We start from the raw sequence: 72,089 nt of genomic DNA, 5'->3' as shown, positions 1-72,089 counted from the left end.
GATGCATGGTAGATGTTTTAGACAAGCGACAGCAGTGGGTGTGGATGTTGTAAAAAGACAGTGGCTCTGAGAGGAGCGGAGGAGACAGCAAGGAACATACAGCAAGACAAGTGAAGGGAGGGAGGCTGGTTAGTAGGAGATTGCAGAAGCCTAAACAGGATAGGATATGGGGGCATTTACTTTTTACATAAAAAAGCAGGAGAGTTTTGCAGTGGCAATTATATGGTTAGAGAAGGAAAGAGACAGGTCTAATATAACGCCCAGGTAGTACATAAGTCACATCTCATTTCCTGCTAATCACTCAGAGAAGCAAGTAAAAGCCATAGGGAAGGTGGTGGATACAGAACAGATGTTCGTTGTTCAGATAGGGTTTACCCTAATTTTAAAAAACCTAAAAAACCAAAATGACAAAAAAACTGTGGCAGGAGAAAAAAAGTAAAATCATTTTTAAAACTGAACAATGGAAACTACTTGACAATTATTTTAGCATATAAGGCTAAAGGTTACTCCATTTAATTGCCTGGTGTAATTATTATTCTTTAGCAGGATTTCCACTGCAGTGTTGTTTTCTGTACTAAGTATTTGCTTCTTGCAATCCATTATGATTTTAAATAAGGCTAGCGAAGGCTAAGCCTCCCCAAACCTGTTTGCCTAAATAATTCAAAGAAAATTTCAAAGAAAAAAGAATAAAGATCCTCTGACTGACCAATGTGTCTATTTGAGCTTGGCTAGTGGGAGGGGCAAGGGGTGCTACTGACTAGTGTCTTTAGAAAAAAAATCCCACCCTACCTGGTAACTCCAATCATCATAAGCTTTTGCACTGAAAATCTCAGAAGATTTCAGATGGGAACGTTTAAGATCTGATCTGTGTGCCAAGTGCAGTTAAGGTCCTCGGGACTCTGACTACTTAGTCAGACACCAGCCGGTGGTCCCGATTTTCCACCACCTCCCGTAAATTCACAAATCCTGTACCTCCCCTGAAGGTAGGCCTATAGTTGCGAGTATAGGGTCCATCAATGAGGGCCTCTCTGATTGGGTTGACACATGCCTTAAACCCCTTGTCCCCCGACTGGATTCCTATATCCGGGACTCGGGGCACTTACTGGACAGACTGTCTGGTTTGACATGGCTTGACACTTATAGATGGATATCTATGGATGTCAAATCATTGTACACAACCATATCACATGATTTGGGCACGCACGCGATTTCGGAGATTTTAGAGGACACACAACTTTTCACAAGGGACTTAACTTACTACATCCTCTTGGTGTTGGAATTTCTTCTTACGCACAACTTTTTCTTTTTTGATGGGGATTTTTACCTCCAGAGACGGGGGACCGCGATGGGGGCTTCCTTTGCCCCCACCTATGCCAACCTCTACATGGGTTGGTGGGAGCGGTCCAACATCTATGGATGTAAAAATCCTTACCGTGAGCACATTATCTGGTATGGTCGCTATATAGACGACCTTCTGTTCATTTGGAATGGACCAGAGGAACGGATAAATTACTTTCACGAATACTTAAACACGAATCGTTGTAACCTTCAATTTTCACTCGACCACAATAAATCGGTAATCAATTTTTTAGATCTCACTTTGGAAGGGGATTTACTCACAGGCAAAATTGAATCGAATATTTTTAGAAAACCCACTGCGGGGAACACTATTTTAAGGGCTAACAGTTGTCACCCAAAGCATACTATACGAGGTATACCTTACAGCCAATTTGTCAGGTATAGGAGAAACTGTAGTAGGGATAACACTTTTAAGGAACAATCAGGGCTCCTGGGACAAAGACTACTGAAGCGCGGATATACTAAGGAGATGATAGAAATGTCATGTGAGAAAGCGAGTAGAATCCGCACTAATGGGCGATCCAATACTTTTGAAGGTTCAAGTAGAGATGTAAGTACCAATAAGAATAATGATATATTTTTCATCACAGAGTACAGCGAGGAGTATGGAAAAATATGCAACGTCATTAGAAGATATCTCCCAGTACTGTACAATGATGAAAAACTGTCAGGAGTTCTATCAGCTACAAATGTTAAATGTGTTTCGAGGAAAGCACCCACTTTGGGGAAAATGCTGGCGCCAAGTCTAGTGGGTACAATTAGTGAGAGACACAGGGACAACTGGCTGTCCACTAAGGGGAGCTATAGATGTGGGGCCAACATTTGCAAAACTTGCAAGGTCATCTCTACAGGGGCAACCTTCAGATCTAGTGCTACGGGCAGGGTGTTCCAAAATAGTGGTTTTTACAATTGCAACACCAGGAATATGGTGTATCTGTTGGAATGCTCAGTTTGTAATAAGCAATATGTGGGCCGAACCACTCGTTGTCTAAAAGAAAGAATACGGGAACATCTAAGATCGATTGAGAATAAAGATGAGGGGACTCCTATGGGTAAACATTTTACTTTATGCTCTAAAAGAGGAGTCCGAGACTTGTTAGTGAAAGTTATCGAACAAGTGAAGCTACCCCTTAGGGGTGGGGATGCAGAACGTTTGTTAAATTTGAGAGAGGCGTTCTGGATCCTAAACTGAGTTATGTTCAACAGGAGCCCGGCTTTCTCTTCCATCTTCCCCCAATTTCTACCTCATTGTCCCTCATTTTACCTTATCTGATTCATATAGAATTTTTGAGGATTCTCAATTTACACTTTTTTCTACAATTTTCTATATTTTTCTACTTCTTCAAACATATATATTTATATTTATATTTGTATGTTTAAACAATTGAAGACCTATATATTTATTTATTTATTTATATTTGAACTAAGGTTTATCCCAGGTTGCCAGTTACTAACTATTAATGAATTAATTACCAGCTACTTATTCTCCAGCATTTTAAGTAAGATTCACACATCTATGCAAGGATTTTTGTTTTGTTTGTTCTGATTACAGAAAGGTTTTATATGAAAACGAGGTTTTTACCTTTGGTTGATTGGTTTTACTATATTAATAAAATATGATTGTTTTAATTGAATTACTATATTGCGCCCAATAGGGGTTGCTATTCACATTTTGTATATAACCTGTCTGTTTGGATCAGGATGTATGCCTATGATTAAGGGAGTGATTCCCGAAACGCGTAGGGCGTTGGATCCTTGTTTCAAACTGGAATAAAAGTATATTCCATGCATCGGAGTGCCGTCCTTTTCTTTTCGAGGTCTATGTGAGTTTTAGCAGCGGGGACGCTGCGGACAGAGCACCCGATTGGAGCAGCAAATGGGAGTGTAAACTGGAGCGGCCCCCTTTGATCAAGTCAGTTAAGGTAATAGGTGTGATTTATCTTTACCCAGGACTGTTGTTTGTGCTGGGGATCAGGGCCAAGAGACAAAGTACATAAATAATTTGTATAGTGCTTCAAGCTCCAAATTGTAAATTTTTTGAGGGTTTAACTTACCCAATGCATTGGGGGATCCAGGTGCTCACACCTTAAGCCTTCAGCTCAGGAAGGCACTGTGACAGAATATCAAATGAAAAAGGTTGGCACAAACTGGATCACTCTCCACGATGTAATTAAAAAATGTATTTATTTAGAACAACAACATCCCAAATGCCTTACGCGTTTCGTGCCTTTTGGGCACTTAATCATGGCTATCATTTGATATTCAAGAGACAAAGTAGCTGCTAATCCTCCACGTGTTTGACTGGTATGTGGGGATTGTTTCATATTTACATTGCACAAAAATTAAATACCATCAATAGTTAATGGTAGTCCCATTGATCTATTCAGGTAGGTGTTATCTGAAACAGAAAAAAAGTGTGCAGTTGTTATGGTACCATTGTGACCAGATCTCACTTTCACACCTGTGTGAGTTTCAGCCAACACCTACCTGAATAGTTCAATGGAACCATTGTGTTTGGATATTGGTGACTGGGGTTGTTCACCTTCCAAACATCAGTTGAGTTATTTTCAGATTGTTCACCATAAACAAATACTTTGTACAACTGCTTTCCATCTTATATTTTTGACCGTTTTCCAAAAAAATGAAGTTTAAAGTTTAATGTTCGTATCATCTCTGGTGTGTCAGTCTGGCAGCTCAGTGATCCAGGAGCATCGGAACTATTACAATTTGCTACATTTAGTTGATACAATTAGTTAAAACATTTCTTTGCAGTATATGGGGAATATTAGCAACTATTGTATCAATTCAATTCACCTTCCTCTGGATCAGCTAATAGATCAGTTTGGCTACTTTCACTTATACACAAATTTTGTGTTGATGGATGAATGCAAGTTTTTTTTCTTAACCTCATCTACTGTAATATCGTGTTACTTTGAAACAACAGTAAAAAGGCAGCTACTGTTTTTTGCAAGGGGGCCAAAATATATCTGCATTATAGTTTCTATGTACAAGATCTCCCATAAATGACAGTTAACATATTCCTTGTGTTTTCAGTAGGGTTGCACCGAATCCAGGATTTGGCTCGGGATTCGGTCAGCCCGGCCGAACCGAATCCTAATTGCATATGCCAATTAGGGGCAGGTAGGGAAATCACGTGACTTTTTGCCACAAAACATTTAAGTAACATTTTTCCCCTTCCCACCCCTAATTTGCATATGCAAATCAAGATTTGGGGTTTCGGTATTCCGCCAAATCTTACACGGGGGTTTTGGCGAATCCAAAATAGTGGATTCGGTGCATCCATAGTTTTATGTGAAAGTATACCAATAGCCATGCTTTAATGTTAAATAACCCAATCATTAGCCCAGATTTCCAGTAATGTGGATTAACTGAACTTTTTCTATAATTTTGATAATAAGAGAGTGCTATGCATATTCAGTGTCGGACTGGGCCGGCGGGAAACCAGGAAAAAACCCAGGCCCAGGCCCGGTCCTAGATTGGCCCCCCAATGGAAAAAAAAGTTGTGCAGCGCTGTATGCTCCCCATTTGTGCATGCGTAAGGTGGGCCTGACATTCGCACATGCGCAAGGTGGGCCTGACGTTCACTCACGCGCACAAGCTTTTGCGCATGCGCATGGGGCCCCCGAGGTTCAGAACCCGGTGGGCCCCGACTGCTCCAGTCCGACCCTGTGCATATTATTTTCATAATAGCCTGGGCTTTGTCCATGTCAAGTGAAAAATGACTTTGTACTTAACCAAGCTGGTTAACTGTGGTAGCAACAGTTAGTAGCTCTTAAGTCAACCCATGTGTGGGACAGATTTCAGATTGTAGTGAATTTTTAGACAAAAATCCACCCTGTGTGCTCAGACAGGTGAATAACAACTTTTGCCAATGCTTATAATATTGGGCTGAATCAGCAGTTTCCCTGCCAGTGGAAAATCACAGATGAAGAGACTGCTGATGTAACATTAGACTTAGCCTACCCAAACAAAAAAATCACCCTATACATACATACAAAGTCTGTATATTAGAGACAAATAATACTGCAGAAACTAGGTACTTCTCATGTTTTAAGACACATACATATATACATAATATAATGTATATTTATAATATATGTATAATAACAATAATAGGGACATTTAGCTTGTTATAATGTATAAGATACAATCAGATAAAGGGCCCTACGAGGCCCGAAACGTTGCCCTTTGTCTACTTGAATTGGAGCCAATAAATACCACGAATACCCTATCTGCAGACATCTTTTTCAAAACAATGTAAACTTCTCTCTGCTTTCAGGCCCGGATTTGCGGCAAGGCCGCATAGGCCCGGGCCTAGGGCGGCAAAAAAATAGGGGCGGCATGCCGCCCAGCCGCATTATGGGGACGCGTGCGTCCCCATTCATTTACAGCAGCTGCGCCGGCGTTTTTTCGCCGGCGCGCTGGGAAAGTGAGGTGAGGTGGGCGCTAGGACCGCGCGGCCGCCTGGTCGGACCGCGCGGCCTAGGGGCGCGCCTCAGTGAAATCCGGCGCTGTCTGCTTTATCCAGCTAAACTACGAGTTGTCTTGAATGGTCAACCCCAGATCTTCCTCACTCCACAGGCAGCTAGGGAACAGCTAGGAATACCTCAGGAGAATGGGCAGGCTGATAATAGAGTACCCTGAAAGTGATCTAAGTGATATTGAATCACTTCCTTCTCACTTGCCCACAACGTGGGAGTGAGTATTGTTTTCTGAGAACTATATAAGTTGAGTTAGAAAATGAGCAAGTTTAATAATTGTTTGATTGTTTATTTACTGAATGTGCTTGTCGTGTTGTCAATTACTAACCCAACTATTTTCTGGTCTATGTCTCGAATGCTGCTGCTGCATAAGTGCCGGAGGCAAACTAAAATGGGGATGCCCGCTCGCTGGGACGGGAAGACCCGCTACTACGACGATTACCTGCTATCACGGCCTCTGACAGACAGATCATGACGGACACAGGTACAGTGTATACGAATACGCTACACACGCAGACACAACAACAAATAAAAATAGTCTCTTGGAATGTGGGTGGGCTGAACACCCCGATCAAAAGGAAAACGGTCCTGTCACATCTCAAGAGACTAAAACCAGACATAATACTACTGCAGGAGACTCACTGGAAACTAGGGGATACGTGCATGCTTAGGCACCATGGATTCGAGAATGCATTTCGGCATCATACACTTCAAAACAGGGGTGTAGCTACTTTGATATGCACTTCCTTACCATACCAGGTTCAGGACTCCATTATGGACCCCGAAGGCCGCTATTTAATTACCCATGTAGACATTTTAGGCACGGAATTTACCCTGACTAACGTTTATGCCCCGAATGGCCCAAACAACTCCTTTTTCGCACAACTTACACAAAAACTGTTAGAAACCCGGACTCCAAACCTGTTGGTAGGGGGGGACTATAATACTTTACGGGACTTTAATATTGATAGAACGGGACCACCGACCAAACACAATAGCAAGACTGGGGGAAGTATACCCCTATTAGAAGACCAATTACATCTAATAGACCCTTGGAGAACATTACATTCTGGGGAACGGCAATACAGTCATTACTCTTTTCAATACAGTCATCAACCCTTTTCTTCCGCATTCTGGAAGCAGAGATAGAAGAAATCGTACTATCGGACCATGCCCCAATAAATATTACAATACAATTAGAGAGGGCGCATACACAACATAGACGGTGGACCTTCCCCACATACCTAGCCCAAACGGATTCTTTTCGCACATTTATCACAAACCACTGGCATAACACGATTGATGATAATATAGAGCATTGGGAGGAACCATTGCTGTTGTGGAATACTATGAAAGCGGTTATGAGGGGACATATTATAGCCCACATGGCCAAAATAAATAGGGAGGAACGTACTAAATTTCAACAAATGCTGAACACGGTTCGGCAAATGCACAGGGACTTCATCATTGCACCGAATGAAACATCTAAAGATAAATACTTGGAGGCTAAACAATTGTTGGAAATATATGCGACAACCAGGGCCAAAAAAAAACTAGAATACACCAAATACAAATTTTACAGGTGGGGCAACAAAACGGGGAAACTCTTGGCGGCTCTTGTTAAACCGCGCTCCAAAGCTAGACGTATCCTCAAACTACAACCCCCGGGAAACGGTCCACCAATTTGTACTCCTCAAGCTATTAAACTGGCACTAGAGAGGTATTTTGAGACGGTATATGCAGCGGAGGACCCACCAACCGAACTAATAACCCATATCATACAAAAGGCTTCTTTGTCTAAGATTACTCAAACCCAAAAAGATATGCTTAATGCCCCCATAACAACTGCGGAAATAGTGAATACAATAAGAACCCTTGCCAACAACAAATCACCAGGCCCGGACGGGTATGCGGCAGAGTACTACAAGATTCTCAATCCGCACGCTATTCAATTATTGTCAAATGTCTACAGTACCATGTATCAGAAAGGGGATATTACCAGGGAGCAAACAGAGGCATATACGACACTACTCCCTAAGCCACACAAGGATCCAACACATTTACACTCCTATCGCCCGATCTCCTTGCTGAATGTCGACCTTAAAATTCTATCCAAAATTGTAGCCCAAAGACTACAATTACTGCTACCAGATCTCTTAACACAACATCAGTTAGGCTTTGTGAAACATCGGCATTCGACAAGGGGAATTCGAGCAGCTATAGCTGCGACACTAATTTCTACACAACAACGACATAGCAGAAACGTCCTTTTAAGCCTTGATGCAGAAAAGGCGTTTGATAAAATACTCTGGCCTTTCTTATTTCGGATATTACACCATAGGAACTTAGGTGACATTTTTGGAACCTATATACGTAATCTATATACGAATGCACAAACTAGACTATTGATAAACGGGACCATATCAGATCCCATTACCATACATAGAGGCACTAGACAAGGATGCCCATTGACGCCCCTACTATTCAACTTAACGTTGGACCCCCTCCTATGAATTCTCCAAGACATGGCAACCTTTAAGGGTATTAAGGTAGGGGAACACGAAATGAAAATCACGGCCTTTGCAGATGATCTTCTTCTTTATATTGCCAATCCAAAACAAGCACTACCACATATCCTCTCTACTATTCAGCAATTTGGACTAGCTGCTGGATACTGTATCAATGTTGCCAAATCAGTGATAATGCCACTAGGAATTAAAGGGAAACCCAGATGGGGGGCCACATACCATCTCACGTGGGCCAGAGATGAGATCACTTATTTAGGCATCAAGATACCGAAAAGACCACATGAGCTCTATACGCGCAACATCACGCGCAGCATAGAGGAAATACAACAAGATCTGAAACACTGGCAATCTTATCACCTTTCCTCCATGGGTAGAGCTAATCTGCTAAAAATGGTGGCATTCCGTAAACTGTTATACCGGTTACAAAGCCTTCCCCTCTTAGTCAAGGATAGGGACATTCAAGCACTCTACAAACTATTTAGGAACTTCATTTGGAATGGGAAAAAAGCACGAATTAGCCTCAAAAAACTCCAGCAATCCACTCTGCATGGAGGCCTAAATTTTCCTAACATTAAACAATATAATCTGGCAGCTACCTTACGACACTTAAAAGACTGGATTCACGACTCCGACATCTACACTAACACGTTTCAAGAACAACAGTTATTCCCTCATACTAATCTATTGTACATTTTACATATGCATAAAGCAGAACTTTCAAACGAAATTACAGACAACCCCTTATTATACTCTACATGGCAGACATGGAAGGAATTGAGAAAACAAAATAATCTAAACAGCGTTCACTCTCTGCACTTACCCTTTTTGTTGAATCCTGACTTCTTGAGCGGGCGGACGCTTGCAACATATCAAAACTGGAGATGTGAGGGGGTGGTGACCACACGCCAACTGACTGACGGTAGCAGTCATAAACCTTTAACTTTTACACAATTTCAAACCAAATTTCCGTTCCTACAACACAATATATTTGCCTTCCTCCAAGCTCAGATGTACACTATCAGAACCATACGACTTTTGTCGGACACAGACTGGAATAATTCTTTAGATTAATTCCTCTTACGAACTAATTCCACTAGAGGAGCTATTTCTCAGAATTATAAATTTCTGCAGAATGACATTGACTATACTGGCTTACGCACTGGACCTAAACTGTGGACGATTGATATACCGGAAATAACAATGGAGGTCTTATTCAGGATGTATAAGCAACTATGGTATACTCTGCCTTCCAGTATCTGTAGAGAAATGTTTCTCAATCTACTGCACAGAATGTATCTGACTCCAGAAATACTTTTTAAAATGAATAGGAGGGATAGTAGCGATTGCCCGAAATGTGGTCAAACCGCAGCTAATCTTATGCACTGTCTATGGGCCTGCCCGTTCATCAGGGGATTCTGGAGTCAGATACGGGATTATGCAACAAAACACTTGGTTAACTATATTCCACTCTCAGCATCGTGGGCGCTCTGGGGCGTAACCCCACACGTTCATACCAAAATTTCGAGGGGGGCTAGAAGGCTCCTACTGATTATATCAGCAGTGGCAAAAAAAACTATATTACAAGTCTGGATATCCACCACCCCTCCAACTATCAAACTCTTCCTGGAGAAACTGGTTAGAGTCTTTTACATGGACTGGATAGAAACATCTTTAAATAAAAACTCAATAATTCAAAGGTTTTTTGATACTTGGGAGACATTTATTGAGATTATACCACACACGATGAAGGTGAAATTGCATGAATGTTTTCGACATAATGAGTGGTATGTTACGAGACTTGTAAGTGGGGATCCCCCTATTAACTTATGACTGAACGTATGCACGATGTAGCTGTAACCTCCGGCACGGCAGCGGCAGAGACAAAATGTAACCAGCGAACAAACAAAGAGAAAATAGACGGGTTATCACTGTGATATGGGTTAAAAGATGACAAACACGACAGTTAACATGTTACATATGTTGTTAAGTTTACACCGCAACATATTGACCATTCTTGCTACTTGACAATTTATTTTGAACCTCCATCTCACTCCGTGCAAGACTAACTGGTGACTCGATTTATGCATCCACTTAAATTAACGGTACTCTGTATATACCTTATAGGACCTATGTATGATTGTTTTACCTTATATTATTGTTGCCATGTACTCCTGACTGCTACAGTGTACCGAATTGTACTGGAACTATGTGTCACTACTTTGAGATGGATGTAATTGTATCTGGATGTTGCTCGAATAAAAAAATGTTTTAAAAAAAAAAAAAAATACCAAAAACAGAATTATTTTTTCGGTGTGCTGCAGTGCTTTGGACTTTGCATAAGATACATTCAGTGGCATAACTACTGGGGGAGCAGGGGGTGCGATTGGGCCAGGGCCTGCACCCCCTCAGGGCCCCCCGGCAGCTCGAGCGCCACTGCACACACGCAAAAAACAGTGTACGGAGGGGGGCCCGGCAGCACGTCCCGCGCCAGGGCCCGCCCCCCTCTAGTTACTGGATACAATGTCAAAGGCAAAATACTTAAGCTCTAAATCAGCTGCTTGCTTTAAGTTATTGCTTTCTAGATCTTGCCAAGTATTCTTCTGTTTTCCTCATAATTTTATCACTGTGAAAACCGTTCTGCTACAGATCTCTGGCAATTTAAAGGGCAACTGTTTCCAAAATATATTATTATTAAGAAACGACTGTTACCCGCAGGCTGTTTCCAAAAAATATTATTATTAAGAAACGACTGTTACCCGCAGGCTCTATTAGCCCACACCTTTATTTGGGAATAATATATTTTGGCAACAGGTGCCCTTTAAGGGTTAGGTTAGTATCACATGTTGTGAACTGCCAGCTTCCACCCCACCTTAGGTAAGCAGGCAAAGCAATCATCTATGCATGCACACAGGACAGATTTTAGTGCATTTAGACCTGCACTAGCCCAAATCTTTAGTAAGCCCTTAAATCAGGAGTGCCCATACTTTTCTAATAGGTCTACTTTTAGTTATGTTGGCCCATTAGGATCTACATCCGTAATAGCATTGTTAGCATTATGTTCCCTGGAAAATATTACTTAAATATTGATAGATGGGAAATTGTATATTGCTATAATTAACAAACAACTATTTCTTATGTAACTTTAACATAATAAATATCTGAATGAAAAGCATGAAATAGAACAGTGATTTAGACAAGCTGTTTGTTGACAGTGTCTTGAATTGCCTAATGATGTGATCGGTCACATTGGATGTGGAGAGCCTCTACACCTCCATCCCACATGATGGGGGTGTGGAGGCAGTCTGTATGTATTTGGAACAAGAGGAAACCCTTGATGGGGCACAAAAAAATGTTGTACTTAATTGTCTCGAGGTCATCCTATGATGGAATTACTTCATGTTTATGGATGAATTTTTTCTGCAGATTAGGGGTACAGCCATGGGGTCGAACGTGGCGCCCTCCTATGCAAATAACTATATGGGAAAATATGAAGAAAAATGTATCTTTACAAACTGGTGGTTTAAAAAATATTGGCTAAAGTGGCTACGCTACATTGATGATGTCTTTATGCTATGGAGGGGGCCACGTTCATCTCTTGATCAATTCTTTTGGGAGATTAATTCAGTATGTACACATATCAAGTTCACAATCCATGATGATCCAAAGGAGATAGCTTTCCTGGATACAAGAGTATATGTGGCTGACAATAAGCTGCAAACTGATCTATTTACGAAGGAGACTGATAGAAATACTCTTCTCCACTTTTCCTCCTTTCATCCCCTCCAGACAAAAAACTCATTACCCAAATCTCAATTGGCTCGGGTAAAAAGGATAGTGTCAGATGAGGGACTTGCACAAGTGAGAATGGAGGAAATGACACACAAATTTATTAGTAGAAAATATCCTAGGAAGGTGATAGAAAGTCAGAGAGGAAAGATGGAACAAGTGGATAGAAAGAGCTTATAAACTAAATCACTAAAACAAGAGACTTCCAGGATTCCTTTTGTGTCAACCTATAATACATCAAGTGACCAGATTGGGAAAATACTTAAAAAACATTGGAGTATTTTACAAACAAATCTAGGAGAAATACCCAGTTTCCAAAATCCACCAGTCATGTCCTTTAAAAAAGCACGGACCATTGGGTTTATGCTGGTAAAAGCGAATGTTGGTTCAGAAATAAAATGTATATGATCAGTGTTATGCCCAGGGAAAAAGGGAACCTTCCCGTGTTGCATGTGCAACTGTTGCAATAATGTCCAAAAAGGTGAAGTGATTTACCATCCAAGAAATGGGGTCCCTATTCCTATCTCTGGCCAATTTATGTGTACGACTTCGTTTGTAGTATATGTTATTAAATGCCCATGTGGCCTGGTATATGTTGGACAGACATCACTTATGGCCAGAGATAGGATTAGGGAACATAAATCAGCCATTAAGAATAAAAGAATGGAACAACCAGTGGCACAGCATTTTGCAGAAATGGGACATGCTGTACACCAGCTAAAATTTCAGATAGTAGAGGCAGTTCAAAGGATGAGAAGGGGTGGTGACCGTTCAGAAAAATTGCTTTATAGAGAAGCCTGGTGGATTCGGAAACTGGATAGCCTGTCACCAAATGGATTGAACATGGAATATGACTTGGTTCCTGTTTTTAGGTAACTTATTGATTTTAACATGGTTTTATTGTTCTCTTTTTTTCACAGTATTTGTGTCGATACAATTGGCAACAGAAAATGGAACATTGTAACAAGATAAGTGGAGCTTTGTATCGTTTATGTGACACATTGTTTCTTTATCTCTTTTATGTACCAATGTTAAAGCAACACTAGATGGTGCTATGCTGCAGTAAGATAAAAGGAGGAAATGTACATATGTTAATTAGCTTGATAAAGAGCCAGGTGGGCTCGAAACATTGCTCTGCTGTTGCCCTGCATGTGAAAAATTAAGGCTTTCTTTTAATCGGAGTGCTGCCCATTTGAATTCCTAACAAGTGTCTTGAGATCAACTGACCGCCAACTAAAGGTCTACTGGTAGATTCCGATCTACCTTTTGGGCACCCCTGCCTTAAATGATTATCCCTATCAACTCAGTCAGAAAATGATTTATGTAAGGATAAACCTCTCCTTAGGGGAACAAACCAGCAGCCAGACAAATGCAGTGAACCCTAAAAACAATTGCTGATGGGTTAAAGGTAGGTTAAAGGTAAAGGGCATCTGAGGTTTCTGATCTTTTTCAGAACGTCTCTGTTTTCCTACTGAAGGACTAACCCAATACTTTGCATGAATTAGTATGATCTGGAGCATAACTGGGTGTAGCTGCCTATGGTAGATCATGGGTATGGCCTACAGCAAACTGATTTATCAATATGGGGTCTTGGAATGTATGCACAATGTGTATTGAAGAATAATTTGTGGTTTATAAGCTGAACACAACAGACCAGACGGGGCTTTATTTAGACAACAAATTACAGCAGAGAGCAAACAGGCTGCAATAAAACACAGGACATCTGCTTTAGAAACTATATTCACAAGTACACAATAGAAATACCTAGGTAATATATGTCAATGAATAATTACCATACTGTCTTTGATATTACTGTAACTTTAACTACTAATTCTCTATATAATGTACACACACAGTGTGACTGATAATGCAGCTGGACAAGCAATAGCAAAAAAAACAATGTGTGGCTATTTATTTTCCTCCCCACTTGCAAGATGGTTCCCACACTCTAGTCCTCATTAGCAACACACTGACAGGAGGAAATATAAAAATGTGAACTAGGTAACCAGTGTGCAACATGCACAACTAAATTGGCAAGGGTTACAGGCAAGGTGTTGCCTAGTAGCAGTTTTACCAAGGCTCCAGCAGAGAGCAGCACATTTCACTGATTAACCTACAGCATTCCATGTATAGACACATAAGGACAAACTGCACTATTAAAAAGAATAAAACCCTATAGATATTGATGACTTTGGTGGGAATGGGCTGTGTTTAGACCAAGAGAAAAGAAGTAAAACCCCCCTTCCTTCAACTCCCCAAGCCAATTAGGAATTAGACAAGTGCTTTGTTTTGATAAAGCCAAAGGCGAAGAGCGCGCATTGGCAAACTTCTAGCATTTTAGCATCAGGATTGGATTCCTAACATTGCTTTTATAACCTACTTAACTTTAAGAGATTTTAACCTGATTTTACAACATTTGTACCTCTTTTATCTCTTTTATTACACGGCTCTGGTGGATTTGTGGTTTTATAGGGAAGTTCAGCTCTCCTGGTAAGATAGCAAGGTAAACCTGAGACCACAGTCCCCAGTGACCTACTTTCTCCCCGTGTGGGGTCCCAGGGCCTAGAAAAACAACCAGGCAGCAGTTTCTTGGGACTTCTCCACCTCTTCTCTATTTTCAATTTCCTACTTTTTTTCTCAAATGCCGGTTTGGGTTTAATTCACTTCCTATATGAGACAGCTTTGACTGTCTTTTACAAACTAATTGTCTCTGCACATGGACAATCTGTGATTGCATCTAATTTGTGGTACTAGCACTTTATAAGTATTTACTCTATGGTGGTTGAATTGTGTTTTATATAGTTGAATTGAATTTAAAAATTGTCTTATAGAATGAATTAGCAAATAGCACTTTTAATGCTTTACAAGCAATTATTTAATGATTAAGCACATGGATCTCACCTTTTAACCCAGTAATTACTGGTACTACGTTAAATATTTAACCCATGGAATTATTGTCTTAAGCACTTGTCTAATTCCTAATTGGTTTGGGGTGTAGATGGAAGGGGTTTTACTTCTTTTCTCTTGGTCTAAGCTTAAATTGAACAAGTAATACACAACTACCTCCCTTTGGGAAGTGATTTATTTTAATTTGTAAGGTTCCTACAAACCAACCTTTGTCAAAGTGGGAATGGGCTGTGTGTTACTAGCTGTTATTTAAGGCTTCTAAGCGGCAAATAATGAACACGGGGTGTAGAGATCCTAGTGGGGAGTCTGGGATTAGAGGCCCATATATCGGGGAAACTAATAGAAGGATTAGGACTGATTATTATTTGAGATGCTTTCAAGAGAGTGGTATAAAAAGCCATGGAAATTCTGATATGATACACAAGGCAGGTAGAGCCAAAATCAGCTGCCCAGATAGGCCCCAATTACAGCACATTCACATGATCCAAAACAGAACTCTGTCACTGGGGCATCACGTGTCTGTATTAGGGACGTAACTATAGAGTAGCAGACCCTGCGACTGCAGGGGGGACCAAGGAAGTATAGGGGCCACATGAGGCCCTATTCATATACTATTTCAATAAATATTGGTCAACCTGTAGACATTTTGGGGGCCTGAAAAATAATGTGCTGTGGGGCCCAGTAATATCTAGTTACGCTACTGGCCGGCATACTGGGCCTTAATAATGTTTGGGACTCATTTCATTCAAAATAAGGAAATTAAAATTGATTTTACCGTGATTAAATGTCTGCATTGGGTTGCACTGAATGCCTCCACTGTCTTTTCCCTCCTGTTCCTGGTGATGCTGGGCCAAGGTAAAATGTCAAAGCAGCTTTATTAGCGTCTAAAAAAACTTTGGAGCAGGCACTCAAATGATGTCAGTCTTCCACCAGGTTGTTGAAGCAAAGTTTATTGTGTCCACAGCCTTATGCATTTCGTGTTACAAACACTTAGGGGCAGATTTATTAAGGTTCGACATTCGAAGTACAAAAAACTTCGAAATTCGACCATCAAATTAAAAAACTTTGAATTCGTATGTGGAATTCAAAGTTTTTTCAACAAATTTGGCAATCCTGCGGTCGTATAAAAATCGTTCGATCGAACAATTAAATCGTTCGAATCAAACGTTACAACGATTTTAGCGATGGATCGAAGGATTTTCTTTCGACCTCTAAAGACTTAGAAAATGGTTGTAGAAGGTCCCCACAGGCTAACATAACACTTCGGCAGGTTTAATTTGGCAAAGTATTGAAGTCGAAGTTATTTTAAAGAGACAGTACTTCGATTATCGAATGGTCGAATATTCAAACAATTTTTACTTCGAATCGAAGTCGAAGTAAATTCTAAGTCGTAGTATCCTATTCGATGGTCGAAGTATCCAAAAAATTACTTTGAATTTCGAATTTTTTTACTTCGAAAATTCCCTCAAATTCACTTCGACCCTTAGTAAATCTGCCCCCTTAGTCACAGGTTGTTACAAAGACTTAGTCATAGGCTGTGTTTGTAACACGAAATGCGTAAAGGCTGTGGACACAATAAACTTTCTTACTTTGCTTCAACAACCTGGTGGAAGACTGCCTTCATTTGAGAGACTGCTCCAAAGTTTTTCCGGTTTATCCGCTCACCCATGCTGAGGGTTCAGGGTGGTGCACCTGGACCTCTGCCCTTTTTGTGATGAGTAACAACCTTACTATTTGGAGACCCCCGTTCAAGTTCTATTTTATCAGAGTCTAAGACAAAAAATCTTGGTGAATGTACCCCATTGTATAGGTAGCTGTGACAATGGCACTACCAATAACAGATACATTTATGTATTATTTCTATTATACAAAGTATTCAAATTTCACTTTTAATCTGATTGCTACAGTCAAACCAGCATAGTAACCAGAAATCAGTTTAAACTCCAGACTGGAGAGAGGCAGAATATATACAATAACAAAATAAAGGAAAATAAATCCATGAAACCAATGTACATATTTGTGAAAAAATAAGAATTGAAAGGGCTGTCACCCTAAACAGATCATTTTACATGAAAAAAAACATTAATTCAAAAGCAACTTGTCAGTATACGTGAATGACCCGTTTAAAGTTATTGTACGGTTACTGTATGTAATTACTATTTCTTTGTTAGCTTTTCTCTGTACTGCTGGTTCTGACTACATGCATGATTGAAACAATTTAGCAGAAGTCAGCTTTACTGCAGCCAAGACACCAGTTTCCACATGTATTTGTTCTGTGATTATTGGACCTATAAAGGAGAATCAAAGAAGTGGTGCAAAGCATTGTGGCACTGACTGTTGGCTACTGCAACATGAAGTCAAAACCACTTATGAAGAGAATAGCAGAGGACAATTCAAATAATTTGCTTTCATTCTGTAAAATGTTATAATTACATTTAAATCCCTCAATAAATACAAATATTGATGGAGAAAAACCAGGGTTTCATCATCCACTTCAGTGGAATTAAAAGGAAAAACCGAAAGCAGGCTTTTTGGAACAAAAGGAAGCTGGGTTGGACGTTGTGCCCTAAGGGTTTGTATGAGAAACTATTCAACTCTAACCTTATTGTCTCTTTCTGTTGCACCTGTATGCACTCAAGACATTGTGTACTACTCAATCCCCAACCTTTAAAGGAGAAGAAAAAAAATGCATAAATGTAGTAACAGTGTCAGACTGGGACACCAGGGGCCCACCAAAAAACCTTCGACCTGGGGCCCACCAAAAGTTTTTAGACCAGGGGCCCACCCTCAGTACTATTTTCTTCCTCTACTTACTCAACCTCTATTCTCCTGGTCTATTTTCTTTACATACTTTACATACTATAATCTATTATTCCACCTATTTAGCCACTTTGTTCTCATAGAAATAGGGAATTGCAATGAAATAGGCCAAATGTTTAGCAGCGTGAGGGCCCACTGATACCTGGGCGGGCCAGTCCGACACCGTGTAATACCTAGCACATATTTCCTTGTGTCATGCTCATTTTTACTCCCAAACCATGTATTTCACTTTTTTTTTAATGAATTCTGCGCCTGTGCAGAGACCTGTATTTCTATTCCTGCAAAAATCAGTGTTCCTCTATCTAAAAATGTAATCAATTGTTTACACCACAACAATGAGGCTAATGCCAACATTTCTCTGAATTATAAATCAGTAGCATTCACAAAGCTTATTAGAATGTACGAGATAAATCTTTAATAATACATTTATTCCTGTTTACATCAGGATTTACATTAGGAGTCTAAAGTTTACCTTTGAATACACCAACACAATCTTCTGGCAGTGGGACAGATGTAGAAATTCATGGCCCATTGCCTAAACAGATACCAGGCCAACCTGATCATACAGATTTTCCAACGTGTCTGTACCCAATGAGCTGCAACAAACCCAAACCATTGAACTTAAATGGAACACAACTTGCTTCGACAGTTTCGTGTCACTTACTCGACCATAAGAAATTCATCCCCATGTGCATTCCTGTCTTTGCAAGTACCATTTACTGTATACCTCATTCACGGAACTGTGCTTATCGTGGTCCAAAGAAGGTTAATTAATCTAGGTCTAGTTCAATTCACATCAAAGCTGCCCAAGGGCTCTAAGGGGCAGATTTATCAAAATGTGAGTTCAGATTTTAATAAATAAAAACTCACCCACGTTCTATTCATTCATATGAGATTTTTTGGAAGAATATTAAATTGTGAGTTCTATATTGATAAATATCCTTATAAAAATCCCATAGGAATGAATAGAACATGGGCGAGTTTTTATTTATTAAAATCTGAACTCACATTTTGATAAAGCTGCCCCTATTTGTTGCTTAAACACACACCCACTTTTGCACTTCATTGCGCAAAAGTGAACCCCTGGCCATTCCGTATGTACCTTTTAATTCACACTAAAGGGAAGATTTATTATGCAGTGGAAAAATCAGTGTCATTTCTTTAGAGCAACTTCCGCTGGAACTTAACTACAAAGCAATGTAAAATAAAAGCATAAATCGTGCATTCAAGCAGAGTAAAATAAAACAAACTTTGATAAATTCTCTGTTTATTTTACACTGTTTTTTCCAGAGAATTTTGATTCACATAGCATAATTAATAGGCCCTTCAGTGTATCATGTAGAAAGCACTGTATGATGGCAGCAGGAAAATACATTCTGGAGTGGCATGTGTTATCTACATACACACACACATACATGTACACAGTGCTGTAAAATAACTCCACACTCAGACACTGAATATCCCTCTGCTAAGCAAAGAGTTAATATTGGGATGGTCTCTGTGTGCTTTGCAGACAGGCAGAATCAGAGCTTACACTGTAAACATGGGGAAAGACAGCTGATCGGGTGCAGGTTCCATGAGCTTAGAACCATGACGTATTCCTATTCACCTCTCAATGCCGTTGTCAATTAAAGGCAATCCCATGATCCATCTCTACAACTCACGCCACCTATTAGCACAGAAATGTGATGGGCCAAAAATAAATATATCCTGTTTCCGGAGTCTTTTTTTCTTTTTGATTTTTCAAGCAGAAATCTACCCAAAATATGTATTTGCCTAATGAAAGAAAGTGTATTCAAAGCAACATTCTCATATACAGTGACTATGAACAATAGTGTAACAACGCCACACCCGCCCTCTGGCTTGTATCTCCGCCTGCTTATGCCGGGTAAGGAAAGAAAGCGGTTGGAGAGGTGGGTGTTTCTAAGACTATAGAGGAAGCAGACCCTGCGGTGTGGGCTTCCATATATACCCCTGAGACCGCAGGGTATATAGTTATGCCACTGACTTACGATATCCTACTGTAAACTGACCATGGGCATAGGTTGTTCTGCACAGACAGTTTAATCTTTCTGCCCATTTGTGCTTTATAACACTGAAGAAATGCTATTTCATAAAAATGGAATATATATGAATATACAGGGGGTGCTTTACCAAAGTCCATAAAGGAAATAGTGTATACAGAGAAAAGTCCTTTTAAAAAACCCAGAGTTCAATTCTTAATAAAATATATACCTCCCAACTGTCCCGTTTTTAGAGGGACAGTCCCTCTTTTGACAGCTCAACCTGCAGTCCCTCATTTGTTTTTCTCTGCACTGAACAGCCAGAAAAAGAAACAAAATTTCTAACTTAATTGGCTTTTGGCAGAGAGCCCAGAAAAGCCACAGCAGAAGATAAGATACTTTTGTAACAATTCAAATGTATCTAGATAAGCAAATAAGTAATTGTAACAATATAAGATAGCAATTCACCTTCATTAGCAAAACTGTAATAACTGGGGAAAAAAACACAGAAATATGTTCAAACTTTTATAACCTGCCAAATTCTGTAAAATGAACATGGTAATAAGGGGGTGTGGCTACAAAACTGGGCAGGGTCATAAATTGCTGCGCTTTGCGCAACAACTATTTTGTCCCTCTTTTTGTTTCCAAAATGTTGGGAGGTATGCAAGTAGATCCCGATGGAGATTAATATTGTCAATCAGTCGACTCCTGGGGCGCTGCCACTTTGAAAAACCAGATGGTCAAACCAGGAGTAGTCTAAAAATAAATAACAAGAAGCAAGGCCGCTCCCGCCTTGAGGCAAGGTGAGAATCTCGCCTCAGGCGGCAGTGAGAGGCCAGTTACAAGGGACGGCAAACAGCCGCCTCTTGTAACTTTAAGAGCTGAATTTCCGGTTTTAACCCAGAAATTCGGCTCTGCTTGTGCAGAGAGCGCTATTGCGCTCAATTCACTAGCGATGCTGCCCCCCTTTGACCCGCTTGAACACTGATTTTTAAGCGTGAATCAGGCGACAGGGGGCGGTATCTGGGCTGCTGCCTCAGGCGGCAGCAGCCCCACAATCGTCCCGCGGCACGGAGATTTCAAGATGGAGGACAAAAGTTAAGTTTACTGGGGATTCACGGGTTGGGCCAAGGGGTCTTTTTAAGGGTATTACAAATTTACCAGCAGCTACATTGCCAGTATTACAAATTTGTAATAACCGGCCGGGTGGCAACCCTAAGTGTATAGTTGTACAATAGGAAAATTCAGTTCCCGTCATGTACATTCAAAGGATTCAAATCCCAGTCCCAACGCGTTTTATCACTCACAGTTACTTCTTCAGGGGTTAAAAATCAATATAATGCATCTGAAAGTATACATTTATTATTTATATAAGAGAGAAATTCGCTCCACTATCCAAGCAGTAGTTCCATAACAATGGAATATCTGAATCTTCTCCATAAAGATATAATAAACACATACATTAGGCAGATGGTCATATAAGGGTAAAGCTGCACTCATTAACATTGGGAAGAAGATAGACAGACTAACGGCTGGTAGGAAGGCAAGACCCCAGTGGCTGGCTTAGAGCTGCATGCATAAACAAATTTGCAGCCCAATCAGTATTTTAATGGCTATTAGTATATACCTTACATAAAGGCTTTCCATGCTGCAGTGGTCAAAATGTCCAGTTCACCCTAGCTCTTATATTTAAAAGGGAACAGTTGCATCACAGGGTTGTAAAGCTATAAACAGATTGAGAACTATTCTATTTCTGGGAAGCTGTCCCAAACAAACATCCCTATCCTTATTAAGCAGGATAGAAGTCAATCTTAGTTTATACATGAATAAAAGGCAGGTATTTGGGTGTTTTCCTCTAATGTACTTATCCATTGGTGACACTCCTATAGTGATCCCACCACTCTTCAGCCAAATAGCTGCATTAGTGACATTCAGTGGCGTAACTAGACCCCTAAGGGCCCTGGTACAGAAATTTCCAACTTGCCCCCCCAAAGGGATTGTTCACCTAGGAGTTAACTTTTAGTATGATATAGAGATTGATATTCTGAGACTATTTGCAATTGTTTTTTATTTTATTTTATTTGTGGTTTTTGAGTTATTTAGCTTTTTCTAAGGATATTAGAAGTCACTGAGGGGTTGTTCTGTGACCGTATAAAGACACAAGTCTGCAGGCTAAGTTATACATGGAACTCTGAGTATCACTCATGTATTATAAGGGATAATGTACTTCCTACTGTAAATGATAAGGATATTAGAAGTCACTGAAGTGACCATTGTGCTTAGCACAGGGGAATACCTATGCTGCCATAGTTTTATGGTATATCTCTGTACAGACTATGAGCAAACTTAGGGGGGCTGTTCCTGCTGAATTGTGCTTAGTACAGGGGAATACCTATGCTGCCATAGTTTTATTGTATCTCTCTGTACAGGCTATGAGCAAATGTTGGGGGGGCTGTTCCTGCTGAATTGTGCTTAGTACAAGGGAATACATATGCTGCCATAGTTGTATGGGATCACTATGTACAGGCTATGAGCAAACTTAGGGGCTGTTCCTGCTGAATATAGACCATGCCCACTTTGGTAGAAATATTAAATATATTGATAGCTAAACATTTCTTTTAGCTGCACAAATCTCATAATTCTGAGAAAAAAAGACACTGATGCAATTTAATTAATTATTAAAACATTAAATAAAATAAATACAATTGCAGTCCCATGTATAATACCCCAGAACTAAAAGTAGGATGAACACAGTAAGAATTTCATGTTTAATACCCCCAGAACTCATAGTAGAATGATACAGTGGCAATTCCATGAAAAAATAACCCCAGAAATCACATAAGGATGGCACACTGTCAATTCCATGTACAAATGGTGGTGGGTGGAGAGGAGGAACCTGCAGCAGTAGCACCACTGTCTGCCATCCATCCTACCTGCCTGTTAAGAGTCCTGGACAATATGAATGAATACTGGCGCCCTTTTCCCCTGTTGCAGATGGCTGAAATTTGTCAACCTCCCTGCACACTCTCTCAAACCCCCCCACACTCTCAACCCCCCTGCACACTCTCAAACCCCCGAACACTCTCAACCCCCCTGCACACTCTCTCAAACCCCCCCACACTTTCAACCCCCCCTGAAAACTCTCAACCCCCCTGCACACTCTCTCAAACCCCCCCACACACTCACCCCCTGAACACTCTCAACCCCCCTGCACACTCTCTCAAACCACCCTTGCACACTGTCAAACCCCCCACACTCTCTCAAACCCCCCATACACTCTCTCAACCAATCCTGCACACTCTCAACCCTCCCTGAACACTCTGAACCCCCTGCACACTCTCAACCCCCCATACACTCTCTCAAACCCCCCTGCACACTCTCTCTCAAACCCCCCACTCTTTCAAACCCGCCCTGCACACTCTCTAAACCCCCTCACACTCTTAAACCCCCTCCCCATTCTCTCAAACCTCCCACACCACTCTCTCAAAACACACACTCTCGAACCCCCACCCCCTCAATCTGCCACAATTTTTATCTATAAAGCCAGCCAGGGTCGGACTGGGCCGGCTCCGGTGGGCCCCGCCGGCCCAGATCCGCACCCTGCTTTTCTGCCTTGCGCAAAAGAAGCGGTTTACGCACTAACACGCATGCGCGTCGGGTAGGATACCGGACAGGAGCCGATTAGCGAGCGTTCCCCGGGGTCGGGAGGGGCGCCCTGAGGCAGAAGCCTCGGTGGGTCCGGGCCACCACCCTGAAACCAGCAGAAGTGCGAGCTGCCGGGGGGGCCCTGAGGGGGTGCGGGCCCTGGCCCAATAGCACCCCCTGCTCCCCCGGTAGTTACGCCACTGGTGACATTACTGCAAACATCATGCACAATATTGACTGGCTGGACTTCCAATGACAGGAGCACTCAGCAATACTTTATCCCATTGTAAATAGGGTATTAGTAGCTACTAAGGAGTTCCATGAACATATAAAGGCATATGTCCCAACGGGCTCATTTTTCAAATACACAAAATTCAGTGAGTTGGGACTAGGGGCACATTTACAAAGCTCGAGTGAAGGATTCGAATTAAAAAAACTTCGAATTTCAAAGTGTTTTTTTGGCTACTTCGACCATCGAATGGGCTACTTCGACCTTCGACTACGACTTTGAATCGAACGATTCGAACTAAAAATCATTCGACTATTCGACCATTCGATAATCGAAGTACTGTTTCTTTAAGAAAAACTTCGACCCCCTAGTTCGGCAGCTAAAAGCTACCGAACTCAATGTTAGCCTATGGGGAAGGTCCCCATAGGCTTGCCTGCGTTTTTTTGATCGAAGGATATTCCTTCGATCGTTGGATTAAAATCCTTCGAATCGTTCGATTCGAAGGATTTAATCGTTCGATCGAACGAATAATCCTTCGATCGTTCGATCGCAGGATTTGCGCTAAATCGTTCGACTTCGATATTCAAAGTCGAACGATTTTAGTTCCTGGTCGAATATCGAGGGTTAATTAACCCTCGATATTCGACCCTTAGTAAATCTGCCCCTATAACATCTCTAAGTCCTGATTATAACTGACAATGTCACTAAGCACATTTGTAAGGAATATAGCTTGTATTTTTTCCTGGCTCTTCTGTATTATAAGGATATGGGGTGATGAAACTAAGGTTTCAGCATTTCCTCTAGGTCTAGTTACCCATAGCACCCATGTTTTCACACATGTGACTGATGCCTGTTGCATGCTACGGCTTGTATGAACTGGTGCATATTTTGCAACTTTTTTTAATTACATTACCCCTTAGATATAAACACTGAGTCTCTGTGAACATAATGCTGCAAGTCACATATTTTTGTACAGGTACTCTGAGGTGACTTGTAATATTTAAGTATTTATAGTGGGCCCTGTATTATATCTTATAAAAAACAAATATATAAGTATATATAGTAGGCCCTGTAATATATCTTATAAAAAACAAATATATAAGTATATATAGTAGGCCCTGTATTATATCTTATAAAAACCCAAGTGTTAAAAATGAGAATTATTCAATGAATTATTTATGGGGCAGTTTCGATACTGTCAGCTTATTCTTCTTCTGTTCTCTGAAGCTCTGTGTCTGTGCAGAATAATGGACAATTTCAAAAGCAGAGTACAATAGTCCTGTTTACTGCTGCCTACTTTAATGCTACTATCTCAGCATTCAGCACATATTAGTGACCAAGATTACAAAGAAATATAACTTTATTTCTATTTACGTCAGGCCAAACTGTTCTTGTGCCCAAGATAAATACCTCTTGTCCTTACTGACAGCAGTCGCAGTCAAAATAGTGCACCATCTGCCCACCCCCCCACCTATGGTAGTTCCTGGTGGGCTATTCCTGCTCGCTCTTTCAGAAAGTAAGCAAGGGTGGGAGCTTATAATGCACTCTTTTTTTTAATTGTGCCTCTCCAAAAGTACCATAAGGAAGCTGTCTCTTCTGCTTACCCTTAGTTCTGCCCCTGTCTGTGGATTATAGGTTTGAGATGCTAATATAGAAGGATAATGGTTGGTCTAAAGCCCTTTTCCTTAGGGTATGGGCACACAGGGCAGATGATCTGCTTTTCGCAGCCTCACAGGTTGAGAGAGTGTTCACTTCCATCCGTTCCTCTGTGTAGCGCCACAGACAGGCACAGAATCAGTTTGTGTGCAGCTACAGTGAGCAGAATTAGCCCAGTAAAACGCACAATTATGCATTTTCCAAAATCTGCTCAGTGTAGCTGCACACATCCACTACACAGATCCTTTTTTGTCAGCTTGCATACAAAATGCATGGTGAGAAAAGCAGATCATCAGCCCTGTGTGCCCCTTTTTTAACAGAGCTCTGTTTGAACACAAACAACCAGGGCTGGATATGGGCCCAGACTACCATCAGGGGGGCACAGGGGTGACTATCGTTCAGGGCCCAGCGGATTCGCGTTCTAAAGGGGGCCTGGCGACGCTGTAGAAGAAGCTTCAGAAAAGAACGAAGTCCTCTCAGTAAAAGAATGAAGAATACCGCTATGGAGAAGAACCCACTACGGAGAAGAACGAAGAAGCCACAATGTAAAAGGATTAAGAAGACTGCTTGGCGAGGAGGATGAAGGCCACCTGCCAAAATTTAAAGATCTTAAGTTCCACTGAACACCTTTTTTCACACCAATATTTTGAATGTGTAGGGGTCCTGACCATTATTTTTTTTGAACTTGTAGGGGCCCTGGCCACAAATGATTTTTAACTGGGGGGGGGGATACTTGGCCACCAATGTTTTTTTTGAATGTGTAGGGGTCCTGGCCATCAATTTTTTTTAACTTGTAGGGGCTCTGGCCACCAATATTTTTTTAACTTGGGGGGGGGTCCCTGGCCACAAAAGTTTTTCAACTTCTATTGGGGGAGGGGGGTTGATCATCAGTGTTTTATTTATCTTGTATGGGGGGCCCTGACCATCAGTGGGGTGGACAGGCCCTGGAGAGGTTGTGGCCCAGAAAATGTTGTACAGGACCCTGCAATTTTTGGTGACATTGAGAGACTTTACAGAATGTACAGCCCTGAGCAGGGGCACATTAATGCACATGCTTCTCTAGGCTATAGCCTATGGTCCCAGTGTGACCAGGGGCCCGTCTAGGCACTGGCCCTGCCAACACCACAGAGCCACCTATGTCTGTCAGTCTGATATCAGAAAATGACAAATATAAGGATATATTTCAGTCACTCTAAGGCTATACGTTTTATTACAGATTTAGTTAGTGTGTTTTCAGTCTACTATAAATACATATAGTGAATAAAGTACCCCATATTGTAAAATATAAGGATATTATAAGTCACAGAGGAGTTTCATGACTTATACAGGTCATGGTACTCCAAGGTTGCTTCTAATAGCCTCATATTTTCCAAGTTCCAAGTTTTAGTGAGTCATGTGACAAAAATGACATCACTAGTCACCGTTTATAACTGATGACATCACTAGCCACTGTTTATAACTGATGACATGTAACCGTTGATAAGGATATAATTTACAAGATGTTCATGGCATTTGTGTATTATATGCTTATAATATATAGATCTTATGTAAATAGTAAACTTGGTCCCTTTTTTCGCCTAAAGTAAACAAAACTTTGTGGAGAAAAAAACGTCCTATTTTCCTGCTGATACACTTATGATAGGAGCCCTCCTCCAAGACATAACGAAACGGTATTAAAGGGGTTGTTCACCTTTGAGTTAACTTTTAGTATGTTGTAGAGAGTGATATTCTGAGACAATTTGCAATTGGTTTTCATTTTTTATTATTTGTGGTTTTTCAGTTATTTAGCTTTCTATTCAGCAGCTCTTCAGTTTCCATTATAACCAGTATGGTAGCTAGGGTCCAAATTCCCCTAGCAACCATGCATTCATTTAAATAAGAGACTGGAATATGAATAGGAGAGGACCTTACTAGAAAGATGAGAAATAAAAATTGTCAATAACAATACATTTGTATTCTTAAAGAGCATTTGCTATTTAGATGGGGTACATTGATTTGAATAAGAGACTGGAATATAAATAGGAGAGGGACTGAATAGAAATATGAGTAATAAAAAGTAACAATAATAATAAATGTAATAAATTTGTAGCCTTACAGAACATTTGTCTTTTACATGGAGTCAGCGACACCCATTTGAAAGCTGGAAAGAGTCAGAAGAAAAAGGCAAATAATTATAAAACGATACAAAATAAATAATGAAAACAAATGGAAAGGTTGCTTAGAATTGGTCATTCTATTACATATTAAAAGTTTACTTAAAGGTGAACCACCCCTTTAAGGGTCTGGCCACATGGGCAGATTCGGGGAGATTAGTCGCCAGGTGACATATCTCCTCTTCTTCGCGGCAACTAATCTCCCTGATTTGCCTTCCGCTGGCTACAATTAAATCGCCTGGGGGCCAGGGTTGCCACCGTTTCTGGAAAAAACGACCAGCCTTCCTATATATTTATCTTTTTTCCCTATTAATAACATTGGGATCAACCATAATTTTTACCGGCCAGGTGGCAACCCTGGCACACGGATCGCTTTGTTTTCCGAAATCGCCTAAAGTTTCCTCGTGAGGCAATTACGGGCGACTTCGGAAAACGAATCACTCCGTGTGTAAGCCCCCCAGGGGATTTTCATTTTAGACGGCAGAAGGCAGATCGGGGAGTTTAGTCGCCGCGAAGAAGAGGAAATTTGTCGCCTGGCAACTAATCTCCCCAAATCTGCCCGGCAGAGTTGGCAACCCTGGTACACGGAGCGCTTTGTTTTCCGAAGTTGCCCGAAGTTTCCTCGTGAGGCAATTACGGGCGACTTCAGAAAACCAAGCGCTCCGTGTGCCTGCCCCCAGGCGATTTTCATTTTAGCCGGCGGAAGGCAGATCGGGGAGATAAGTCGCCGCGAAGAAGAGGAGATTTGTTGCCTGGCAACTAATCTCCCTAAATCTGCCCGGCAGAGTTGGCAACCCTGGCACGCGGAGCGCTTTGCTTTCCGAAGTCGCCCGAAGTTTCCTCAAGAGGCAATTACGGGCGACTTCGGTAAACAAAGCGCTCCGTATGCCTGCCCCAGGTGATTTTCATTTTAGCCGGCCGAAGGCAGATTGGGGAGATTAGTCGCCGCGAAAAAGAGATTTGTCGCCTGGTGACTAATCTCCCCGAATCTGCTTGTGTGGCCAGACCCTAAGGGTAAGGCCACACGAGGAGATTCAGGGAGGTTTTGTCGTCTGGCGATTAATCACCTCGTCTTTTGAGCGACTATCTCCCCAAACTGCCTCAGCGTTTTTCCCCATAGGCTAGAATGAAAAGTCGCCTGCACTAATGCACACGCCCAACTTTGGGCGACTATTGAAAACGCATTGCCGCATGTGCATTAGCGCGGGTGACTTTTTATTCTAGCCTATGGGGAAAGACGCTGAGGCAGTTCGGGGAGATAGTCGCTCAAAAGACCTGGCGATTAGTCACCAGGCGACAAAATCTCCCCGAATCTCCTCGTGTGGCCATACCCTAAAGCTCCCCATAGACGCGACGATTCTTCTTGCCGAACGACCGATTTTAGGGAAGCCCGACCAATTATCGTGTGGTTAGTGGTATTCGAACGATCGTACATCTTACGATTTTTCGGCAGACATCTGTCGGGAAGTTGATCGGCCAGGTCAAAAAATCTTTGTCGGTCCCAGTGCAATCTCTCTATGTTTGCAGGGCCAAGCAGGCAGCTCCCCTTTGTTTTCCTGGTAAATTGTTCTTTTTAGTTGATGGTAAATTCTTACGATCGTTCTGATAAGATCGTGGTCTCACGATCAGGATCTGATCTTTTAAAAATCTCAACATCTATGGCCAGCTTAACTGTGTCTGATTCCATCACAGGAGAAGCCCGCCTTATCAGCCACCATAATACAGTGTCACATGCAGGGGGGTAACTACCCCTCAGGGGGCCCCATGAGGCTCTAATCCATATTCCATTTCTATAAATATTGGTAAAACAGGCCAACATCTCTGGATATGTTAGGGGCCCTTGTTGTGGGGCCCAGTATGATCTAGTTAGGTCACTGGTCACACGCACATATTTATATAAAAGTGTATCCAGTTCCTAATGCGTCATGTATGTGCGTGTCATACCTGTTTGTGCCGCTCAAGTGACTCACTGAGAGAAGAAGCCTCTCTAGAAACAAAAAGGGTGTTGTCTCTTTAAGTTACCCAGCGATGACATCAGCACTTGGGTTTGGCAGCGCGACTCAATGAGAGGAGCAGAGAGAGTAGAGACAGCGCACTGACTGAAGGGGGAAGGAGAGAGGCAGCAGTACAGCAGCTACACAGCCACAGCCGGTAAGCACAGCGCCCCACAATCCCCCGTCATCCTCGTCCCTACGGACCATCGTTGGAGTGACAGCCCCAGGAGCAGTTAGGGGGGACACTCGGCTACCCATTCCTGCAATTATTTCTGGGGTTTATTGGATTTATGGGGCTGAAATGAACGGGGAAACAGGGTCCCCCCTACTCCTCCTTTGCAAATGAGAGGGGGGAGGGGAATAGCACTATATGGTTGTATTGGGCGCAGCACCTATAGGCAATGTAGACGTTGCAAGATTTTCATTTCCTATCGCCGTATTTATCTTTTAGTGCAATATTCTGTAGCCTACATTGCTGTGGGGTCGTCTCTTCTCTGTTATTGCTTGTGGGTGCTATTCCCAGTGCTCCTCTCACTTAAATGGAGAAACAAATCAGGGGGGTTGATTGGGGTCATGTCACCCTAAATCTGTTTGTTCCTGCCTAATGTTCTGGCCTGAGACTTTCATGTTCATATTTGATAATTTGCCTAATGTATTGTGACTCAACTGCAGCCATTGACCCTTGTGCCAAGCTGACTTACACTGACACCCCCCACTATGTCCCAGATTTATCATATCCTTTACTAGGAGCTCTTTTCAAAAGGGTGGGGTAAGGGCCTGGGGAAAAGCCCAGAGCCCACCCCTTTGTTCTCTGCTGGACACAATATGGGTTTGATGCTTTGCTGAAACTACAGATCCGCTAGCTGAGTGATAGGTACACACTGGGTGCTCTCCGTGACGTTGGGTGCACATTATACAACCATGTATCATCAGTGGGATACCTTTTCATTCCTTTATTAGTATGTTCAATGTTATTCTAACGCTTTATTACAAATATTTAGCACCAGGTAAGTCGCCCTTTTGGTGCCTTTGTGCTGCTTGGCGCTGTAGTACTAGTGCCGATTGCACAGGTCTCCGATTATATCAACACCTTGCGTAATCTAAAGTGGCTGAAGTTTAACACAATGGTTATGCCCTTCCCTGTTTGCTAAAACTGAGATATAGTCAAGTGTTGATAAGGTATTTGCTGTATATCTCTTGTGGCTCAGATTGGTATGAGCTGCAGTTTCCAGTTTGTTTTTTTTAGGGGTGCTGGGAGCTGTAGTTCACAGATATGTGGAGAGCAGCAAATTTGACACCCCTTTCAGGCGTAGTGTTGTTTTGGTAGGAGGGGTTGTTTGTACAGATGACAAGCTTTGCCGGCTTACATTGCTCTAAGCACAAATATTAACTGGGCCAATCACTGTGCTTGTTTACAACTTTACCTCTTGTGAGATGGGAGGGGGGGGGGGTCCTGCACCCACCCCTTTGCTTGTAGGATATTCTTTATTATGGTGGCACAGAAGCAGTTTGATTATAAATAAATACATCTCATTTTCAGGTCAGACTGGCATATTCTGAATAGGGTATTCGTTCATAGGGTAACCTATGACTGCTAGCTACATGGCGAGACTTTAACCCTGTAAAGCCTGCTGTTCTTGAGGAGTGGGCTCCTTTCTGGTGCAGGCATTGTTTGCTATAAGCTTGTAGTGGAAGATTAAATGGGCTGAAACATTTACATTTGGATGCTCTCAACCAACTAAAATCTGTGCTCCCTGGACAGTTTCCTGAAACAGCGCCATGAAGGTCAATATTTAACCTTCTGTGCCGTGCTGAAAGCCTTTGCTAATTGAATAATTGTTGCTTTCTTACTGTGCAATGGCGCTCTGTAAAATGTTCGGTGCTTTTGCCCTTCCCTCTGTTTCTTAAATATCAAAACTCGTTTTGCCTCCTTGAAAAAAATGTCCAGAAGAGAAGACATGTAATATGTCATTTAGCAGAGTCCAGCCCATTGTCTAATGTGGTGTCCTGCCCCTTATCACTGGAGAGTGGACAGAGTGGCTTTCTGCTGTGTGCACAGTTGGGCTCCTTGATTGTTTGAGAGTAAAGGCTGCTGTGTTAAGAGAGAATATTGCTCCCTGCACGAACACAACCTAGATCACATTTCTGCGCGACTGACCAGTTGTGGGTGCTTATAAATAGTGAAAACAATGGCCTGCTTAATATGATGCATAATTGTAAAAACAGATGCCCTAGACTCGTAGCACATGTAACTTAGACTGGTGCTTTTCAGCTGGCTTAGAAGCTCTAGCACCAAGTGACAGGCAGCCTCCAGTAAAACAAATGACAAGACGCACCGTTTCTCTTAACTGGTTTAAAAAAGCCGCATGTCTAATAAGCTTAAAAATACTTCTGCACCTAAGTTAGGGCAGTGGCACTTGGGGTGATCATCGTTTTTAAGTAGCCCACAGATTTGGAGCCTTAAATGTAAAAAGTCACACATTAACTGTGAGTGCATGTCAGGTGATGGTTGCACTCTAACAGGCCCAGACTGGCTATTTGTAGGTTCTGGCAAATGTCAGAGGGGCTGCTGTAAGATGTCAAAAAGTCACTGTACAGGTGCTAGTCACCCTGTAGAGGGGGCTTTTAATGCCTCTGTGTACTTGAAATGCTAGGCCCTATTTTGAATCCCTGTCTGGACCTGCTCTAGTCCCCATTTGCAGACACTTGCAGCCTATTTACTTTAGGCTAATGGCACACTTGGTAGACTCTTCACCACCTGCCGGATTGATACTGCCTTTGCCTTGTGCCACTTGCATCTGGCTGTCGCTGCTCACATTTGCCCTCCATTACTGCTCCTCTTGTTCCCACGCAAAAATCCCCTCCGTGAAACAAATCAGCCATGTTCCAGACTGAACAGCCTCCGGCATCGAATTTACCCCTAAATCTTTGCAGAACTGGTAAAAGGGGTGTTTAGTGGTGTCTCAGCTGCAGTTTTCTGCAGTACTTTTTAATTTTATTTCAGTTTATTGAAGGACTGAGCCACCTACAGCCCAGCATGATGACAAAAGCAGTGCTCTCTCCAATTCCGCTAACTGCTGGCACCACTGGTCTATTATTGCTGCTACAGTTCTAGTCATATACTGTATGCCTATGATTTCATGGGAACATGTAAGAATCACTTTAAGGTGGTCATATGCAGACAACTTGATGGTTTGCCCACAAGCCTACAGTTACGTCTCAACAATTTGATCTGGGAGGAAGTAAGGAAAGCTGCTTTGCACACTTCCGCATCTGCCAGTACCCCGTCAATGTGCTTAGAAAATATAGGGTCGTGTTTAATATTGTTGGAGATACATATCACTGGTGATATTGCCCATAGCAACCAATCAGGTCTTTGCTTCTGTTTTCAAAACTTTATTGCTGATTGATTGCTATGGGGAACGTGCTTAGTGATATTTTCTGCAGTGTTCGTAAACACACCCTGTAGTTTTTGAACTGTATAGATTTGCTTCAGTTTGATCAGATGATGGAACTGGCTGTTAAAGTTAACGCGTCCAAGGTGCCATACATGTCCAGGCAAGTTCCAATTTGCTCCAATGTCTGAGCAAATCTGAGCAGGTATATCCATTTTCAGTCAATAACTAGAGAGAGACATGCATGGAGGACAAAAATATGACAATTTAGGGCAGTGGCACACTAGGAGATTAGTTGTCAACAATAAATCTTCACTACCACGGGTGACTAATCTGCAAATGCTTTCCCATCAGAAATAATGTAAATTGCCGGTGAGAAAACCAATGAGTTGCTTCGGTTTTTTTTGGGGGTTTTTTTCGAAGTCATCAGAATTTTCCTAGCGAGGTGACTTTGGGAAAAATTAAGTGCTGCATAGATTTTCTCACCGGTGATATACATTGCCAGTTTGCAGGAGGTTAGTCATACACAGTAGTGAAGATTTATTGTGGGTGACTAATCTTCTGGTCCCAGAATCCCACAATTTGTTTCTTGTGTTCTGTGGGTTAATTACCAGCACTTTGCTTTTATCTTAACTATCCTACCTGGCCAGTAGACATGGGCAGGGATTTCTGTTCTGCCCTAGTGATGTTGGTTGTAATTGATGTTTACCAAATTAGTTTAAATACTATTTAGGGCCTCCTGGCAGACTTGCTTTGTTCAAAGTTGCAGTTGTTTCTCATTTATAGAATTAGTAAGCTTTATAGGTAAATTCATATTGTTTTCTAGATCAAACTGCGGGAGTTTGTGCAGCCGCCTTTGTGCTTGGATGGGCTTTGTCTCTGACATTAGGCTGTGGTTTTCATAATGGTCCTTTTGCCAGTGTTTGTGGTGTGTCATAGACCAACAAGATGTGATGTCCAACTTCCTGTGCCATCTGATTGTTTGACCTGCAGCCAAGTGATTGTGCTGGAGCTATTTGGCATCACAATTTCAATTTTTTGTGTGTGGTAATTGGCTGCTGTTGCCAGCCTGGGAATGCTCCATCTTATTAGACTTCTCACAAATACTTATTGGCGAGGTATGTCAAAGCACTTTTCTCAGAACTCAACAGTAACGAATTTCTGATTTATTTTGTGGGAAGTTGATTTACTTCTCTTGTGAGTGAAGGGCTGCTTCCTGCTTCTCTTAAACAATTTCTCTTGTATTTTGTAATCCAACAGGAAGTGTTCTTGCACAGTGTCAAACTGACGTAGCTTTGTACAAAATGGTGCAATGTGTGTGTTTCATGCTTACGTTACACACAGGACCCATAAATACATAGGAAATTTTCAGACAACTCTGGTGTAATAAATGCTTGCTTACTTTATTGTTGCTTTGTGGATTTTTTTTTTTTTTCAAAGAAACTTGCTTAAACCCCACTAAATAATTTTAAATGGCAGAAAGTGGTGGATGGGTTACTGGAACAGATTAATTGACATCATATAGAGGAGAACATTTTTACTGAAAAAAGTTTTTTTTTTTTTTTTTGTAAACACCAATTTATTGTGCGGTACTGCAGAATATATTGGCGCTTTATTTTATAAATGTGTTAAGGATAATGGCCTCCTGAATATCTCATGTGCAAATCCTGTACTGGTGGTCAATACATACGCTCAGGACCATCAATCCTCCACCTGGATTATAGAATGGTAGGACTGCAGTATTTCCAGGTACATAATGTACAACTGGGGAATGATTGAAACCTCATGTTTTGTTTGTTTGTGTCTCTAAATACTGAGACCAAGAAAAACAAATGATGTTCCAGAGGGAGGCACCCCCACTCTTGGGTGTAAAGACACATTATGCAAGTCAGTGGGGAAACCTAAAAGATTTGTAACCTGCATAATTAAATTGTGAAAAATATGAAAATACAGAAATTGCAACATATTACTAGGATCTTGAACTATTAATGGAAGTAGAAATGCAGTTCACTTGTTTTTTTTTTTTGTTTTTTTTTTTGTAACTACTCATTAAATTGTTCAAAAATAAATTTGTGTAACACCATAATAAACGACATGGTTCAATATACGCTCTATGACACATATAAGGTCTATGATACAGTGGGTGGGGATTTGGCCTGCAATGTTTTCTAGGGCAACTCTAAACCCTAAATTTCCACCTACTGTAAAGTTAAATATGAAACATTTGGCAAGCCTTAATCTGCTGTGTAATAGACCTTAAAGCCAAGCTTTCAGGCAGATAAATATGGGAGTTGGTGGGGTGGTTTCAGACATTGTTGAGCTGTTGTCAATTTTAAGAACTCTTGTTTTACTCAGTTCTACATAACTTGAACTTCTGTCAAAAGTAAAAAAAAAATGTCTGAATGTGAGGACTTTAGCATTGGTTAAAGGGGTAACATTGTCTGGACAGTTTGGTATGAAATTATATATTGTGGTAAGCACAAAACATGCCTTCTCTGCATATCTGTGTATTTGTCCAGTGTCCAGAGTTTCAGTTGTCCAGAGTTTCAATTGCCCAGTGTTTTGTGACACAACTTATAAGACTATTAACCAGCAGCAATAAGCCTGCAGGTTGGGGATTGGTATCGCACATGCTCCTATTTATGTGAGGTCACGCATTAGGTTAATGGCTTTGTGGCCAAATGTGGGAAATTTCACAAATTGTGTTGGTAATCAAGCCACAACTGCAGCACTGCACCATGTTTATCTCTGAAATCAGAGTTGTCCATGTTTTTAGCTGATGTTTGTACAGGGGTGATATATGCACAGTGGGGCTTCATTATTTATTTATTTTTTTGTTTAATTATCTCTCCTAAATCTTTCCAGCTTTCAAAACAAAATTTTAAAATTTTCTTAGAATAGCAGTCTATATCAAAAGTTAATTTTAAAGATGAACAGTGTTCATGAATAGTGTTATTTTCCTCTCCAGAGAACCTAAACAATTATTTTGGCCTAAAAGTATGTATGTTATATGTTAGAACTTGTGTATATCAAATGTATATAAAATGACCAACATCTAGTCTGATTTTGTATACATGCTTCATTTTTTTAGCACGTACATTTGAGGTATTACCAAAAACCTCTCCCTTCTGGCAAGGCAGTGAGTTGGACTGGATTAACTTCATTCTGTATGTCTCTTGGATACATTCCTTGCTTTGGTTTCCGAGGCGAGGAGATACTTTTCTCTGTGTGCATGTGCCCCTCTTTGGTGACAATCCACCTTGTTAATTGATTTGAAAAAAAAAAAAGCCTTTTAAAGCTGTTGGACTCCTTGGTTACAGGAGTTCTAAACACTTACACTCTTACATTGAAAACTTCACGCTTTTGTTTTGTTTTTTTCAGGCAATTAGAATGTATCACAGCCTAGCAGAATATTAAAAAAAAAAAAAGCTTGTCCAGAATATTACATATACTGTGGGGACAATATTGGATTGTACATACAATTAACCTATTCTGCTGGGGTGTGATGGTGTCCCATGACATTTGCATGACCAGCAAAAAGATATTGGGCAGGACTGCTAAAGCTGTGCACCCCAGATGGCTTTCTGTTCAGTGCAACAAGATGCTCTGGGTCAATCCGCACCCTGAGATGCAATAATCATTCACAATAATCGGATAAAGATCAGACCCCTGTTCTCCGCACAGTCACGTTGATAAGAAATGTTCTACCTACAAGATGTAATAAAAACATCTTTTCCCTTTTTTGTAATGCGGACTGGCACATTTGAATTTCAGTAGACTGTTGCCATCCTGGCAATACAATTATTGAGCATTGATAGGCACACATACAGTGGAAGTACCACTGTCATGATAGGTAAGTTCAAATAATCAGATCACATTAGTAGAGAACAGTCTGGTTTCTCTGTCTTCAATGATCGTATCAGTAGGCCAGAAGGTAGGTTGATTAGTTATGTAGGTTTATGAAATCAAGATACAAATTGTAAGCCTATGGACAAATGTAACCGTTTTTAACTAAATATTTAAAAAAAAAAAAAGGGAAACTGTAATTTAACCAACAGATACAAGAATCTTTGGCAGATTGTATTACTGCTGTACTGTTTTTTTATTTTTTTCCAATTAGACCAGCTTTCTGTAAATTTATGGACTTGGACGTTCAGGTTAGTTAAGGACCTGTCAGGTGTTACATGTCCATTTTTTAGCTGACTAGAAAAGTCAGTCTGAAAACAATGTGAAAAAATGAAGAGTTGGAAACAGCAGGTCAGTCATGCTTTATGGTCCGCTTCTAGTTCTCTGATAAGGGCAAACGCAAATTAGGCAATTCCAGGTCCTTTGGTGCCAGGGATTATTAGTAGTTTAGGAGTCACAAATTGCCCCTGTTGACCCATTGCAGTTAATTTGGTACTACATCCTTTACTACTAAAAAATATCTGTTGAAAGCGACACTTGGCAAGAAGCAGAAGTTTTCACCTCCCCGTGTTACAACACCATCAGATAGAGGAAGCAATCCTATGCAGATTAAACATACAGTGGTGTGAAAAACTATTTGCCCCCTTCCTGATTTCTTATTCTTTTGCATGTTTGTCACACTTAAATGTTTATGCTCATCAAAAACCGTTAACTATTAGTCAAAGATAACATAATTGAACACAAAATGCAGTTTTTAAATGAAGGTTTACGTTATTAAGGGAGAAAAAAAACTCCAAATCTACATGGGCCTGTGTGAAAAAGTGATTGCCCCCCTTGTTAAAAAATAACTTAACTGTGGTTTATCACACCTGAGTTCAATTTCAAAGGTTATAAAGCCATTTCTAAAGCTTTGGGACTCCAGCAAACCACAGTGAGAGCCATTATTATCCACAAATGGCAAAAACATGGAACAGTGGTGAACCTTCCCAGGAGTGGCTGGCTGACCAAAATTACCCCAAGAGCGCAGAGACAACTCATCCGAGAGGCCACAAAAGACCCCAGGACAACATCTAAAGAACTGCAGGCCTCAATTAAGGTCAGTGTTCACGACTCCACCATAAGAAAGAGACTGGTGCAAAAACGGCCTGCATGGCAGATTTCCAAGGCGGAACCACTTTTAAGCAAAAGAACATTAAGGCTCGTCTCAATTTTGCTAAAAAACATCTCAATGATTGCCAAGACTTTTGGGAAAATACCTTGTGGACCGACGAGACAAAAGTTGAACTTTTTGGAAGGTGCGCGTCCCGTTACATCTGGCGTAAAAGTAACACAGCATTTCAGAAAAAGAACATCATACCAACAGTAAAATATGGTGGTGGTAGTGTGATGGTCTGGGGTTGTTTTGCTGCTTCAGGACCTGGAAGACTTGCTGTGATAGATGGAACCATGAATTCTACTGTCTACCAAAAAATCCTGAAGGAGAATGTCCGGCCATCTGTTCGTCAACTCAAGCTGAAGCGATCTTGGGTGCTGCAGCAGGACAATGACCCAAAACACACCAGCAAATCCACCTCTGAATGGCTGAAGAAAAACAAAATGAAGACTTTGGAGTGGCCTAGTCAAAGTCCTGACCTGAATCCTATTGAGATGTTGTGGCATGACCTTAAAAAGGCGGTTCATGCTAGAAAACCCTCAAATAAAGCTGAATTACAACAATTCTGCAAAGATGAGTGGGCCAAAATTCCTCCAGAGCGCTGTAAAAGACTCGCTGCAAGTTATCGCAAATGCTTGATTGCAGTTATTGCTGCTAAGGGTGGCCCAACCAGTTATTAGGTTCAGGGGGCAATTACTTTTTCACACAGGTTTGGATTTCTTTTCTCCCTAAATAATAAAAACCCTCATTTAAAAACTGCATTTTGTGTTATCTTTGACTAATCTTTGATTAATAGTTAAATGTGTTTGATGATCAGAAACATTTTGTGTGACAAACATGCAAAATAATAAGAAATCAGGAAGGGGGCAAATAGTTTTTCACACCACTGTATGCTGTTAAAGGTAACTGGGTGTGCATTTTGTCACAGAAAACTGGAAGCGTGTAGATTAAAAACATTTTTTTCTTCTTCTAATTTTGCAAATTTAAACTGAAGATTTAGAAGATGAGTACATCTTTCTTTTCCCAACCTTCCTGACACATGTGCATATGTCTGTTTTTGGCAGGCTTGTTGCTTCCCCCCTTTACACCCGTTAGTACACATTTTATTCATAGTGTTGGCAATGAAGATTCTTGTTGCTTTGAGATTTGGCTTTTTTTGGAGTCTTTGTGGCTCATTGTGCAAAGCAGGAAGTGTCACTGTGCAGCATAACTGAGAAACTGACAACCCCCCCCCTTCCATTCTGCTACTTCCTGTTTACTGTGTGCTCTGTCAGCCAAGGGGATGGGCTTGGATAGCTGGCTTGAACATTTAGACCACTTTATTTATAGATACAATATGGAGCACTGAGAGGTCATTTATTGACAAGATCCTTGCGTGCTCCAAATTGTGTATTTGTACTCTGATGATCCTAATAGAAGCACCATTTCTTCACAAGAAATAAATCCATCTGTGTGAAACACATACACACACAGATTTTCAAGAACTCAGTGAAATATTCCAAACAAACATTTCCATCATAAACTGGGAATTAGAAATAAATTACTAAAATTGATCTTTACCTGCGCCAAGGCATGCTGCTGGTATTTTGAATTGGTAGTTCACCAGGTTGCTATATATATTTTATGAGCTAAATAACCCTAAATTTAACGAGTAACATTTTGTTGTGTAGAAATTTTCATTTGTATGGCTTAACTGTAACATTGTATCATTATGAGATTACACCCTGGTTTTATTAAGGAATTAAGCAGTCTGCTTGAAACCTTTTAGATGATGTTAAAATGAAGGAAATTTCCATATCGGTGCGTTTTCTTTGGACAACTTACACCAGAACTTAAGATCTAAAGCAGTGTTAAATAACGGCAGAAAAGCTGGCATTCACATGGCGTAAAATAAAACAAACCTTGATAAATTTTGCCTTTTATTTTATTCAGCTTCGTACACTTTTTATTTTTTATTTTTTTTTTCTGCGAATTTCTTTTTACAGAGCATAATAAATAGGCCCATTAGTGTTGAGCGTCTCGTATCTTAAGTTTTAGATCGCATGTCTGTGTGTCTCTTTCTCTTTAGATCGTAGGGCAGAGACTGCAGAGGGAAAATGTAATTTATCTAAAATGGAATGTTGGAAAACGGGCAGAAAAGAAATTTGTTTATGGTGTTCCCAAATGCGGTGACACTTATATGCTAAATTTATATATAACATTTCAGTTGCAAGACTAGTTTATGCACACAATGTGCTGTGAGATATATTTCGCTTTGATCCCCTTCTGAAGTATACTGGTGAAAAATGTACCTGCTAATCTTAAAGTAACTTATATTCTATGTTATAAGGTGTACAAGACAGACCAAAGATTAAGTTATTTACAAATGTTAACGTCTCAGTCTAAAGATCAGATCACTACTGGAGCTAACAAAATGCTTTTAGCCACAGTCGGGAAACAACACCTAATGGGATTCTATTCTAAGATGGCAGTAGTTTAGGTCTCTTAATGCCCCCATACATTGGCCGATAAAAGCTGCCGACAGAACGAGACGCAGTTTATTGGCCCATGTGTGTGCCCATCCGACAGGCTTCCCTGATATCTGTCCGAAAGTCGGCCAGATCTCGATCAGGCAGATAAAAAAATCCCGTCGGTTCGCGGCAGCATTTGTGCATATGCAGTTCCGCGATCCGTCCACCCGTATTGGATGCATTATGATCTGATCGTTGGGGGGGCGGGAACAAATGGGGGTGGGCTGTGCCGCAAAAGGGACGGAGCAACTATATTGCCGGTAAATTTGTAATACTGGCTCCAGCTAGGCCGGTAAAATACCGGCCGGGTGGCAACCATAGCTGGTGAGCCTTAGGCTGATTCTTGTTACTTGGAGTAATCCTTAAATCTGCCCATAGATTTTATTCTTTGTATCACGAACATTCCGATATTGATCATATGTTTCAATGCATCTATCTAACCATTCAGATTTAAATTGTAGGCTTAAAGTAGGAAAAATAAAGCCAATGATGTTCTGGCAATTAATTGACCGCAACTGTATGGAAGTTAAAGTCCCGGAAAAAGTTGTGACCATTACCTATGGTTATCTGTGCATTGATGGCCAGCTTTAGTGCTTTGCTCTCAGTATTGCAGATCTTAGTGCTGCATGGGTATCCATATCTGTAGTCGTACTTTAGCTATTATTGAATTATGCTGCAGTGCAAAAGATTTGGCACAATCTCCATGCAAGCCACACCCTTTGTTGTTTTGATTGCCATTAAAGTAAAACTTGAGTTCCTGATGAAAGTTACATTGTCAGGGCTTGATGTGTACCAGGAACTTGCAAGAAATGTTTGCCATTAGGTTATGTGTATTCCGTGGTTATATTAATGGACTTTACCATATGAATGTTTTTTTTCATTCTTATTGGGCTCTTATGCTTATCTACTGCTGATCAGTCGAGTAAAGCTTAAGGCTAAGGCCACACTAGGCGATAGCGCCGCGATTTGACTCGCGGCGACTTTTCGCCGCGACTTTTAAGCCGCAATCGCTGGGGAAACTCTTGCGCTGGCGTCTATGGGGAATCGCGAAAAATCGCCAGCGTAAAAACACACGCGGCGATCTTTTCTCTACTGTCGCTCGAAATTGCCTCGCTAGGCGATTTCGAGCGACAATAGAAAAAAGATCGCCGCGTGTGTTTTTACGCTGGATTCCCCATAGACGCCAGCGCAAAAGTTTCCCCAGCGATTGCGGCTTAAAAGTCGCGGCGAAAAGTCGCCGCGAGTCAAATCGCGGCGCTATCGCCTAGTGTGGCCTTAGCCTTAATGTTTCTGGTGCAGCATTACTAAAGCCTGGTATTGATCTTTTTAGTATTGTTGTTTTCTCTCCCAGTGTTTTTAAGCTTCACTGTGAAAACAAATACTATTTTGGGGACTATCAATATCCAGCTTCAGCAAAGTTGCAGGAGAAACATGAAAGGGTTGCTTAACTATTCAGCAGTTGCTGAAAGTGTTTAACCCTTTCACTACAAGACACTTGGTACATTAACCCCCTTCTGCCAGTAGTCTGTCTTCAAGTGGTTCCTCATCTCCTTGGGTGATTTGTGCCTCCCAAATAATGGCAATCTTGTTTCAGGTGATCTCTATTCTGCTGCTGATCTTTAGTAACCATTTGGGAAATAGGGAGCAGTGTCTCCCCCCAAAGTGAAATGTATCTCAAAAAGTGCCTGTCAAACTGACTCAAAAAGGTTACAGCATCACGACTGGTGGTGTGCATATAAGAATAATGGTTTATGGGATTTAGGCAGTATCTTAGCAAAGCAAGATGGGGAGAAGGGCATGACCATATGTAGAATGAACAGCAGCAAAGCTCAATAATATTATAATGGAAATACGTTCACTATGATAACCCTTGCCATGATCCTTCTTAGCTGTTTGCATTTGAAATGGTTAATATTATTGCACGTTTCTAAATGTAGCATAGAAATTCTAGGCCCTGGAAGAAGGAAAAGCCATGGAGTGCCTTGCACATATACGGCATCTCTGGAATACAGTGGCCATTAGTCAGCTGTGTTTGTGGGTGGGATTGCACATCCCTCCCCCACATATCTATTGTTACGTCATTTATGGTCTTCTGTTCTTTTTGTGTAATGAAGCTTGACGGGTTGGGAGATCATTCTGTGAAGGATCTTGTGGTTTATTGAGGGATATCACAACTAAGGATTGTCAGGTATGGCTTCCTGCCAGGAAAAGGACACCCGTTAAAACAGATTGCCTCCTGTCACCCCTGGACTTGTTTCAGCTGAATGAATACTTGAAATTTTAGTGTCTGCAACAACTTGGGAGCCCCATGTTGGTCGTTTATATGGAGTGATCTAGAAATCCGCCCTGTGGTTCTTCAACTCCTGTTGCAGGGCTTGTATCAAAGATCCCAGAGGCCATGAAAGTGTTAATTGTGCTCAGTAGGATAATGGGTCTTGAGTCGGATCCTGCTGGTGTGATGGTTTCTTTACTGCCCTGGAAATGTGCTCAAGCAGTCCTGCTTAACATTGTGACGTGGGCTGTGGAATCTGGGTGGGGGTTGGAATTGAGGTTAGAGGAATCTGGTGTCACTTAGTCGCACTCCGGCAGGGGACATCTGTCCGCAGAAGCATTGCTGAGGTGATGTCATGAGCAGTCAGTGGATAATGTGTTTTTTTTTTTGTTTTTTTTTAATTTCAACTGTAGTGCCAACAAGAAACAATGCCACAAATAGAATGTGAAGGATAATTGTAGAGTAACCTACAGAGTTCACATTTAGAGCTTACACTGGGGCAGGAGGCCTACAACCTTTCAAAACAATACCAGATGCTTTTGGAAGCAGGAATGGTTCTCCCATCTGCTCTCTGGGACTTAAGGACCACTAATCTAAAAAAGGAATTTACTTTATATTATCTATGCAAGTAGTGCTATATAAATACAAATATATACACATGTTACATAGGGAATGGTATTCGGGTTTGGTGCCCTACAGATATAGGTACCATAATGCTTAAGATGAATTGTAGTTTTACAACATCTATTTGGAACACTGCTGAAAATGTCCCCACACAATGATACATTCAGTGGTTCATTGCTGGTGCCATTTTGTATGGCTTTTTTGGCCTGAGACATTCTATACCTTAAATCAGTATGCTGGATCTCACTATAGTTTAGGCAAAAGCTGTGTCCTTTTACATAGCCTTATAAATGGTGCTTGGCAATGTAATTAAAGCTTGTGATATGCCATGAGCATAATTTATTATAAAGATAATGTACAATAGGGGGCATCATTATACAATTAAAATAGAAGATATATTATATATGAGAGATATAGATCCGTCAGTCTTGCCTGCAAATATAAATTAAATCGATAAGTTATTTGGGAATCTGTACAGTTTGGGGACACATTTATCTCAATGTGTGTGTGTAGCATTAGGCAGGTTTATTTTTATTGTACAAGCACTGCATCAGCACATTTGTGCGATCCTTGTGTAATGGGTCTGTAGGTCCCTTCATATGATCAGATTGTTGGGCCCCGGGCCAATGATCGGATCGTATTCAACTAGGCAAGGTGCGTGGGTGGCTAGCTTATTGGCTACCACATTTACTTATATGTCTACTAGCAAATCGTCTAAATTGGGCAACTAAAGGCTTGAAGCTAAGAGCCCTAACAGAGCTGTGTTCCAGTCAAGAATCCATCACATGTGCGTGGTCCAGCAACAGGTTCATCCTTTTGTCTAGTAAACAAAAATCTGAAATGCTGTGTAAGACTGCATATATGTATATTGGCTGCAGGTGCTTGCTGAACGAAACACAGTTGGAAAAGAGGAGGGTAGTGCTGTTTTTTTGGATAAGTCAGATGCAATTTACATGAAGAGATCTGGATGATTTCTGTGTTCTTGTCAGAAGATACAAGTGTTTATATGAGACTGACTGTTTGTCGTACAAAATGTTCTGCATCGAACGTAGGCTGCATTCCTTACCAAACAAACACTACATCTTTGCACTCTGATTGCCACTTGTGTCAGTCCCATCTTGCAAAGTCGTCTTTTGGTCAAATTAATGGAAAATGTTTGAGACAAATGACCATATAATATTATATAATGGATATACAGAAAGACTACTGTGTTAGAATATACACAAAAGGGGGTATTTTTTGTACATTTGAGAGATGGGTAATAATCTATGTATAATGCCACTTTTTTTTATTTTTTATATATATATTACACTGACAGAACTAACTCTCAATAACGCACAGACAACTATTGTTCAGTATTTCAGTTTCACCTGTCATTGTATATTGATGGAGGTTGGTCATTCCCAGTGACTCATTGCATCTCAGTGAGGATTTGAACCTCAGTTTATGTGCAGCTTTTTTTCATTGAACTTGGCCATGACCTCGCCTGTGATGCTGGTGGAAATCAATTTCCAGAACTCCCATGGCCTTCCAAACACTGTAGGTATCTCAAAAGGTGTATCTTGCTCTGGAAGGCCTAGGACAGAGCATCTCAGACTAATTTGGGTTAAGGCTTCCATGTATTCAGGCACTTCCTAGCTGATAACGCAGAGGAAGAGTAGAAATTATGGTATACAGAACAGTAAATACCCCCATTATTCCTTATGGTCACAATTGCTCACTGCCTTGAGGGCATCCCCCATTTTGGAGATAGGGTTGCCATTTGGCCGTTAAAGATAATGGTTGATCCCAATGTTATTAATAGGGGAAAAATATAAATATATAGAAATCTGGTATTTTTTTCCAGAAAAGATGGCAACCCTATTTAGAGCCTTGGAGACAGATCACAGGGCTGGCCTCCATAGTGAAACCCAGAAGACTGAAAGGGTTACAGCTTGAAGACCAGTTTACAATATGATGATGGATGTTTGTATTCTGTCATGGATATGCCTAAAATTTAGCAGGATAACCATTTCCAGCATTATCAAAGCTGTCAGAAATGTACAGTCTACTTTATCTGTACCATGGTACTTTTATGTTTCTGTAAAATATATTTAAGTACAGATATGGGATCTGTTATCCAGAATACTTGGCACCTGAGGTTTTCCGAATAAGGAATCTTTTCGTAATTTGGGTCTCCATTCCTTAAGTCTAATAAAAACATTTAATCATTAAGTAAACCCAATAGGTTTGTTTGGCCACTAAAATGGATTCATGCAGCTTTGTTAGAATGGAGTAAAAGGAAAAAAACTTACAGGTATATGATCCGTTATCCGGAAACCTGTTATCCAGAAAGCTCCAAATTACGGAAAGGCCGTCTCCCATAGACTTCATTTTATCCAAATAATCCAAATTTTTAAAAATTACATCCTTTTTTCTCTGTAATAATAAAACAGTAGTATGTACTTGATCCAAACTAAGAAATAATTAATCTTTATAGGAAGCTAAGCCAGCCTATTGGGTTTATTTAATGTTTATATGATTTTCTAATAAACTAAAGGAATGAAGATCCAAATTACAGAAAAATCCGTTATCCGGAAAACCCCATGACCCGAGCATTCTGAATAACAGGTCCCTTACCTGTATTTTTATTAAATTTTGCTTAAAGTGGTCTTGTCATCCAGACACAAAGCTGTATAATAAAAGTTCCTTTTCAAATTAAACCTGAAATACAATTTCTATTTTTATTAAAGCATTCATAGCTGTTGTAAACTCATTTAAACATCTCAGCTGTCAATCAAATATTGTCTGCCCCTCCTCTATGCCCTGGGCATAGAGGCGGGGCAGACAATTACTTTCACTTTCCATTCAGCACTTCCTAGAAATCGCTGCTCTCCCCACATTCCCACGTTCTCTTCACCGTTTAATTGTGTAGCCAGGGCATGGGGATGGACATCAGGTCCCCCATTCTGGTGCACAAACAAGATTCTGAGATGATGCAAGGCTTGTCTTAATAACGTGTCCATAAAATGGCTTCTGCCTTCTTGCTATAATTATAAATTCCCAGACTGGAGGAAACAAGATTCAAATAATTTATATAGTGTAATTAAAGTTAATTTTACTTGACTGATGTGATAAAATAGGATTATGAATAATTTTTTTGGGTGACCAGTCCCCTTTAAATTCTGTGGGAGAGGGCCTTCCCATAATTCAGAGCATTCTGGAAAACCATTCTGGAAAATGGTTTCCAGACGTGGGTTTCCATACATATACTGTTCTTCAACAGTCAAAACTTACTAATCACGTTAACCTGTGTTCATTTGGCTGTAGGAAGACGCATTTTGAAAAGTATGACCATTTTCGATGTTCCTATGATTAACTGTCTAATTCATATCTGTCACTTAGCTTTTGTAATGTTGTGCATGAGCTGGAACTCTCCCAGACGAATGTGATTAAGATGCATGAGTTCTAATCTGTGTCTTTGTTGATTCTGCAGGGTAAACATGGAGTTGAGAGTGGGAAACAAGTATAGACTGGGAAGGAAGATTGGCAGCGGCTCCTTTGGAGACATTTATTTGGGTAAGTCAGAGGTTCCCCTCTCTTGCGCTCTCTCTCTCCATCTCTGTCCATTTCTGCTGTTGTACACTTAAAAAATTGTCTTCGGGGGACATAATTAGAGATTTAGGTGCTCTTGGCATTGCATGAAATCTGGTGCCCCCAATTTTCAGCTGTTTTGAAGCAGGATGTTGTAGTTATACAGCAGCTGGAAGGCTGCAGGTTTGGTATCCCAGATAAATGTAGTAAATCCTTCTAAAGCAGCTGCATTGCCTTTTATAAAAAAAACAGACATGTATAATAGAAAGGCTCTCTGAACAGATCTGCTTAATAAAAATGCTGTTATTTCAGTCAAATCTCCATGGGGAAGGCATCTAATTACTGCTGTTTTCTGGGTATTGTCTCTGTATTGACATGTAGTAACATGATGTCTGTAAGATCAGGGCACAGAACATGCTTTTTTTACATGCCAGCTTGCAGTATTTCTTGCTTTGCCTATAGAATCCAATGGCAACAGGCATTTGTTAATGATCACTACGGGCTGCTGTTCTATGAAACACTATTGAAGATTTTTGTTGAAGCAAGCAGTGTTGATTTATATGCACTGACATTCTGCTTCATTTACATCAGCGCCTTCTGTAACAGAGCTTGCGATCGAATGTACTTCGCATTCACACACAATTTTATCAGGAACCAATTAACCTCCCTGTATGTTTTTGGATTGTGGGAGGAAAAACCACAGACCTGTTTATGGGGCCCTCGACTGTCCCACACGACTGATAATCTGATTTTCCCATCAGGATTGAGGATCGCATCGGTAGTTGATGCGGCATAGAACTCAAGCAGAGATATATAGTTACAGGGGCAGTATGCACTCTTTATCAACACAAATAGTAATACATTTCAGCATATCAACTATTATATACTGCCTATAGACTATTAACAGCCTTTGAAGTTTGGAGCAGAGCAGCCCCTGAGTTTGGGTATCTAATCTGTATCCCTCCTGGATATTAACTAGGGATGCACCGAATCCACTTTTTTGGATCCGGCCGAACCCCCGAATCCTTCGTGAAAGATTCGGCCGAATACCGAACCGAATCCGAACCCTAATTTGCATATGCAAATTAGGGGTGGTAAGGGGAAAACATTTTTTACGTCCTTGTTTTCTGACAAAAAGTCATGCAATTTCCCTCCCGCCCCTAATTTGCATATGCAAATTAGGATTCGGATTTGGTTCGGCTGGGCAGAAGGATTCGGCCGAATCCGAATCCTGCTGAAAAAGGCCGAATCCCGAACCGAATCCTGGATTCGGTGCATCCCTAATATTAACAACTATCCACATTTGGGTTACTGTGTGTGCTGAGAGTTGTAGCTTAGCTACACCCTGAGAGAAGCAGGTTGCCTCAAAACATGGTTACACAAATAGGTTTTTGGAGGCTTGTGAGGTTGTGCCTTGGCTTGGTACAGAGTTAAATATAGGCAGAGCGTATTCGTAACCTCACAGATCTTCATTAAAAGGAGCGTGAAAGGGTTTTATAATAGTACAGACAGTGCACCAGGGTGTATGGTGGGGGCACTTATATACCCATTCCAGCTCAGACGTGAGGGGTCAGTGATTCTATTTGTGGAGGATATCTGCTGGCGGCCTTCCATTTCTAGGTCTTGAGGAGTTCCTGTTTCTGCAGACACCCTCCCTCCCAGTGTGTGCAGAGATATTCTAGGGTGTTGCTGAAGTTCCATGGATTAGTCTTTGTGTAGACAGCCGTACTGGCCTCTTAATGGGAACGTGAGACGTAAAGATGTCTCAGACCTGGTTTAATCTGGTGCTTAGCCCATCTATTTCTATGTAGCTGTGTGTTGGTGCCAGACACAAGCAGTCATGGACTTTATTAGAATACTAGACTGTGATGAGAGAACCAAGAGCTTGGTCCTGCCAGTTTGCACCTTTGTGTGCTATAGACCTCCAACTGAACCCTGGCTGTGCTTATAGACTGGATAGAGAGGATAGCTTTCTATTTTAGGGCTGGATGAATACCAGGGAGACGTCCTAATGATCCAGAGGGCTGCAGTGTGCTCTGTCACAACAGCTACATCTATTTTAATCTCAAATCTACCTAAAAAGCAGTGTAGCTTTGAAGTGCCAGGACACTCATGTAACCAGTGTCCTCTGTTACTGTGTGTTAGTCACATTAAGTTCAAGATAAATTGTAAATAGGTATTTTCCAGATGCAACCCCTCAAAAGAGTGTATTCCATCTTCCTCTTCTGAATAGTCCCAAGATTGAAGCATGGTTTGGAGTATGGCTTATTAGTTCAGTCTTTTCCAATTGCTCATGAACATAACTTGGCTGGGTCCTTCTCATGAGTGTGCCACCTAGCAGTGTATGGTTAGTGGGTATAGTGTACACTAGCCACACTACACAAGGAGATTGGTCGCCCTGGACTTGTGTATGAGCTGCAAATCACCTCCTTTTAAGGCCTCCATACATGGGCCGATAAAAGGTGCAGATAGACCGAGTCGGCAGCTTATTGGTCCGTGTGTGTGTGGGGCCATCTGACTGGAGTCCTCGATTGATATCTGGCCGAAAGTCGGGCAGCGGTCGATCGGGCAGGGTAAAAAATCTCGTCGGATCGCAGCCGCATGGCTGGGCCCACGATCGGATCAGCCCGATATCACCCAGCTTAATGTGGACATATGGGGGAGAGATCCGCTCTTTTGTCGACATTGCCAAACGAGCGGATCTCCCTGTGTATGACCATCTTTATGCTTTTGTCTGCTGCCCCATTAACTTTAGAATGTAGCACCGTTTTTCTCAACAGATCGTGCAGGCAGTGACACGTGTAGAAGTTGGTGAACCCTGCAGTAAAATGTTGGAGGGTCCAAAGCTTTGCGAAGAGGATCTGTACACTGCTGCTGCCCCCATTGGTTTCCCACAAGTGGGCAATGTTGAGATTCAGCTTACAAGGGGTTCAAGTGAAAAGATGCACTGTTGCTGCTCCTGAGAGCTAATTATGCTTCTTAACCCTCTCACTGCTAATTTATTTGCTGAACTGCAGAAAAAGCTGTAATAATTTATGCAGTACCCAGCGGGGGGAGGAATGAGCAGCGTAAAACACAAGATTCATACAGCAGTATTTGATTTGTGCATGGCCTGGCTTTGGAACAGAGGAAGGATATCCCTTCAATTCCCTAAAGCTCAAGGAAAAGGAAAGCATTGGTGACTGTGTGGCCCCGGGTATGCCCTCTGCTGCAGAGAAGCAAAACAGGATGTTCTTAGCTGTGGGAGAGAGGGAAGAGGAGAGACAGCTGTAATGGAAGGGGCTCATACTGGGGGCTCACCAGCCCCCTCAGCTGCTGAAAGGCACAGCTTGTATTGTGCACAGGGCCAAGGCAAGTCAGCTGAAAGACTGAGACATCAGACAGGGATGTTGGGGGGGGGGGGGGGAAGCATTAGACTTCAGCGTATTGGTGGATTGCCCTTGGAGGAGGGACTTTCCATAGAAAATAGAATTCTAAGATGCATAGACTGCCCAGCAATGGCTGTCTCTAATCTGTTTTGAATTTGTTCTCCGTGATTACATTTATTAGACATACAACATAGTGTAGCAAGTGTAAGTCTCTGGTTAGCCTTGCTCTCAAGCAAGGTATTGCTCCTTGGCTTTAGCCGTCTAGCTCAATGCCTGTGCGTAACAGCAGATGTTACTCCCACTACTTACGCTGTCACATCCAATTTGTCCCAGTGAATTGTTTTAGACCATCTGCAAAAGGAGTAAACAGACGAGGGGATGAGGGCTCCTGTCAGCCAAACCAGTGTACCCTGCTAGGATTTCTGATTTATAAGAGGAGCAGCAGCGCCTCTAGTTTCAGACTAGTTCCTTCGTATTTGTAACTGTACGTTTTGTTCTGTGGCTGCTGCACATAATCGTGCCTGGCACTGAGTTGGCAGCTGCAGTTTTATTGGGGTTTTGCCCATTAGTGAGTCAGTCAGCCTAGATAGCATGCACTCCCATATTTCATGACTTAACTATGTTCCAGGACTTCCAAGTATGAGTTGTGCGCAGACGGGGAAGTAAAATCCACAGAATGCATTACCAAATGACGGTGCTAGAAGGAATGTATTGCTCTCCTAAAGAAATAAACCCTAAAATTGAATATGGCTAAAAATGCCCTAGTTTACAAACTGAACTTATTTCACCAGCCTAAAGTCTCAGCTTTTCAATAGCAGTAATGATTCAGGACTTTAGACTTGCACAGGGGGGGTCACCAACTTGGAAAGTGTCTGCGGCACTCACATGCTCAGTGGGCTCTGAGCAGCTGTTGAGAAGCTAAGCTTAGGGGTCGTCTCAAATTATCCAGCAGTAATTACCTGTATTACGTACTAATCAGCCTTATATTGTGACATTTATATTCTTATTAGTACTGTTTATTGTGAGTGGGTCCCTTAGCTCAGTAAGTAACAGCAGTACAGAGCATGTGCAGTGAATCAGCAGAAAAGAAGATGGGGAGCTACTGGGGCATCTTTGGAGGCACAGATCTTCCCTGCTAAAGGGCTGTGGTTGCCTTGGGCTGGTACAGAAACCAAAAACATAATGTACAACATTTCTAGCCTACTTCTTTAGTTGGGCTTCAGTTCTCATTTAAGGAAGGCTATAGCCCTAGCTGCATGGCACATGTGCCTCTAAATTATATTTCTATATACCTGCATGGTATTAAGTGCACCCACCAACAGCTTAAGAATTTTTTTGAGGGCACTTTTTACAGGTGCAAAGGAATCCCCTAAAATTGGGGCAAGTTGAGGTCTGCTACACACGCTATATAGATTTTAGGAAGGTAAGGGATAATAACATATTCATATTTAGTACTGTTTTGTAGTTCCAGGAGTGCCCAGATCAGCAGAAAAGTGTCCATCCTGAATGCCAGCCTTATGTTATCTACAGACACTTCTGTATACCACCGGGTGGTGGGAGTTATGTAGCCAGTACAATCATGCGAATTGGTTGCCTAGCACTAAGCCAGTCATAGCTTATAGTGCATGTAAGCTATTGGTTTTCTGACTTTTGATTTGAACCCAGCTCTGATTACTGGCATGTTTCTAATAAATGCGCAATCTGCAAAATACCCGGAATCACTGCATGTGCTGTTGCCCATAAGAGCATTTAGTAGAGTGGTAGCCACTATTCCATCCACCCTAGTGGGGACAGTCCTACAGTTGGAGATGAAGGTGTTTCCTTGGATACAAGTAGGTGCCTCTGGGGAAAGGCTAAAATGTTCTGGCCAACGGGGCCCCCTGAATGCTTTCTTGTGGTGGTAAACTCCCATGAGAATGTTAGAGTTGGCTGTAGGCTGACCATCCACCGATTGTGGGGCTGCTCTCAAATACCCATGGCAATCTGAATTAAAAAAAACACATTCATTTACCCTAGAAATATGGGAGGGTAGGTGAAAATTTTCCATATGTTTATCTGTTTTATGCCACCATTGTGTTTGGGGGAAGGGTAGTACCCTTGAATTGTGCTATTTGTTTACCCTGATTGGGGTATGTAGGAGTGTCCCTTCAACTTTTTTTGATCTTTCCAGGTAGTAATCTGTCTTGCATATTGCAAGTCTCTGAGAATTGCCTCTTCCCTGTGGGGAAGGTAAATACATATGCTGCTACTGGAACATTTAGGGACCCTCTTGGTTCCTGATCCTGTAATTAAAGCTCTGACATCTCATTAACAGTGCAATAGCCTGTCGCCTTTGAGGGCTGCAAGGGTGGAGCTGAGCTGAATTGACTTTTCTATTACAGTAAAAGCCATTGATGGTTTGCTTTGTCATTTTCAATACAACAGTGTCAGCCCCAGGTCCCTCCGGCTTTTATTAGCTGTTGGTACAGCACTGTGAGATTGTATTGCTTAATACGCTGCCTTTCTCTTTATAATATTACCCAGTAACACAAACCCCTCCAGTTAGCTCATGTACATGTAAGGGACATGTTATACAGAATGCTCGGGACCTGGATTTTTTGGTTAAGGGCCCTTTTTGTAATTCTGATCTCGATACTTTTTCTGCTAAAAATAATTTAAATATTAAACCCAATGGGATGGTTTTGCCTCCATTAAGGATTAATTACATACTAGTTATGATCAAGTTAGATGCAAGGTACTATTTTAGTATTAAAGGAGAAGGAAAGGCTAAAATTAAGTAAGCTTTATCAGAAAGGTCTATATAAATACACCAGTAAACCCTCAAAGTAATGCTGCTCCCAGTAGTCCTCTGTCAAAAGAAACGCTGCATTTCTTTCCTTCTATTGCGTACGCATGGGCTTCTGTATCAGACTTCCTGCTGTCAGCATAAACCTCCAGGGCAGGGCTTGAGCATGCTCCGTTTGCTCCTCTCCCCCTCCTTCCTGTAATCTGAGCTCAGAGCTGTAAATTAGGAGGGAGAGGCTCAGGCAGGAAGTGATGTTACACCGAGCTTATATGGCAGCTACTATCCTAAACAAACAGACAGTGTATAAAGTTGTTTACTCAGGTATGGTAAAGCATTCTGCAGAGTAAATATAGCGTTCTAGCTTGCCCTATTGTGGCTAATCTGTTGGCGATAAACTGTCTTGGAGCTTTCCTTCTCCTTTAAAGAGAAAAGGGGAATCTATTTGTAAAATTAGAATTGTGTGATTAAAATGGTGTTTATGGGAGGTGGCTTTTCCCATTATCTGAAAATTTCTGGATAACTGGTTTACAGATAATCGATCCTATACCTGTAATAGTTCAAAACATGTAGGCATTTGCAGATACAAATGTGCTTTTCAGAAATGGTGCTGAATTTTTAAGTCTCACTCCCCAAGCAATTGCTTAGGATGTAGTGTTCTTAGTTATGTCTCTGTTGGACATAATGCTAATCATGCTTTCTATGTTGAATGATTCAGCAGAGCAGGGTCAGGCTGAACTGTCATGGCACCAGGAAATCTCTCATTGGGCCCCAGTCGCAGATAATATTCCATGAACTCTCATTGGACCAGGGCTTATGAGTGCATCCCCTTGGGTTTTATTAATCATTTTAATCCACCATTGTTCACTTCCTGCCCCCTAATAAGTGCTGGCTTATTGCTAGCAAAACATACTGTAAGTTACTGTATATAGTTATAAGGGATGGACGGTGTGTGGGAATGGGTTGGGTTGCTTGCTGAATGCTCCATTGGCTGTTTTTTGAGCTCTGCACCAGTGTAGCTTGTTTCCCCACCTGGGTAAGCTATATAGGTTATGGTCATATTGGGTGGATAAAAAATGTGAATTAAAGGAAAACTATATCCCTCAAAACAATGTAGGTCTCTCTAAAAAAAAATATATTGCATAAAACAGCTTACATGTAAAACCCTGCTTAAAGGGGTTGTTCACATTTGAGAACTTTTAGTATTATGTAGAGAGTGATATTCTGAGACAATTTGCAATTGGTTTTTGAGTTATTTAGATTTTTATTCAGCAGTCCTTCAATTAGCATCTCAACCAATCTGGTAACTAGGGTCCAAATTACCCTAGCAACTATGCATTGATTTGAATAAGAGACTGGGCTATGAATAGGAGAGGCCTGAATAGAAAGATGAGTAATAAAAAGTAATACATTAGTATCCTTACAGAGCATTTGTTTTTTAAAAGGGAGTCGGTGACTCCCATTTGAAAGCTGCAAAGATTTAGAGGAAAAAAAGGCAAATATAAAATTATAAAAAATAATGAAAACCAATTGAAAAGTTGCTTAGAATTGGCCATTCTATAACATAATAAAAGTTACCTTAAAGGTGAACCACCCCTTTAATTTAAATAAACCATTTTCATAACAATATACTTTTTTAGTAGTATGTGCCATTGGGTAATCATAAATAGAAAACTGCCATTTTTTTTAAAAAAAAAAAATTCACATGAGCCAATTAACAGACCGAGTTCTGTCTTTTGCTTCCACATTTCTTCCTGTTAGTTGTAGTGTTTCTGGTCAGGTGGTTCAAGGCAAGAAATGTAAAAGGGCAATATTTACTAAAATATATATACCAGTTTGGTAAGATTATTTGATATAAACGATCTGTTGCTCAAGTATTCATTTTGGGGGTATAGTTTTCCTTTAATAAAATAGTGATGAGTTGTTTTAAGATTTTATTTTTTGTCTGCTGTCGATATGGGCTCATAATTGAAAGGCTGCACCCAGAGTTGTGTAAGGGCATTCAGCACATAATATCCTGTAACAGAAATCCAGTTGTACACACACTCCATGAACTTGGCAGCAGACAGAGAGCCCCTGGGAAGGGAGTACCTGTTAGATGATCACCTGTATCTTGAGCAACTGGCCTGGAGCCCTTCAGGCGTTCTTTGTTCCTGATATGTGGCACGGGTACATGGCAGTTCTGAAATACTGATACAGTCATGGGATCCATTATCCAGAAAGCGATGAATGACTGAAAAGCGATCTCCTATAGAAATCCAAATAATCCTGTTTTTTTAAAAAAAAAAAATCCTTTTTCTCTCTAATAATAAAACAGTAGCTTGTACTTGATCCCAACTAAGATATAATTATTCCTTATTGGAAGCAAACCAAGCCTATTGGGTTTATTTAATGTTTACAGTGGACTTAAGGTATGAATATCCAAATTACGGAAAGATCTGTCACCCGGAAAATTACAGGTCCTGATGTAAGTTAGCGATTTTTTCAGTCTTCAGACATCGCACACTATTGAGTGCGGGTCAGGAAAAAACTCCACTTACACGTGACCCTAACCTGCAAAGGACCTGCACCAACCCGTGCCTGCTACTTCATACTCTGTATGCTACTTCTGTATGTGCCTCTGGTTCCAAGAGAGGGAGTCTTCAGGATCAGAGCAGAACTATAAGTCTCTATTCACATAAACACAGTAAGAGTTAACCAATATGGCAGTTTAAACCTGGATTAAGCAACCATTGCCATATTGTAGGGGTCCTTGTTCTATCCACCACTGATTTAAATATACTGCTTTGTGAATAAGAATTTCATGAGACCTGGAAGTGTCTTACAGACATGACCATTTGGCCCTCTGTTTGGAGACGGGATAAAACAAGTTGCTGTTTGTCTATGGCCAGCTTGAAATCTAGGTTTGTGTGATGATGGAATGTCATCTTTGTTTGTTCAACAACCTGAATGATAGGGTGTGACGTTGCAAATTACATGTTATTTGTGTGAATAATGCCGCATTCTCTCAACACAATGCTGCAACAAACTACTGCGTGTTGTCTATGTACGTACCCACTTGCATTCTGCAATAAGTTATTTAGAGATTTCTGTTCTATATGAGAGAGTGTGTGTGCCCACTAAAAAATCCATTTGGGTTTCCACAGGTGCAAACATTGCCACAGGTGAGGAAGTTGCCATTAAGCTGGAATGTGTCAAGACAAAGCACCCACAGTTGCACATCGAGAGCAAATTCTACAAGATGATGCAGGGCGGAGGTAAGAGCTTCCTCTAAGGGTCCAAAAAGGAAGTAACAGGGAGAGTTGTCAGTAACGGGCATACTTTTAGTTTGGGGATTAGCTATAGGAGAGGTGCTGCTTGTTTAGCTGAAGTAGTGTTTGTTCTAATTATACCTGATTCAGCCGCATAGCAGTAGGGCATACTTTAAGCTATGATCATTTAAAAAGCTGCATTATTATTTATACAAGGGGCAATTTTGTATTTTTGCTGTGCACAAAATATTCTTTCATCTCCAAGCAGTCATTTGGGAAATCATTTCAACATCTACAAGCCAAGAAAATGTACTTTGAAGAGATTAAGGGGAGTTGCCCAGTCCTGCCTTGGCATGTGGAATAGAGATACCTAAAATCAGTGAAATTTTGATCCTGCCATTCCACACCCCTTCTTCTTAATATCACACACACATATGCTGATCATTTTTCTTCTGCTGTATTCTATGAATATGGGGAAAGTGCATTGCCATGCTGTGAATTTACATTTCCATCTTGTGTCTTGCAGTGGGGATCCCTTCCATCAAATGGTGTGGAGCAGAGGGCGACTACAATGTCATGGTGATGGAGCTACTGGGCCCAAGCTTGGAGGATCTCTTTAATTTCTGCTCCCGCAAATTTAGCTTAAAGACTGTACTTCTCTTGGCAGATCAGATGGTAAATAGACTGTATTAGACTATATTATCAGGGTCACTGATCTGCCCTTGCCAAGCTATGTTTACTTTTGTGTAGGGATGCACCGTATCCACTATTTTGGATTCAGCCGAACCCCCGAATCCATCATGAAAGATTCAGCCGAATACTGAATTAATCCTAATTTGCATAAGCAAATTAGTGTTTGGAAGGGGAAAACATTTTTTACTTCCTTGTTTGTGACAGTCACGTGATTTCCCTCCCTGCCCCTAATTTGCATATGCAAATTAGGATTCGGATTCTGTTCGGCTGGACAGAAGGATTCGGCCAAATCCTGCTGAAAAAGGCTGAATCCCGAACCGAATCCTGGATTCGGTGCATCCCTAAATTTGTGCCTATAACGCCTACTGAATTTCGAAGAAACAAATTGTTTTTGTGAGCGTAGAATGTTTCCTTTTTTAATATTAATGTTGTGTTTTCATTATCAGCCACAGCCTCATCTTTTGGCCATAAATATATCGCCCTGTTCCCCTTTTCTGAATGCCATAATAAAGTAGTTCCCAAGTCCATATTGTTTTGTATCCTAAATCCAATATATCTTATAGGGGGGCTCCTTTCCTAGCAGATGAGTTAGAACTCACTCAAATAATGGAACAAACAAAATCTAACAAAATAATTGCCTTTAGCACAAATTCTGCATGTAGAGAGACAGGATTTCTGATGATTTTAATAGTGAGCTCTAATACATCATCTAGGCAAAAGGAGCCCCTCTATAAGATATATTGGATCTCTCAATGAATATCACCCAACTGCTGCATGAAGACAGAATGAAGAGAGAGGGATAGTGAAGATTAAAGGAGAAGGAAAGCTTAAAACTAAGTAAGCCTTATCAGAAAGGTCCACCTAAATATGCCAGTAAAACCCTCAAAGTAGTGCTGCTCTGAGTCCTCTATCAAAAGAAACACTTCATTTCTTTCCTTCTATTTTGTACACATGGGCTTCTGTATCAGACTTCCTTCCTTCAGTTTAAACCTCCTTGTCCTGGGCAAGAGCATGCTCAGTTTGCTCCTCTTTTCCCCCTCCTTTTCTCTTCTGTAATCTGAGCCCAAAGCTATAAATAAGCAGGGAGAGACTCGGGCAGGAAGTGATGTCACACCAAGCTAATACTGCAGCTGCTATCCTAAACAGAGAGCTTCTAGAGCTTTTTATTTAAGTATGGTAAAACATTCATAAATATAGCATTCTAGCTTGCACTATTGCAGCTAATTTATTAGCAATAAAATGCCTCTGTAGCTTTCCTTCTCCTTTAACTAGATTATTTCAGAAACCGTACATCATTTTTAATTGATTGTAATTAGAACGTTTATTTCAGTATGATGAAGCTTATATTACATTTTCATTTACGCGATAGTTCCCCTGTAAGACCGCAAATACATATACACCCCAAAGCTCTTTAAGATGGGATTTCAGGTGTTTAAGGGAGAACAAATCACCTGTCTCGCCCTAATATGCTTTCAGACTGAGCCACTTGGACTGGATGTTCCTTCAAATGCACACTTGGGCTCAGTATTTGTGTTTTCTCCATTTGCATTGGACATAGCCATTACATTTGTGATGAACTACTCTCTTTATCCGCTATTTTACAGATAAGCCGTATTGAATACATCCATTCCAAGAACTTCATACACAGAGATGTAAAACCAGATAACTTCCTGATGGGGCTTGGTAAAAAGGGCAACCTAGTCTACATTATTGATTTTGGACTTGCCAAGAAATACCGTGATGCTCGAACACACCAGCACATCCCTTACAGAGAAAACAAGAACCTGACAGGAACCGCCAGATATGCCTCTATTAATACCCATTTGGGGATAGGTGGGTGAATTCACTTGTTTTGGTTTGTTTCTTCAGAGTGACACTGCTGCGCACTACTCGGCATTAATTAGATTTAGCAGAAAACAGTACATTGCTACATAAACCTGCATCAGCAAGTATCTTATTGATGTATGTATGGACTATATGGTGGTGATTTTTTTTCTTTTGTTTTAATAGAGCAAAGTCGGCGTGATGACTTGGAGAGTCTGGGATATGTGCTTATGTACTTTAATCTGGGCTCTCTGCCCTGGCAAGGCCTCAAGGCTGCAACCAAACGTCAGAAGTATGAACGCATCAGCGAGAAGAAAATGTCTACACCTATTGAGGTTTTGTGCAAAGGTTACCCCTGTAAGTTCTACTCATTCCATTAACAATAAATCTCCCTGCAGTTATTTGTGGGATGGGAAAGATGAACATGGATCTGTAGGTATAATACGACTACAGATTCCGATACTTCCAATAGGACTTGACTCGTCCTTTGTTCTGAAAAAGGCTGCCGTACAGCACAATGTTACTGTTTGTAGAAAGCTGGTGACCATTTGCATCCAGTAATTCATTGTTTGGAAACCGATCCGCACACACTCAATTGAATGCAGTCGGGGAATATACCCCTTTTATTATGCCACCAGTAATTCGCACACACTCAATTAATGCAGTCGGGGAATATACCGCTTTTATTATGCCACCAGTAATTCCAGAATTACTGGTGGCATAATAAAATGGGTATATTCCCCGACTGCATTCAATTGAGTGTGTGCGGATCTGTTTCCAAACATTCGCTGTTACTAGGGGACCCTACCTGTCCTACAGTTGACTAGCACCAATAACGTAATTAGGTGGGGGTGGGCCCTGGTGCAGGCCGTGCTGCCAAGCCCCCCTCCACACCAATTTTTGACTGCAGCCATCTAGTGGGGCAGGTTCTTCCGGGGGGCCCTGGTCGAATTGCACCCCCTGCTCCCTGGGTAGTTACGCCACTGACTAGCACCACCATTGCAGTGGAAGTGGAGTACAGGTGTGCGGCAGAAGTCCTACACTGTGACCATTTACATCCAGTCATGATGTGATCCAGCCATTGATCCTTTGTCTGCTTTTCTGCTAATCACCTGTGTTGAATATTATTCTGTGGAAGGTAACCATGTTTAGTGCACAAACTAATCCCAGAATGCACAACTGAATGAATCTGTAATTATAAACATACATGGCTTCCTAAAAGCAACTGAAATGGCTCTATTTCAGGTATTTTTATATCTAAAGTGAATAGGTCATCTTTTAATAATGCTGTTGCTCATGCAAGACAGTATCAAATATTTTCTTTCCAGACCTATGGCACCTTTGATTTTTTTTTCCTCTTCTTTTTTTGTGGCATTAACCCTTTATCTGAGCGTAGTAGTTGTCAAACTTTTTCAGTCCAAGCCCGGGGCCCTGCTTGGTCTTACCAAGGTTAAAAACCTAGGAAAACCACGGTTTCAAGTGGCCATCAAATAAATTCCCACCCTGACCTTCAGTCTGGGTCTTTGGGTGTATCTAGAAAAACAGACATCTCCACAAATATCATACTGGCCTCCAGGTTGAACCTGTGCCACTGCTACCAGCCAAACAAGGTGTGTCAGCCCCACAGCATACGGTTATCAACCATATAAGGGTCTAATATATTATTTGATCATCAACGTTTCTAAAAAGGTTTTAATGAACAATTAATCTTTTTATTTTATAGTTTACTTTTACATAAATTCTTCACTATAGAAAAAACATATATGCTTTTCATCCAAAACAATTCAAACAGCTGCCCTTACCCAGTCCAACTAGATAGAGTTGGGAAATTGATCTATGTCTGCAGTAATCTCTTTTTAAAGAGGACTTGATTCAGTCTATGGCATTGAGTGTGGGTAGTGAAGCTAAAGCCTTCACTGTAGTGGAAACTGGGTCAGGGAGCTTGTTCAGTTTGTAAAATGCCTTCTGTGATTTGCCATTATGCTGCTACCCTAGGGTTTTCTTACTTTGAGATTAGAGTACACAAAGTGCTGTGCGTGTTGATGTGAATTACCTAGCTTTTCCACAATGTGAAACGCATAATGCTTTCTGCTGGCTGGTTTCCTTTAGATAGCAATTGTTCTTTATTGCCGAATCACCACTATGGGCTTAAAGGAACACCAAAAAATGATAACATTTTAGGGATAGACTGGTTTTCTTTAGATATGTAGAATCTGGTATGACTCTGTTGGAAGAAATATTTATATATTTGTTAGATGAGGCATTGCACTCCTGGGAATTTTACAAAATATTTATACTTTATTCCATGTTTGATAAAAATCAGCGTTTTGAACCAGAATGCTCGGGACCTGGGCTTTTCTGGATAACCGATATTTTCATAATTTGGATATTCACCTATTCACCTATCTAGTAGAAAATCATGTAAACATTAAATAAACCCAATAGGCTGCTAGTATTGCTTCCAATAAGGATTAATTATATCTTAGTTGGGATCAAGTACACGGTACTGTTTTATTATTACAGAGAAAAAAGGAAATTATTATATATATTTCGTAATTTGGATCTTTCTGGATAACGGGTTTCCAGATAACAGATCTCGTGTGTGTGTGTGTATATATATATGTATATATATGTATATGTATATGTATATGTGTGTATATGTGTATATATATATATATATATATATATATATATATATATATATATATATATATATATATATATATATATGTGTGTGTGCTCTTTAATATAACATTTCTTATGGACTTGCGTAAGATGCAGCAATTTTCCATATATTGCACACAGTTCAGAGGGCTACACATAGAGTGCTAGTTTGGTTTAAAAAGCCTCACTGTTTGTGTCTTGGAATATACTAATGATTCTACTGGTCTGTGTGTACTGTTTTGTATAATGTGTCCTGCAACCACCTCTGCTGCCCCTTCCCTCCTCTGCCTCTCCCACTTACCCCTCCTTCTTTCTTCTTCCCCTCCCCTTGTCTCCTGCATTGCCCTCACCTCCCCCTTCCTTCACAAATACCAATGGTAAAAACTTGAGGTTTGAACAAACTTTGCCTCCCCCTAACAGAAAATTGTTCTATTTGCAGTGCAGTGAGTGAAGCCTCAGGGCTGGGTTTTGTTTTAACTCTGGTAAAAATAGTTGCACTTCTTTAGTTATAGGGGGGCGGCTTCATAGTACTGGTGTTGGATCTGTTATCCAAAATGCTTTGGTCAGGGGGCTTTCCGAATAAAGTCTTTCCGCAATTTGGATCTTCATAATTTTGTTTATAAAAAAAACCTCATTGAACATTAAATAAACTCGATAGGAATAGGGAGGTTTCCTTTCCTTGACCTTTATTTTTCCTTGATATTGGATCTCATATCTGTAGTTTAATCCTGCAGTTGTATAGAGACAGATCCTTTGCTCTTTGTAGTACTGCTGTTTTCTCTATTTACAACAGTCTCTATTTTAAAAGCAGAATAATTACATGAATGTGACTAATCAGTTGTTTCTTGCTTTTGCAGCGGAGTTCTCAACATATTTGAATTTCTGCCGTTCTCTGCGATTTGATGACAAGCCAGACTATTCCTATCTAAGGCAGCTTTTCCGCAACCTCTTCCATCGGCAAGGCTTCTCCTACGACTATGTGTTTGACTGGAACATGCTTAAATTTGTAAGCATCCTATGGGCTTAGGCAGTTGCATTGCTTACCGTAGATATTAAATCAGAACAATGTATAACGATGAGACTTAACTGTATACCGGATTCACTTGTGACCTGCTCCTGCTGGAGCTGCACAGAAAAAAGGTCCCATAGTCAATCTATACAGTTATTCATTGTAATATGCTATTAGTGGTAATACGGTACCATTATTGAGTGAATCATGTGATACACCACTGCTGAACCAAAGTGACTGGACTATTTCCCAGTCATTGGCAATTTATGTTCTTCTCCCTGGCAGCCGTAACAGTCCGTTATGTGTTGGATAAAGAATGTGTTTGCTAGCTGAACCAATACATATTCTTTAGGTATTAATGTTTTGTGTGATATGTAGGGTGCTGCTAGGAATCCAGAGGATTTGGACAGGGACAGGAGAGAGCATGATAGAGAAGAAAGAATGGGACAGCTCAGGGGTTCTGCTACTCGAGCTCTTCCCCCAGCTCCTCCTGCAGGTGCAGCCCCCAATCGCCTAAGAAATGGTGGAGAACCAGTAGCCTCCACCCCAGCATCAAGAATTCAGCAGAGTGGTAAGTAAAAGCAAGGAGGGGAGAGCTCTCTGAGCAAACGATAAATTATATAGATACACTAAGTGAAAAAATGTTTCATTGACTTTTTATTAATATTTCTTAAAACCTACATCGTTGTGATTTGTTTTACTCAGAGCATTATTTGCCTGCGTATATCTATTTATACTCGTAGGAGTTGCCATACTGGTTATGCTGACAATGAGCAGCCCAGTTATGACTGGTCGGTGGAACACTTTTTATTGCTAAGGTCCATATTAAAAGGAGATGCAGTCAACATAAGTTTAAGCATATATACACGGTTCTGTATGTCCCAGATAAATGACAACGATGCAGACAGCGTGGCCGTTTAAGGATCCAAAATGGTAGCAAGTTGCAATACTGTATAGCTGCTTTATAACCAGTTCATGCCCCCTGCTGAACACAACGTTGTATTTAGCATGCACCCTCCTTACCATACAGATCATTGATGTGCAATGTTCAGCCTTTCCCCTTGTTGAATGAGGGCAAGGCAAACAAATCCCCAGTCGACAGTTAAGATTGCAATTTGCAGCATTTAAACAGGTGTCCTCTTTGGCCTTTATTTATAGCCAGTAAATGTTCTCGGTTACTCTGTTTCCCCAAGCTTAACCATTTGGCTATTGGACATGGGCCCGCTATTTCCCCGCTGTTGTATATGTGCTAAGTCGATCCACTGCCTTCAACACTTAGTGAGTGTATAAGATGTGTGTAAGCATACTTAGCATTTCCTTCCCAAAATTCACTTTGTATGTGTGTTGACAGACTAATCGTGTACATGTCAGTGCACACATTGAAGATGTTGAGGGCAGCATTAAGGATGCCAAGCTCCACCTTTTTCTCAGGAACCTTATGTATTGATAAATGCCCTCTGAAAATGACATTCAGTGCCCTGCCTTTTCCAGGTAACACTTCACCAAGGGCCATTTCACGGGTGGACAGAGAACGCAAAGTCAGCATGAGGTTACATCGAGGAGCCCCAGCAAATGTCTCTTCCTCGGATCTCACAGGAAGACAAGAAGTGTCACGGATCTCAGCATCACAGGTGAGCACACGCAGGTGTAAGGCAGATCCTTGCTTGTTTTACTGGTGGTTATAGGAATCATCCACTCCTGCGTGCACTCCACCATTTAAAGTGGACCTGTCACCCAGACATAAAAAGCTGGATATTAAAAGTCCTTTTAAAATTAAAAATGAAATCCAAATTCTTTTTTTCATTAAAGCATTCAAAGCTGTTGTAAACTCATTTAAAAATCTCAGCTGTCAATCAAATATTGCCTGTCCCTCCTCTATACCTTAAGGTGGCCATAGACTTAACAATGATCTTTCTTGGAAAACATATTTCCAAGAAAGATTGTTCGTTTCAATACACACGTGTAAAGCTGAATCGTCAGATATACAGGTAGAAACAATAGAATTCTACCTGTATCTGACGATTCAGCACTAACAAAGGTCCATGTTTGGGTGTCTTCAAAGGCACCCAATAAAAATTTTCCAGCCCGATCGACAAGCCGACCGATATCCAAATATTCTGCCGATATTGGTTGGCTCTTTTCCCACCATACACTCACCGAAATTTTGTTTCGTACTATATTATCTGTGCATCTATGGCCACCTTTAGGCATAGAGGCGGGGCAGGCAATTACTTTCACTTTCCATTTAGTGTCACTGCTCTCCCCACATTCCCCTAGTTCTCTTCACCATTTAATTGTGTAACCAGGGCATGGGGATGGACATCAGGTCCCCCATTCTGGTGCACAAACGAGATTCTGAGATGATGCAAGGCTTGTCTTAATAACAGTGTCCACAAAATGGCTCCTGCCTGCTTGCTATGATTATTATTCCCAGACCTAAGGAAACAAGATTCAAATAATTCATATAGTGTAATTAAAGTGTATTTTGCTTGAGTAATGTGATAAAATAGGATTTGGAATAATTTTGTGCAGGTGACACGTCCCCTTTAAGTTATCCACCCCTTTAAGTTATCCACAATTGTTTCCTTGAGCACTTATCTAGCATTGCCTGAGGCAAATATTTGGGTGCTTTTACTTAGTACCAGACCTGATTAGTTAATTGAACCAGTGATACAAAATAAACCCCCGTAGTTCATTTTCTCTTGTTTTGAGAATGGACTAATAAACTAAAGAATATGCAGCCATCTCCGTTTTGCTGTGAGTATCTATATTTGCTTATCCAAGTATAACACAAGCTGATTGTTCTTTGTGGTTCCCTTGCAGGCCAGTGTGCCGTTTGACCACCTTGGGAAATGAGTGCTGCCACTGGACCAATGTTTGCTTAGGTGAGTCTCACTCTTTGTATTGTACAACACATACACAGTACTATTACAGTGGTAATATGGTAAAGTCATGTTTAATATGCAAGTAGCCTGTGGGAATCACAGCAGAGGTGTACCAGGACCCTCCCTGCTGGCCGTTGATAACTCTTAACTGAAGTGAAGACAACAGTTCAGTGTGAAAATAAAAACTGGGTATATAGATAGGCTGTGCAAAATAAAAAAATGTTTCTAATATAGTTAGGCAAAAATGTAATGTGTAAAGACTGGAGTGACTGGATGTTTTCAGCTCTCTAACTCTGAGTTAGTCAGCGACTTGAAGGGGGGCCACATGGGACTTAACGGTTCAGTGAGTTTGCAATTGATCCTCGGCATGCAGCTCAGATTCAAAAGCAACAGTTATGACCCATGTGGGACCCCCCAAGCCACTGATTGGTTACTGCCTGGTAACCAATTAGTGGAAACCAAGTGAGCTGCAAAGCAGGAAGCGTTCTGGCTATTATGTTACACATTCAGTCACTCCAGCCTCAGTTTTTTGCATTCATTTTGTGTTGCTATAGGTGACAAATTACTGGAGCAAACATTACACCTTTTATTACATAACCCCTTAAAGGAATTGTTCAGTATAAAAATAAAAACTGGGTAAATAGGCAAAATAAAAAATGTTTCTAATATAGTTAGCCAAAAATGTAATGTATAAAGATACATTACATTTTTGGCTAACTATATTAGAAACATTTTTTATTTTGCCTATTTACCCAGTTTTTATTTTTATACTGAACAATTCCTTTAAGGGGTTATGTAATAAAAGGTGTAATGTTTGCTCCAGTAATTTGTCACCTATAGCAACACAAAATGAATGCAAAAAACTGAGGGATATTACGAGCTACAGTAAACAAGAGCATGAGTGCAGAAAAGTGCCAGTACCAATAGGGTTCCATAATGCAAATATAGAAATCCACTCTGCACACCAAGGAATGGTATGGAGTGCAGTATGGATTTCTATATTTGCACCTGTAGCAGCCAGTTTGCAGTAAAAGCACCCTCAACAACATATAGAATAGGAATATTTGTTTAACATATATATGGCTAAACTGTGGTGTTTCTCCAGTTATTCTACTTGCATTTGCCGGTCACTGCTGACATTGGACAGATTTTAGGCATAAATGCACCCTTGATTATGACTCATTAATAAACAATGGGCAAATTTGCACCTGGACAGTAACGCATGGCAACCAATCATGTTTGCTTTATTGTTCAACCTGCAGCTGATTGGAAAAAAACCCATACTTATTGGTTGCTATGAGTAACTGCCCATGTGCAGATTTGCCCAGTGTTTATAAATACGGTAAGCCCCAGTGTTTTCATTCTGAAATAAGCCTCTGTCTCCATTCCGTAATTTGTCTTGTGTGTGCAGTGACTGGTGAATGCAACTGAAGCAGGAGCCAGCAACAGGATCAGTCTCTGGAGTTTCCACCACCAGAGGGATTAATCCCGAAATCAGCAACATTTTATTGATCACTACTAAATTATGGAATTAAGTTTCACGATCCTAATAAGTACATGTCCCAGTCAGCTGTTAAAGTCCAGTTTTGCCTTTGAAAACAAGGGAAGAACAATACCCCAGAAGGGAGCGTTCACTAAGTTTCAGTACCGTTGCATGCGCTTCCTTATGGGTTTGTTTCTTTTATTATGGCTGCCAGGCAAGCATGCAGGTAGCTACCGTATATACTCGAGTATAAGCCGAGTTTTTCAGCCCCCAAAATATGCTGAAAAACTCTACCTCGGCTTATACTCGAGTCAAGCGCAAAAACGGTCGCCGGTGTCCAAAAACGAGACGCCGGCACCTCCAATGGGAGCAGAAACCCTCAATTTTTTGATTGAAACTTACCAGAAGCTGCTGCATTTCTCACCCTCTGCTTATACTCGAGTCAATAAACTTTCCCAGTTTTTGGAGGTAAAATTAGGTACCTCGGCTTATACTCGGGACGGCTTATACTCGAGTATATACGGTAAATTCTAATAAAGTTCCTTTTGCCTGGAAATTGATTGTTTTTCGTTTTTCTTCTCTCCCCAGTGTCTTCACTGTATTTCATTTTCTTTTAAAGACGACAGATTTTAATTTTTAAATGTTTTCCTGCCAATGAAGAGAGCCATGGCCAAGGTGCTGGTTCAGGCGCAGGAGATGAAGAACTTGCGTGCCTAGGAGGAGACTTGGCTTCCCCCTGAATATACTGGCAGTCCAGGACAGCGGATCTTCTTCCTGCTTTCTACAAACTGAACACTACATATAGATATATTATGTATATATTTTTTTCTTTTATTTTTTAGCTGATGTCCCTTATTTTTCTTCCTCCACCCCCCCCCCCCCAAAAAAAGTTTCTTGACATGTAAGATTCTAGCTGTATAGTTTTTCTTTTGGTGTAACAGAAGGAAGGCTGAGCTCAGGGAGTAGTCCAGCCCTTTGTGACTCTGTGGTCAGCACAGAACTTAGAAACAGCCTGTGTTTTGACTCATCCACTTTTCTCTTGACAAAGGCGAGACGCATGCAGTTTTCTGTTGATTTGGCCTTTTTTCAGCTATAAAAAGGTACTGGAGGTTGGAACCCCATTGTGCCTCCTTTCCGTGTGGATCCACAGTGGAGACAGAGCTTATTTTTAATATCTTCTCCTTCCTGGAACTCTTGTGGAAGGTGAATTTTTCTGGCAAAGGGGCGACTTGCTTAAACAGCTGGTGGTCCTGGCTGTTCCGGCAGTTTTATTTGTAGGTCATAAAGTATTTTAGTAGTAGGTTTATTGTTGGGTATGTCCCGCTGTGGCTGCTAGTGGTTTGTGATTTAATGCTTTTGAAACTTTAAAAAAAAGGAAAAAATGCATACAACTCCTCCCCATTCCCCCTTCTCCTGTGGTGATGAGACTGGGTGTGTATGGCTGCATTCTGGCTTTCCTAAAGAAGACTGTGAAGGTGCACAAGATGTTTAAGGATTGTATATTACACAAGGGGTCAGGGAGGCCCTGCATGGCGGGATTCTGTGGAAGCTACTGTTTCCCACCATGTCCTGGACAATGCCTATCCTGTACCACTAGATGGAGCCGTGTAGCTACTTCTCTCTCACAGCCTAAAACAAAAAAAAACCTTCAATATTTAACAAGTTTTGTTTTCCTAATTTATTTACAATATTTTCTTTTTTTATTTGTGGTAACTTTATACTTTATAATTTTAAATAAAAACTGCAAAAAATCCATATTGGGGGGAAAAATGCAACTTTTGGGGGGGGTTTTGTACTTCCCGTGTAAATAGACTTTTTCAGCTTTAATGTGTTTGTTAATTTGAGGTAATAAAGTAGAAAATCATAAAGTGAGTTAAGTGAAGCAAGTTTTTGTGTTGGTGGGCTAGGATATTTGAACTAAATTGCCTAAATTAAAGGTTTCTCTTTGTCAGGGACACCCTAGGATGAAGGTAGCTGAATAGGGTAATGATTGCATCACAAACAACCTATTGGGAGAATTCCGCATCAATGACTGAGTGCAGAACTTGGCCAATGGGATTTTCTAAACTGCCAGTTGATGTTCAGGCCAATCCTCATCTGCATACATGGTATAGTCCTGCACCATTTAAAGTACCCAAGGAATAGCCGCAGAGCGGTCAGGTTTAGTGCAGAAAGTTCCCAATTCCGTGACCATGTGGGTACCAGGATAAGGTGCAGGCATGGTACCTCCCCTGTTTGCTGTTCTGATGCCAGAGTGTTGTCGCTTCTGGTTTTGTGGTTCCCAGGTTGGAAAGAAATGCAAATATTTGTGGTCCGACCAGACCCATGTAGGACTTTAAAGGGGTGGTTCACCTTTAAGTTAACCTTAGTATGTTATTGAATAGATGTTTAATATGTTATACAGGTATGGGACCTGTTATCCAGAAAATCAATTAAACATTAATTAAACCCAATAGGCTGGTTCTGCTTCCAATAAGGATTAATTATATTTTAGTTGGGATCAAGTACAAGGTACTTTTTATTATTACAGAGAAAAAGGGAATCATTTTTACAAATCTGGATTATTTGGATAAAATAAAGTGTCTGGGAACTTTCTGGATAAAGGCTTTCCGGATAACTGATCCCATACCTGTATACCAATTCTAAAGGCCCTCATACACGGGCCGATAAAAGTTGCCGAGAGACTGAGTTGGCAGCTTATTGGCCGGTGTGTGGGGCCATCCGACGGGCATCCATGATCGAAATCTGGGCAAAAGTCTGGCAGATGTTGTTCGGGCAGGGTAACAAATCCCGTTGGATCGCGGCCGCATCTGTTCATTGATGTGGTCCCGCAATCTGACCATAATTATTGGCAGCATTATGATCCGATCTTTGGGCCCTAAGGATCAGCCTGGTATTGCCCACCAAAATGTGGGCATATCGGGGAAAGATGTGCTCGTTTTGGCAACATCGCCAAACAAGCATATCTCCCTGTGTATGGCCACCTTGGACTTCATTATTGGTGTTTCTACTTTTTGAACTATTTTTCTCCTTTTGTCCAGCTTTCAAATGTGAGTCACTGTCCCAATCTAAAAAAAAAATGCTATGTAAGGCGACAAACTTACTGTTATTGCTATTTTTGATCACTCATTTGCAGCTGTCGGCCCTGTGTACCTGCGGGTACATTAGAAGACATTTATTTTCTTAAACATACAAATTGGCTGTATTGAACTTCAATCTTGTTAATGAAATGATTTGTATTCTTAAGGTTGTGTTTGTACAGGCCAATTATGAAGAGTAGCGCAGCGGAGCTGTCACCATCTTCTGGTTCCTGGCGGAAGTGAGCGACGGCACTGAGCTTTTTCGCGCATGCGCAGTTGGGACGATTCTGGTATTTGTGCCTACTGCACATGCGTGGAAAGCCCTGAATATAGTAAAAGTAGAGTATCCGAAGATACAGAAGATGACGCCGAAGAGCGCTGCGCTACTCTGCAAGGTACATGACAGGGATACTTTTTCCAGTATCCAGTTTTACTAAGGAGGGAGAAAGCTTTGAGGGGGGCCAATGGACGGAAGGGGATGGGGATTTTTTTTTTTAACAGGTATTCTTTTTATTGAGTTTCAAAATAAAATAGAAGAAAAAAGTGGGGGAAAGGGAGGGGGGAATTTACAGCAGTGGTTGTGTTCAAACATATACTAATAACATATGCAATAGACATCACATGAAATCTTATTTATTTTAAGCAAACATCATAAGAACATTTACACGTGCGCCTCCAGCCAGGTACCCCATATATTGTCATTTTTCAGGTTGACCCCTGGCCTTGTAGGTAAGTTTAATAAGAGGTAGCATTTCATTGACATACTCTAGCCAAGCTCTTTTCTGCAGAGACCAAGGGGCCATCCATCGAATCACTATAATTTTTTTTAGTATAACCAGTATTCTTTCATAATATTTAAGTAACAGGTCGTCTATCAACCCCAGGAAACACACCTCAGGGGAATGAATGGGAGGAAGGGCTAGTGTATCTTAAGTGTTTGGTGACTTTGGCCCAGTATCTCTGAACTATGGGACATGCCCATATTATGTGCAAATATGACCCATCCCTGTCTCCACACCTTTTACATAGAGCTAAGGGGATTTGTCCCATTCTGTGCAATTTATTCGGGGTTAAATAAATTCTCAGGAGAAACTTATACTGGATCAACCTATCGGGGATGGGGATTTTTAATTAAGGGGTTTAGTACTCCTTTAAGAGTGGCTTGGATGATGGACTTTGTCTTTTTTCGACCCAATTTAACTATGTAACCAGTCACTACACTAGAAATGCCCAGTTGGCTCAGCTAACTAATTACGGGATAGCTCCCAACTGAAGGACAAAATGCAGAGGTGTGCAAAATTTGGGCGGAAACCAACATTTTTTAAATCCACAATACAGTGTTTCCCCCCAGAATTTTAGTTGTGCCAACTGCAATTGATCCTAATAAGTCAAAATGAATACAACTGCACGTGTGGGTTTTCACAAACCAGGTGAAAATTGTGGTTAACAATATTGGAGAGGATATTGTGTCACTTCTGTCATGCATAAAATGGCATGACCCACTGTAGGAATTATTCCCACATATACACAGATTTACTGTTTGAGGAACGAAAAGATTATTTTGCATATAAATAAGTATAAGAGCATTTGGGATTTTCTGCTGGCAATAGGTAAAATTGCTACTGCATGTCAGAGTCTGAACAACATCTGAGACTAAGCCATATTCATACTTTAAATCTGCTGTACAAGGTTGAAACATGTACTCACACTTTAAGGCAATGGAAACTCACTGTTGTAACCGCAAACGTTATAATAAATGACGTCTATGTAGGCCTGTGTGTCTGTAGGCGCCTCGCTGGGACACAGATCAAGTATATATAAAGAAAATACTGAACGTCAATAAATAACAATGGTGAATGCACCCTTTTAAACTGGTTATAGTATGTGCAGCAGGAGATATCTCAGAACTTTACAGGGTATATTTTTGGCTCAGAGAACCCTATGTGTGAGCCTGCAATAGAAATACAGAAGGCCTTGGCTGAAACAGTTGTTCCAAAGCTCACAGCAGCATAGCGCAAGCCTGAAACTAGTCAGG

The 72,089-nt window shown here is 40.9% G+C and overlaps 1 protein-coding gene across 3 annotated transcripts; it reads left to right on the top strand.

Moving 5' to 3' along the window:
- The first annotated feature begins 29,587 nt into the window (after positions 1-29,587).
- On the top strand, positions 29,588-68,846 carry tptep2-csnk1e.S (TPTEP2-CSNK1E readthrough S homeolog). Of its 3 annotated transcripts, none has more exons than XM_018261257.2 (11): positions 29,588-29,739; positions 46,918-47,000; positions 56,312-56,422; positions 56,943-57,091; positions 58,714-58,942; positions 59,120-59,290; positions 62,455-62,603; positions 62,985-63,177; positions 64,098-64,237; positions 65,430-65,491; positions 67,563-68,846. In XM_018261257.2, the coding sequence occupies exons 2-10, from the start codon at positions 46,925-46,927 to the stop codon at positions 65,460-65,462; spliced, it is 1,251 nt and encodes a 416-aa protein (XP_018116746.1). In that variant the 5' UTR covers positions 29,588-29,739; positions 46,918-46,924; the 3' UTR covers positions 65,463-65,491; positions 67,563-68,846. The 3 variants fall into 3 exon arrangements, with proteins under 3 accessions (XP_018116746.1, XP_018116747.1, XP_041417588.1); XM_018261258.2 differs by lacking the exon at positions 29,588-29,739 and adding an exon at positions 29,834-30,456; XM_041561654.1 differs by lacking the exon at positions 29,588-29,739 and adding an exon at positions 30,566-30,589.
- Positions 68,847-72,089: the final 3,243 nt, after the last annotated feature.

Source organism: Xenopus laevis, chromosome 4S (genome assembly GCF_017654675.1).
Source record: "Xenopus laevis strain J_2021 chromosome 4S, Xenopus_laevis_v10.1, whole genome shotgun sequence".
NCBI lineage: Eukaryota > Metazoa > Chordata > Amphibia > Anura > Pipidae > Xenopus > Xenopus laevis.
This window is presented reverse-complemented; position numbering and strand designations above follow the sequence as displayed.

Bases quoted from the DNA above. Each gene is read 5' to 3' on its own strand.
- tptep2-csnk1e.S (XM_018261257.2), top strand. From the start codon at position 46,925: ATGGAGTTGAGAGTGGGAAACAAGTATAGACTGGGAAGGAAGATTGGC. The intron at 57,092-58,713 runs GTAAATAGACTG...GCTATTTTACAG, and splicing joins TTCTCTTGGCAGATCAGATG to ATAAGCCGTATTGAATACAT. The intron at 63,178-64,097 runs GTAAGTAAAAGC...TGCCTTTTCCAG, and splicing joins ATCAAGAATTCAGCAGAGTG to GTAACACTTCACCAAGGGCC.